General features: G+C 43.1%; 2 protein-coding genes across 2 annotated transcripts; one reads left to right on the top strand and one right to left on the bottom strand.

Moving 5' to 3' along the window:
- Positions 1–26454: 26454 nt before the first annotated feature.
- On the top strand, positions 26455–30428 carry LOC101837957 (melanoma antigen preferentially expressed in tumors-like). Its single transcript, XM_005072479.2, has 4 exons — positions 26455–26526; positions 27714–28013; positions 28427–29011; positions 29743–30428. The coding sequence occupies exons 2-4, from the start codon at positions 27718–27720 to the stop codon at positions 30254–30256; spliced, it is 1395 nt and encodes a 464-aa protein (XP_005072536.1). The 5' UTR covers positions 26455–26526; positions 27714–27717; the 3' UTR covers positions 30257–30428.
- Positions 30429–36401: 5973 nt separating this feature from the next.
- Positions 36402–46883, bottom strand: LOC101838223 (nuclear RNA export factor 2). Its single transcript, XM_040743769.1, has 21 exons — positions 46777–46883; positions 45028–45225; positions 44647–44797; positions 44468–44551; positions 44251–44355; positions 44060–44140; positions 43852–43921; positions 43620–43708; positions 43411–43518; positions 43137–43246; positions 41647–41683; positions 41189–41257; positions 41056–41111; positions 40799–40906; positions 40602–40660; positions 40337–40452; positions 40207–40249; positions 39566–39641; positions 38854–39036; positions 36792–36852; positions 36402–36662 (listed from the first exon to the last, which is right to left on the bottom strand). The coding sequence occupies exons 1-21, from the start codon at positions 46881–46883 to the stop codon at positions 36618–36620; spliced, it is 1956 nt and encodes a 651-aa protein (XP_040599703.1). The 3' UTR covers positions 36402–36617.
- Between the last annotated feature and the right edge of the window lie 8091 nt (positions 46884–54974).

Below are 54974 nucleotides of genomic sequence, written 5' to 3'. Positions count from 1 at the left end.
CATGTGATCTCGGGAAGAAAAGACGCATGAGGCTGCATCCTCAGTAAATAAGACCTTTTAGAATATATATTAGTAGACATGGGTTAATACTTAAGACAGAACTAGCCAATGAGAAGCCCTGGACATTGGCCAATAGCATTGTAACTAATAGAGTCATTTGGGACTGAAGCGGCTCTGGGACCAGGCTGGCAGGGAGAATGCACGTTATAACTGACCCACTCATGGCCCTCAGAATTTGCACACACCACAAGCCCCAACATTGTCTCAGTAGGTTACATCAGTATGGTTCCCCGAGGCAGCAAAGCCTGAGGACATCAATGAGGTATCAGGCAGTTGCACAGACTGTATGCATCCACATGAATCTCAGGCTTTGTTGTGGTCTGGGGCAGCAGCATGGATCACAGACACCACATAGCCTCCAGTGGTAGGTATCTAGGTACATGGTAGTCCTTTGAGGAGGTTAAATCCAGAAAGTAAAACTTTTTATCTCAGGGATCCCTGCCATTGCCCAGAGCCAGGGAGATCCCATGGCCGGGTGCAGGTTCAGGGACTAAGTCTGCATCTGCATAAGCTCCAGGAGGTTGTATACCATCCTGCAGACCCTACTGAGCAATGACAGCATATCTCAGCCATCTCACCTATAATAACCATCAAGTTTACAGTTCCACCTCTCTTCCTAGTGTATGCACTGCTCTGTTTTTCTATCTTTCCTACTTCTCCATCACATGTTTCTTCCTTGTAGTAGCACCAATCCATCCACCCAGGCTACAGATCTGGGGTGATGCTTGGGTATCTTTTGCCCACTTGAGCAGCACACACTTTAAAAAGTCTGGGCCTTTTGTGATAATTTGTCTCCTTTGTTCACCTAATATGTTAAATTACATATACATATACATATATATATACATATATGTATTATAAAGAAACAGGTGAAAATTATTAGTAAAAACTGTAAGCTCTGTACCCCAAAGCAAACATCACCAATGGACCCATAAGCAGACCTATTGAGAACCAATAAGCAGAATCGACCAGAAGAACATAACTCATAGGAACTATGCTGTAAACAATGTTAGGGAATTGTGGAAACATAATAAAAGACTAGGGTTTTTATTATTTAATTCCTGGAGAAAGAATAGAGTGTAAGAGTATGATTTAGGGCATCAGAAGGATCTGAGAGGAGATGTGGGAGAGGAATGACATGATCAAGACATATTGCTTGATACTAGGACCTGTTTCTGGGCCCGCATTCCAGTGCATGGGGTCTGCCACTGAGTTTCCCTTCCCAGTGGGAGCCAATGATTCCCAGCATCCTAGTCTCCTTCTACACCCACTGGACAAGGACTAGGACCAGGAAAAGGAGAACTACAAGAGTATTGGACTTGCGTGCACCCACCAAAAGGGAAACCTGGTCCTCTACTCACCAGGGCAGGAAGAGGCTCTTTCTGTAACCACGAGTAAAAGGGATAGGAAGAAGACAATATAAAAACACGCTCAGCAACAGAAAAACAAATATGACACCGCCAGAGTCTAGAGACTCCACACCAGTAAGACTCCAACATTCCAATGTAAATGAAGCAGAAGAGAATTACCTTAAAAACAACTTCGTGAAAATGATAAAGGCCCTCAAAGAGGATATGGGAAATCCACTGAAGAGTTAGAAGAAAAAACAAAACAAAAAATGCAAGCAATGGAAGAAAAAACAAACCAAAAAATCCAAAAAATGCAAGAAACAGAGGAAAAGACAAAGCAAAAATTGCAAGAAAAATTCAAACAGTGCAAGGGTTGAAAGCTGAAATAGAGACAATAAAAAACAGTCTGAAGGAATGCTGGAAATAGAAAAGATGGGCAAATGGTCAGGTACAACAGATGCAAGCATAATCAACAGGATACAAGACATGGACTAGAGAATCTCAGGTGTTGAAGATACACTAGGGGAAATAGATTCATCGACCATAGAAAATATTAAGTCCAACAAATCCCCAACACAAAATATGCAGAAAATATGGGACACCATGAAAAGACCAATCCTAACAATAATAGGTATAGAAGGTGAAGAAAACCACCATAAAGGGGCAGAAAACATATTCAACCAAATCATAGAAGAAAACTTTCCCAATCTTAAGCAAGACATGCTAATGAAGGTACAAGAAGCTTACAGAACACCAAATAGAGTGGACCACAAAAAATCCCCTAGCCACATAATAATCAAGACCCCAAACATACAGAATGAGAAAGAATATTAAGAGCAGCTAAGGAAAAAAGTCAAGTAACATATAAAGACAAATCTATCAGAATTACACCTGACTTCTCCATGGAACCTCTGAAAGCCAGAAGGTCCTGGATAGATAGCCTACCAACAATAAAAGACCACGGATGCCAGCCCAGACTATATACCCAGCAAAGATTTCAATCAATATAGATGGAGAAAACAAGATATTCCATGACAAAACCAGATTTAAACAATACATATCCACTAACCCAGCCCTATAGAAAGTTCTGGAAGGAAAACTCCAATCCAAGGAAATTAACTACAACCAGAAAAACATAGGTATTAGATAATCCCACTTTACCAACAGCTAAAAGAAAAAAGGGATGGAAATCTACATACAATTACAACACCACCAACCATTCCAAAATAAACAAGAATGAGCAATCAATGGTCATTAATATCCTCAATATTAATGGTTTTAACTCTCCCATAAAAAGACAGACATAATGGATTCAAAGACAGAACCCATTCTTCTGCTGCATACAAAAGACACACCTCAGCCTCAAAGAAGACATTACCTCAGAGTTAAGGGTTGGGAAAATATTTTCCAATCAAATGGACCCAAGAAACAAGCTGATGTAGAAATATTAATATCTAACAAATTAGACTTTAAACTAATATCAATAAAAAGAGATGAAGGAGGTCATTTCATACTCATCACAGAAGACATCCACCAAGATGAAGTTTCAATTCTGAACATCTATGCCCCAAACACAAAGGCATCCACGTTCATAAAAGAAACGTTACTAAAACTCAAATCACATATAAAACCTCACATACTTATAGTGGGAGACTTCAACACCCCACTATCACCACTAGACAGGACTACCAGACAGAAACTTAACAAAAAACCAAAGGAACTAATAGAAGTTATGACCCAATTGTGTTTAACAGATATCTATAGAACATCCCATCCAAATACAAAAGAATATACCTTCTTCTCAGCACCACATGGGACTGTCTCAAAAACATATCAAACCTCAACAGGTACAAAAAATATTGGAATAACTCCATGTATCTTATCAGACCACCATGCATTAAAATTAGAATTCAACAACAACACAAATTGCAGAAACCCTACAAACTCATAGAAATTGAATAATGCACAATTGCACCATTCCTGAGTCAAAGAAGCAATAAAAAAGAAATTAAAGACTTCCTAGAACTCAATGAGAATGACGACACAACATACCAAAACTTATGGGACACTTTGAAAGCAGTGCTAAGAGGAAAGTTCATAGCACTAAGTGCCCACATGAAGAAACTTGAGAATAGCCACACTAGAGAATTAATCGCACAACTGAAAGCTCTAGAACACAAAGAAACAAACTCGCCTCGGAGGAGTAGATGCCAGGAAATAATCAAATTGAGGGCTGAAATTAATAAAGTGGAAACTAGGAAAACAATACAAAGAATCAATGTAATGAACAGTTGGTTCTTTGAGAAAATCAACAAGATAGACAAACCTTTATCCAAACTTATGAAACACCAGAGTTTGAGCATGCAAATTAACAAAATCAGAAATGAAAAGGGGAACATAACAACGGACACTGAGGAAATCCAGAGAATAATCAGGTCATACTTTGAAAACCTGTACTCCACTAAATTTGAAAATTTAAAGGAAATGGACAACTTTCTGGATAGATATCACCTGCCAAAATGAAATGAAGAACAGATAAGCAATTTCAATAGACCTAAGGAAATAGAAGCAGTCACCAAATTCTCCCAACTAAAAAAAGCCCAGTTCCAGATGACCTCAGCACAGAATTTTACCATAAATTCAAAGAACAGCTTATACCAATTCTCCTCAAAGTATTCCATGTAATAGAAGCAGAAGGCTCTTGGCCAAATGCTTTTTATTTATTAATTTTTTTTGGTTTTTACGAGACAGGGTTTCTCTGTATTGTTTCGGAGGCTATCGGTCCAGGCCGGCCTCGAACTCACAGAGATCCGCCTGCCTCTGCCTCCCGAGTGCTGGGATTAAAGGCGTGCGCCACCACCGCCCGGCTGGCCAAATGCTTTTTATGTGGCTTCAGTAACCTTGATACCCAAGAATCTAGGCCTGGGTAGAGTTATTTGACTTTACCTCAAAAATCAATTTGTAAAGAGAGAGGGCACCAAGCTGGAATACATGGAAATTATAAACATTTTTGTGAAATACTCAATAAAATAAAATACAGTCTACAGACTGGGATAATCATTGCATACAACTCATCCAACAAGAAGACTGGTATCTAGAGTACTAAAACTCTCAAACTTCAACAATAAAAAAACAATTCAAGAATAAAATGACATGACCTCTAAAATCAGTAACAAGACAATGCTGTCCACTCTCTCCATATCTCTTCAGTATTGTACTTGAAGTTCTTGCTAGAGCAATAAGACAACAAAAGGAGATCAAGGGGATACAAATAGGAAAAGAAGAAGTCAAGCTTTCACTATTTGCAGATGATATGATAGTTTACATAAGTGACCCGAAAAACTCCACAAGGGAACTCCTAGAGCTGATAAACACCTTCAGCAAAGTGGCAGGATACAAGGTTAATTAAAAAAAAATCAGTGGCCCTATTATATACAGATGATAAAGTGGCTGAGAAAGAAATCAGAGAAACATCACCCTTTACAATAGCCATAAACAGCATCAATATCTGGGGATAATGTTAACCAAAGAAGTGAAAGACTTGTATATCAAGAACTTTGAGTCTTTAAAGAAAGAAATCAAAGAGGATACCATAAAATGGAAAGATCTCCCATGCTCTTGGATTGGTAGGATCAACATAAAAAAATGGCAATCTTGCCAAAAGCAGAGTACAGATTCAATGCAATCCCTATTAAAATTCTGGCACAATTCCTCACAGACCTTGAAAGAACAATAATCAACTTTATATGGATAAACAAAAGACCCAGGATAGCCAAAACAACCCTATACAATAAAGAAACTTCAGGAGGCATCACCATACCTGACTTCAAGCTCTATTATAGAGCTATAGTCCTGAAAACAGCTTGGTATTGGCACAAAAATAGACAGGTAGATCAATGGAATCGAATTAAAAACCCTGATTTTAACCCACACACCTATGAACACTTGATTTTTGACAAAGAAGCTAAAAATATACAATGGAAAAAAGAAAGCATCTTCAACAAATGGTAGTGGCATAACTGGGTACTGGCATGCTGAAGACTGCAGATAGATCCATGTCTATTGCCTTGCACAGAACTTAAGTCCAAATGGATCAAAGACCTCAACATAAATCCAACCACACTGAAACTCTTAGAAGAGAAAGTGGGAGATACTCTTCAACGAGTTGGTACAGGAGACAGCTTCCTGAACATAGCACTAGTAGCACAGACACTGAGATCAACAATTAACAAATGGGACCTTCTGAAACTAAGAAGCTTCTGTAAGGCAAAGACACATTCAACAAGACAAAAAGGCAGTCCACAGAATGGGAAAAGATATTCACTAACCCCACATCTGACAGAGGGCTGATCTCCAAAATTTACAAAGAACTCAAGAAGCAAGTCTCCAAAACACCAAAGGATCCAATTACAAGGTGGGGCACAGAACTAAATAGAGAATTCTCAATAGAGGAGGCTAAAATCGCCAAGAGACACTTAAGAAAGTGCTCAACATCCTTAGCCATCAGGGAAACGCAAATCAAAACAACATTGAGATACCATCTTACTCCTGTCAGAATGGCTAAAATCAAAAACACCAAAGACAATTTATGCTGGAGAGGATGTGGGGAGAGGGGAACACTCCTCTACTGCTGGTGGGAGTGCAAACTCGTACACCCACTTTGGAAATCAGTATGGAGATTCCTCAGAAACATGGGAATCAATCTACCAGAAGACCCAGCAATTCCACTCTTAGGCATATATCCAAAAGATACAAATTCATATAACAAGGACATCTGCTCCACTATGTTCATGGCAGCATTATTTGTAATATCCAGAACCTAGATGCCCCTCACCTGAAGAATGGATATAGAAAATGTGGTCCATTTACACAATGAAGTACAACTCAGCAGAAAAAAACAATGGGATCTTGAAATTCGCAGGAAATGGATGGCACTAGAAGAAGCCATCCCGAGTAAGGTAACCAAGTCACAAAAAGACTAACATGGTATGTACTCACTCGTGTATGGATTTTAGACATGGATCGCGATAGTGCCAGTCTGCACTTCCACTGACAGAGAGTCTGGGAAACAGGAAAGGACCTAAGAGAGATATGCATGGTACCCCAGAGAAGAGGAATGAGGCAAGATCTTCTGAACAGATTGGGAACACAGCCGGGGGGGGAGTGGGAGCTGAGAGGAAGAGAGAGGAAGAAGAGGAAGAGAGAGTAGGTCATGTGGGAACAGGAAGGTTGAGTGGGGGGTAGAATAGGGGGAAGAGGAAGTCATAGGTTAGAAGACAGATCTGGCACCAGTGAGACCTCTAGTGTTCTAAAGGGATGACACCAACTGGCAAGATAAGCAATAGTGGAGAGACCACCTTGAATGCCCATTCCTGATAATGAACTTGATGTCTGTAGCCATCCGGGAGCCTTCATCCTGTGACTGATGGAAGCAGAGGCAAACACCCACAGTTAAACACTGAACTGAATCCATGGAACCCAGTGACAGAGAGAGGAGCGATGAGCAAATTGGCAAGGAATGGGCTGGCAAAACCAGCAGAGACAGCTGATCTGAACAGGGGAGAGCTCTTGGACCCCAGACCAACAGCCCGGGAGGCCATCATGGAACTGATCCAGACCCCCTGAATGTGAGTGTCAGTGAGGAGGCCTGGGCAACCTATGGGGCCCTGGGCAGTGGATCAGTGTTTATCCCTAGCATACAAATGGACTGTGTGTGTCCATAACACAAAGAGGAATGGTCTCTCAGCCTGGACTCTTAGGGGAGTGTCTGGACCCTGCCCTGTGTGAAACGACAGACTCTAGATATCCCCTATGTGGAAGGAAGTGGGGATAGGGTGGGAGGCTGTGGGGGATGATAGGGAGTCCGGGAGGAGGGGAGGAGAGGGACCTGGGATTGACATGTGAAGCAAGCTATTTAAAATGACAGTAATAAAAAAATTGAAGATGAACTTATTATATAGACCAAATGCTCAATAACAAACATATATCATAGACTTGAAAGAATAAGTTCACATAGTTACTTGTGAGCTATTCGTACTAGCTATATGTTGGGTGGATGGTTAAACAACCCATAGTACAGTCGTGCTATGGAATACTTCCAAAAATAAAAAGTAACAGTGTTTTTAGGAAATTAGGTAAATGAAACACTAATTTCTACATGTACAATATATGACACAAGTAGAGTGTCTTAGGAAGGAGGAAGCTTTAGAAATGAATAGCTGCATGCAGGTCTATTCAGGTAAAACTGGAAATGTCTAAACTATGATCAACATCTATTATTGGTAGCTATATCCTGGTTATTATATAATGATTTTACAGCATGTTATCATTTCTTTCCTCCCATTTTTAAAATTTAAATTAGAAACAAGCTTCTTTTACATGTCAATCCCAGTTCCCTCTTCCTCCCCTCCTCCCCTGCCTCCCACCGAATCCCTATCCCCATTCCCTTTCTGCTCCCTAGGGAGAATGAAGCCTTCCATGGGGGATCTTCAAAGTCTGTCATATCATTTGGAGCAGGGCCTAGACCCTCCCCTGTATGTCTAGACTGAGAGAGTCTCCCTCTATGTGGAGTGGGCTCACAAAATCCATTCGCATTCTAGGGATAAATACTGATGCACTACCAGAGGCTCTATAGATTAGCCAGATCTCCAAACTGACATCATTTTTTTCAGGGGTTCTGAAACAGTCTTACGCTGATGTCCCAGCTATTAGTCTGGGGTCCATGAGCAGCCCATTGTTCAGGTTAGCTGTGGGTGTCTGCCTCTGCTTCCTTCAGCTACTGGATGAAGGCTCTAGGGTGGCACACAAGGAAGTCATCAATCTCATTATAGGGAAAAGGCATTTAAGGTAGCGTCTCCACTGTTGCTTAGATTGTTAGTTGGGGTCAATCTTGTAGATCTCTGGACATTTCTTTAGTGCCAGATTTCTCTTTAAACCTGAAATGGCTCCCTCTATTATGGTATCTCTTTTCTTGCTCTCCTATATTCTTCCTATGACTTGATCTTCCTGCTCTCTCCTTTCCTCCTTTCCTCTCCTTTTCTCCCCTTATCTTTCTGCTAACTCCCTCTCCCCTTCCTCATGCTCCCAATTAGCTCAGGAGATCTTGTCCCTTTCCCCTTCTCCAGGGGACCATGTATGTCTGTCTCTTTTAGGTAGAAGCTAGGAAACAAGGAGAACCCTAAGTGAGACACATACATTGGATTTCTATAAGCTGCATGTAGATTTACATTTATCTCAGAATTAAAGCAATTATTTTAAGGATAAGAAAGATATAAATCCCATTCATCCTGAATCTATGGTGCTTTTCCCCCTGGGAAGAAACTACTAGTTGATTGTGAGAAAGTTACAATACCACCACAAGGCAAAGTAAATGTATTGTTTAAAGCTGGTGACTGAGAGCAGGCTCCTGACACAGGGAACTCTTGGTCCTAAGCAGTAAGTGAACATGCAAATTAACAAAATCAGAAATGAAGAGGGGGACATAACAACGGACTCTGAGGAAATTCAGAGAATCATCACGCCATACTTTGAAAACCTGTACTCCACAAAATTCGAAAATTTAAAGGAAATGGATGACTTCCTGAATAGCTATCACTTGCCAAAACTAAATCAAGAACAGATAAGCAATTTAAATAGACCTATAACCACTATGGAAATAGAAGCAGTCATCAAAAGTCTCCCCCAAAAAGGTCCAGGTCCAGATGGCCTCAGTGCAGAATTCTACCAGAAATTCAAAGAACAGCTTATACCAATTCTTCTCAAAGTGTTCCACACAATAGAAGCAGAAGGGTCTTTGCCAAACTCTTTCTACGAGGTTTCAATAACCTTGATACCCAAGCCACACAAAGACACAACTAAGAAAGAGAACTTCAGACCAATATCCCTCATGAACATTGATGCAACAATACTCAATAAAACACTGGCAAATTGGATCCAAGAACACATCAAAACAATTATTCACCACGATCAAGTAGGTTTCATCCCAGGTATGCAGGCTTGGTTCAACATACGAAAATCCATCAATGTAATCCACCATATAAACAAACTGAAAAACAAAAATCACATGATCATCTCACTAGATGCAGAAAAAGTCTTCTACAAAATTCAACACCCCTTCATGATAAAGGTCTTGGAGATATCCGGAATAACAGGAACAAACCTAAACATAATGAAAGCTATATAGAGCAAACCAACAGCCAACATCAAACTAAATGGAGAGGAACTCAATGCAGTTCCTCTAAAATCATAAACAAGACAAGGCTGCCCACTCTCTCTATACCTCTTCAATATTGTACTTGAAGTTCTAGCTAGAGCAAGTAAGACAACAAAAGTTGAACAAAGGGATACATATTGGAATGGAAGAGGTCAAACTTTCACTATTTGCAGATAATATGATAGTTTACATAAGTGACCTAAAAAAACTCTACCAGGAAACTTCTACAGCTGATTAACACCTTCAGCAAAGTGGCAGGATACAAATCAACTCAAGAAAATCAGTAGCCATACTATATACAGATGATAAAAGGGCTGAGAAAGAAATCAGAGAAACATCACCCTTTACAATTGCCACAAACAACATAAAATACCTTGGGTAACGCTAACCAAACAAGTGAAAGAACTGTATCACAAGAACTTTGAGTCTTTAAAGAAAGAAATTAAAGAAACCCTCAGAAAATGGAAAGATCTCCCATGCTCATGGATAGATAGGATCACTGTAGTAAAAATGGCAATCTTGCCAAAAGCAATCTCCAGATTCAATGCAATCCCCATTAAAATACCAGCACAATTCTTCACAGACCTTGAGAAAAGAATAATCAATTTTGTATGGAAAAATAAAAGACCCAGGATAGGCAAAACAACCTTATTCAACAAAGCAATATCTGGAAGCATCACCATCCCCGACCTCAAACTCTATTATAAAACTGTAGTACTGAAAACAGTTTGGTATTGGCACAAAAATAGACAGATAGACCAATGGAATCGAATTGAACACCCTGATATTAACCCATACATGTATATACATCTGATCTTTGACAAAGAAGCTAAAAATATACAATGGAAAAAAGAAAGCATCTTTTAAAAATGGTGCTGGCATAATTGGATGCTGGCATGTAGAAGAATAGAAGAATGTGGATAGACACATGTCTATCACTATGCACAAAACTTAAGTCCAAATGGACCAAAGACCTCAACGTAAATCCAGCCACACTGGACCTCTTAGAAGAGAAAGTGGGTGGTACCCTTGAACGAATTGGTACAGGAGACAGCTTCCTGAACGTAATACCAGCAGCATAGACACTCAGATCAACAATTAATAAATGGAACCTTCTGAAAGAAGCTTCTGTAAGGCAAAAGGCAGAGTCAGCAAGACTAAAAAGCAGACCACAGAATGAGAAAAGATATTCACTAACCCCACATCTGACAGAGGGCTGATCTCCAAAATTTACAAAGAACTCAAGACGCAAGTCTCCAAAACACCAAAGGATCCAATTAAAAAGTGAGTTACAGAACTAAATAGAGAGTTCTCAATAGAGGAGTCTAAAATGACTGAGAGACACGTGAGAAAAGTACTCAACATCCTTAGCCACCAAGGACAATTTATGCTGGAGAGGTTGTGGTTAAAGGGGAACACTCCTCCACTTCTGGTGGGAGTGCCAACTTGTACAGCCACTTTGGAAATCAGTATGGAGATTCCTCAGAAAAACAGGAATAAACCTACCACAAGACCCAGCAACTCCACTCTTAGGCATATATCCAAAAGATGCCCATTCATTCAACAAGGATGTCTGTTCCACTATGTTCATAGCAGCATTATTTGTAATAGCCAGAACTTGGAAGCAACCTAGATGCCCCTCAAGTGAAGAATGGATAGAGAAAATGTGGTACATTTACACAATGGAGTACTGTTCAGCAGAAAAAATAATGGAATCCTGAAATTTGCAGGCAAAAGGATGAAACTAGAAGAAACCATCCTGATTGAGGTAACCCAGTCACAAAAAAAGAGAAACATGGCATGTGCTCTCTCATATATATACATTTTAGAGATCTGGAGAGTGCCAGACTACAATCCCATGGCCAGAGAGTCTGGGAAACAGAACCTTCTTTCAGTGGCAGATGGAAGAAGAGGCAGACTCCCAAGGCTAATCACTGAGCTGAACTCAAGAAAGACAGTGAGAGAGAGGGAGGACAGATGACCAAAGGGATTAAGACTGGGCTGGTTTAACCCCAGAAACAGCTGACCTGACAAGGGTTAGCTCTTGAATCCCAGACTGGTGCCTGGGACTGATCAAGACCCCCTGAATGTGGGTGTCAGTGAGGAGGCCTAGGTAATCTATTGAGCCTTGGGTAGTAGATCAGTATTTATCCTGGGTATACAAATGGACTTTGGGCACCCATCCAACAATGAGAGATACACTCTCACCCTGGACTCTTGGGGGAGGGTCTAGGCCCTGCCCTGGGTGTAATGACTGACTATGGACACCCTCATGGAGGGCCTCACCCTCCCTGGGGAAATGAGGGGATATTGGGGGAGTTGGTGGTAGGGCACGGAAGGAGGGGAGGGAAAGGGAGAGGGAGCTGGAACTGACTTGTGAAACATCCTTGTTTCTAATTTAAATTTAAAAATAAAAATAAAAATAACCATATTATAAGCTCCCTGACTCTGATGGAACTCAGCAAAGTGGGTCTCTACTGTGATCTTCCCTTTTTTTCTGTTTGGAATACATCAGGGAATGTAGTCACATTACATTTCTCTGTTGTCTTTTCCTTTGAAGGAAGGAAAGAAGGCTAATTATACCTTTTAAAAATGTTTATTCATTCATTGTATGTGTGCATTTCTGTGTGTGTATGTGTAGGTCAGAGGACAATGTGTGAGAGCAGGTTTTCTCCTTCTACTATGTGACTCCTGGGGATCAAATTCAAATCATCAGGCTTGGAATCAAATACCTTTACCCACTAATCTATCTTGCCAGCTCATCTTCTATCTTTAAAAATATTTTAAGGGGATTTTTTTCCAGACAATGTAAGCAGTTCAACTATCTTTCATCCAATAAAAATGTAATACCATTTCATGCCGATTTACATTTATATATTTTCTTCAAAAATTTTCTAATAGTTAATATTGATGGGTCATAGTTTGGTGTTTAGGTTAAATTTGACTACACAGAAATAAAAAGAAAAAACTGTTCAAGAAGTAGAAAATGAGAAGAAGCCAGACTTCCTTTTTTACTCCCCTGAGCCTGTCCTGGAACTCGCTCTATAGACCAGGCAGACTGTGAACTCACAGAGATCCGCCTGTTTCTGCCTCCTGAGTGTGGGGACTAAAGGCGTTGGCCACCACTGCCAGCAAAGCCAGAATTTCTTATTTAATATTTTGGTGACATATACCCAATTATAATTATAATTAGTAATATCTCAACACTGTCAAGTGGTTCTGTATTATCTGAATGCATCCTGTGCACAGTCTTAAGCGATTGGAAGGCATTTGCATTTCTATTTTACATATGTGCAATGCAAACTTCACTGTGAATGGTTTAGACAAAAGGGAAAAATTGTTAAAGAGAACAACAGCAAAACAAAATAGGAAATAGTTATGGTCACATGGGAAATGTCAGGAAGTAAAGTACGCTATATCTGACAAGGTAGCTAGAGACATCAATCAAGGAAGGTGACCATATAGGGAGGCTTTTCAGGAAAACACAAATGCATGCGAGTCCAGTTAGATAGTGATGGAAGAAGAAAAAGGAAGCACTGGGGCAAGAGAAAAACTTCAAATACCCATTCAACCAATCTCTGAAGTAGGCATTAACGTGCAGGAGGCACAGGCTTCACCCACCTGAATCCCAGTTTTTTCTTTAATGAAAGATGGGCAGTAAAAGACCCAGTTAGATGTGAGTAAATGGTATTGCATTTGATTGGATGGTAGTGTGAAAACGAAAGAAAAATAGAATCATTATTGTGGGATAAAAGTTGAACAACAAATGATTAGGACTTTGTCCACTGAGTTCGACAATAAGTTCTCTGAAGTAGAGATCTGACCTGGTATACTCTGTAGCCAGGCAATGGTCATGTCTCACTCATAGATTTATATATTCATTTGTTGGTAACTAACCCTATCCCCAACCCTAAACCTAATCCCCAATCCCTATTCCTAAAGCAGTTGGGTAGATACGTAATCTAAACCTACTGGTACTGCGGCCTGGTCATTGGTCGCGAGGTACCATGGAAGTTAGGTGTCTCGAGGTAGAACATGTAGCGGAAGAGTCCGCGACAAGTCAGCTGACCCTGCAAGCCAATCAGAATACTCCAGCGGCTGCTTTAAATTGGAGAAGGAACCGTTGAGGGGCAGCCGCCACCAAAGACAATGGCGTGCCCACCACCTAGAACTCCTCTCCAGAAATGAACGCTGCCACTGCTGAGGGAGTGAAAAGTCAAGAAAACTTTCCAGATCCACCCACTTAGGTAAATTGTAATAGCCTCTTTCAATTAACTAAACTTGTTTGGGGCTAAGTGGCCAGGGCAGACTGTTTAATCTGTGATGTCGATGGATTCCTCAGTGGTGTCAGCTCGTGTGGGGCGTCAGTTTCTTCCGAGGTGGAGGTTGCTTTAAGCATGTGACTAACCATTTCCTACTTTCTCTTTAAAGTTCTCCATACATCCTTTCACCCTCTCTTCCAAGATTTATATTCTTGAGCCAGGCTTGGTGGCATTTCCCGGACCGTAAGAGGATTTTGAGGTCTGCATCAACTGGGATAGCAAACGCGGTGAGACACAAACTCAAAAGAATCATAGTCCATATTTCCATCTTAGTTTCATATGCCATTAGCTTTTATGTGCTAGCCTTTAAAAGCAGCAAGGACTGAATTGTATAGGTATTTGTTTCCATTTCTATTATATACGATATTTTAAAAACTGTTTTTTCATACCCGAAGAGCAATAGCATGAACTTACCTGTTGTAAATAAGTGTGATTTCATGTATTACAATGGGCTCTTTAGGCCAGATTTTTTTTCAGTGTCATTGTGTATCTGCTTATGGGCTCAAAATGTAGTGTTCCTCCTCTTTTTTCTTCATGGTACTCAGATCATAGATGTATACTTCCATACCTACCATTTTAATCCTGATTTTATGAAATGATTTTAGACTTGCAAGACAGTCTTCACAAAGATGTCTGTAGTGGAGACATCTTATAAAAGTGTAAGATTACCCAAACTAGGAGAGTAATGTAACTGGTACACTAAGTTAACTATAGATTTCGTGAGTTATTTCAGTAATGGTTTCTTTGTATTCCAGGATATTATTACAGATACTTCATTGAATTTGACAAGTATTTCTCCATAGTGTCATCTAGATAGACAGGTCTGAAGATTGAATTTCCTCTGGATTCACAAGTCTGACACATTTGAAGATTCCTGGTCAGTCGAGTTTTTTTTCCTCAAAATTCTGACAATTTTATTTAATCTCATTAGTTTTTTTACATAGTGTATACAGTGCAGGGTTATCTAAATACTATATGGTTGTATATATAAGTATGTGAATATATAAGTATATATGTATACATAAGTATACACTCACACATATATACGGACACATTTATATGTGTATACATGCAAATATAAAAAAAAGAAATGTTTGAGCCGGGCGTTGGTGGCACACACCTTTAATCCCAGCACTCGGGAGGCAGAGGCAGGCAGATCTATGTGAGTTCGAGACCATCCTGGTCTACAGAGCCAGTTCCAGGAGAGCCTCCAAAGCAATACAGAGAAACCCTGTCTCGAAAAACCAAAAAAAAAAAAAAAAGTATGTTTGACTGGAGTAAGGGGACTTGTAAAACAGCCACTGTAATATTTGTCTTTTTAAACTCTCCAATAGCATATGTGACTGTTCTTTTTTCCTACATTCTACCCAGAATTTGTTACTTGTTTTCTTGATGGGAACCATTGGGACTGGGGAAGGAACAATTTCAGCATGCTTTTTATGAACATTAATCTGATGGTTATGGGTAGTTACCATATCTAAATGCATTTATTGGCCATATTCCTTGGAGAAGTTTCTACTTCATTCCCTATTTGTTGTTTCTTTTACTTCCTATTAACATTTGTATTTCTTTATAGATTGTAGTTATTATTCTTGTCAGGTAAATGATAGTTTCGGTTCGGATATTTCTCTCTTCATTATTACTTGCTTCCTCTGTGGAAGCTTTTTTCCAAGAGCTATCTGTCTTTTATGTGGATGAGAGTTTTACCTTTATGTATGAAGATGCATTGTGTGTTTGTGTTCTTGGTTCTGCAGAGGCCAGAAAAGCGTGGTGAATCTCCTAGAATTGGAGATATCAAATGTTGTTAGCTGCCACACGGGTGCCAGGAGGAGAACCCGATTCCTCTGCAAGAGCACCAAGTGCTGTTAACCAATGAGTCATCTCTCCAGCCCTCTCTATAGAATATTTTTAATTTATTGCAATTCCACTTGTCAGTTCTGACTTTTATTTACTGAGCTCTTTCCAGAGTTCCTTTATAAAGGCTGTGCTATGACTATATATTAAGGTGTTTTCCTCATGTTTTGTTAGAGATTTCAGAATGTCCCATCATATATTAGGGTCTTTGATCTATTTTGTATTAGTTTTGGTGAGGGACAGGGATGAATGATTATCCATTAAGATTTAGTGAGCCAGTTTTACCAGTTCCATTGGTTGAAGTAGTTTTCCTCAATGTTTCCGTTTTTGCATCTTTAAACATATGTAAGTGGCTGTGGCTGTATGGTTTTATTTCTGAGTCTTCTATTCTGTTCTAGACGTCTACATGTCTGTCTTCCTGCAGCAGCATTCATTCTGGTTGCTTGCTCCATAGTGCAGTCTGAGAGCAGGTGTTGTGCCGCCCCTAGCATTGCTATGACTATTTATGGACTTTTGTTCGTGTCCTTGTATTTTAGAACTTTGTTTTCTTTAAGCTAAATATAATTAGGATTTTGCAAGGCGTTGCATTTATCTGTATGTAACTTGCAGTAACACGTTCGCTTTGCCAATCTAGGTGAGTGGGAAGCTTTTCGCTCTTCTAGACTCTTTCAATTTCTTCAGTGTTTTGATGTTTTCATGGGTCAAGTACTTCACTTGCTCAGTTAGGTTTATTCCTACCCATGGTAACTTTTTGAAAACACTGTGCATGGGATTGTGTTTCTGATGCATTTCTCAGTATCACCGTTTTTGGTCACTGTGGACTGGACAGCTTTCTATGTTGCTGTGCACCCTGCTTCCTTGGTGAAAGTGTTAAGCACATATGAGTACTTGTGTTTGAGTGTTTGCACTCTTTTAATAATATGAGCACCTCATTTGCCCATAGAGATTATTTAACCTCTTCTTTTCTATTTGTTTTTAACTTTATTGATTCTCTGTGGATTCCACATGCATTCCAATCCCACTTATTTCCTAGTTCCTTGCTTCTGCCCTCTGCCTTGCAACTGCCCCCCCCATCAAAACCAAATTTAGAACATAAACAAAAACCAAACAGAGCAAAGAAACAAAACAAAATATAAATGAAAGAGAGAAAAGAATCTTATCCTGGCAGCTGCCCATTGAGCCACACAGTTTACCCGTTAATCCATTCAAATTTACTTTTAAGTGTTGGTCTGGTTTGAGGCCTCTAGCCTCTGCTATGCCACTGATAATGTGTTCTCACTGGGGCTCCTCTTGGATATCCATCCTGTAGGTTCATCTTGGATATCCATCCTGTAGGTTGATCCCCTTCTCACACTCCTACAGTTCATAGATGAGGTAGGCCTTGGGGTGCTTTAACTCATAGTCCTGGTTCTGAGCCTGGGTGGTAGCTAGGTTTAGCTGGGCTGTTCAGCCTGCCAGTATTCCCTCATTGACACTAACACTACCTGGCAAGCTCTCCAGCATTGCCTAGGCTAGCTCTCCCAATGCAGCCTGCAGCACGGAGAGGGACCAGTTTTCCTGCTCCTAGGTCCTCAGATCCAGGTCCCCCTCACATATCACCAGGGCCAGCTAGCTCCACTGTTTAGCCCAGGGGAAGGGCAGGGCCCTCTCTCTGAATTGCTGTAGGGAGCATACAAGAGGGGTCAGGTCAGCTCTCCTGCTCTCACACCCTCAGAACTGGTTCGCCTGTGCCTCAGACAGCAGGGTCAGTTCTAGTGTGCTGCCCAGACAGGGAGCAGAGCTCGCTCTCGTGCACTGCAAATTATGAGGCTCAGGGCTACCTCTCTGATCCTGTAACCCCAGGGCGAGTTCTCTCACCTGCTGCAGGAGGTAATGTGTGTGGGATATCCTTCCTCTCACCCATGCCACCCATGGCAGACAAGGGGGGTTGGGATCATCTCTTCTGCTCTCACTCCCATCAGGGTGAGCACATCTGTGCCCTGACCACAGGGTCAGCTCTAGTGTGCTATCTAGGTTAAGTGCATGCCTGTGGTGAGAAGGGGGTGGGACCATCTTTCCTCAGTGCACGGGGCCAACTCTCCCCTGAAGGGCAGGTCCAGTTTACCTGCTGTAGTATCCAGTGAGGGGCAGGAACCGCCACCCCAGGGCCAGTGAAGGGAGGGGCTTGCTCAACATAGCCTTGTTCCAATGATCCCTTCAGCTAACAAGGGCCATGGACATCACCACAGACCCCAGCTGGAGCAGGACCATAGACTAGACATGGTCCTAGGCAGTGGCCAGTGCCATACGTCTCCATGGCTTCAGGCATAGTGAAGGACCACCCAGATCAGTAAAGCACCAGCATGGTTGTTGAGACACAACATGATCTGAGTGTACTGACCAGACCCCAGCCATCTGCTTGGAACTTCGGTGGTAACAGAAGCCCCAGACATCAACCCAGACCCTGGCTGTTGAACGACAATGACCCAGATACGGCCCCTGGCAGCAGCTCTGACCTGATGAGCATCTCTGCAGTCCTGGTACAGCATCGTCCTGAGACCAAGGCTGTCCTTGGCGGCAGCCTGGCCCCTCAGATACCCTCATGACCATGCTGGGCTAAGACCCTGGTATCTATCTGGTCTTTTGGTATCAACATGGGTCATTGACATCAATACAGACACTTGCTTTGGTGAGACAGATCTAGACATGTCTCAGCAGCAGCTTGTAAACCCAGATGTCACCATGATCCCAGGGCAGGCAGGTTACTTGGACTCAGCATGGGTCACTGTGAGAATGGTTATTGGACACCAGTATACCCCAGGTGGCCAAGATCACATGCCCTCTGCACAGTCTCCAGGTAACAGTGGTTTGAGACATCAACAACACAGACCTTTCGGCTGCAAGAGAACCCAGGATCAGATCTATTCTTGGCAGCTCAGGCCTGGGACTCAAAAATAACCAGCCAGCCCATATCAGCCCATTCTTAACCACCCTCACTCCCTCTCCAGATCCCATCTCTCCCAAGCCCGTTAGCCATCCCACCTCTCCCTCTCCTCCACCTCACTGCCCTGTTATCTCTCATCACACGCTGCCCAACTACCCAACACCAGGGCTCTTGCTTGGGGCACTTGGTTGGGAAAATCGATTGAGTACTGCCTGCTATAGCCCCAAGGCATGGAACTGAGCTGTTGCCTTTCCTCTCTCTTGGCACACATACCTAGAAAACCCCGGGTGGCACTTGCTATGAAGGCACCTGATTGATTTGCTGGTTGGGCTGTCTGTTGATTCTGACCTCCCAGACCTCTGGGAGGGTACCATCTGTTCCCCCCCCTACTGAGGCCTGGAATTAGGCTCTTCTTGTATTGTTTTTTGGCATTTGTTCCCTTTTGTTGGATTAATGTGGGCAACTCCTTCAAGCAGCATATCGAAAGGGTGTTTAGAGAGCGGATCCCATTGTCTCATTCCTTCACTTTATATAAAATGGTTTCTGGTCTTCACAATGTAGTATAAGTTTAGCTATAGGTTTGTTGCATAGAACCATTTTATGTTGAGGTGTGCTCTTAGAATCTTTGGGGGGTTTGTCATCAACAGGCCTTTAGCTTTTTTCAAGGTCTCTTCTGCATGTTTTTCCAGTTTTAGGATGTGACCCACCTAAACAAACACCCCTTTCTGCATATTTTAGCTCGTCCTGTGAATGTATTCATGTGCTCTATTGTCTTTACTAATTTGTGTTCCCAATGGGACAGTGACTTGACCGTGATGTTTTTAATGTAAGACGGGTGAGCAAGCTGCATGACCTTAGTTAGCTCTTCTCAGAATTTGTCTTCATTATTTATTTTTATGTTATTAATGTGTAAATGTAGAATTTGCTTGAATCTTTCTCCCAGTCTTAATGTTCTTTAAGCTAACCGATATGGATAGAGTTTTCTGATGAACTTTTATACACTGCTTTTTGTTTGATGTTTTTATCTTTAGTTCCAATATTTCTATTTTCTGTTTGTTTCACACTCACGATTTCTTGCTGATGTTCTCATGTGTGTTTTTGGTTTGCAGCTCCATATCCTTACTTGGATCCTTTGCCTACTTTGTGTCTTCTTTGAAATCACTGAATTTTTTTCAAGCAGAGTTTGGATTCTTGGCCCAGTCTTTCGACCACTTCACTGTGTTTAGTTTCATCATTTGAGGGTTATGATCATTTTCCCTGCTTCTCATATTACTTGTGCTTCTGTGCTGTGATTTCTACCTCACTTACTATTGGTTTCTCTTCCAGTTTTATTTGGAGATGCTAGTGAACAGCCTACTTCAGAGAAGACAAAACTAGCTACTGTAACAGCTGTAACACCAATATAGACCATGCATGTAAAGAGTCCTAAAATTGATTAAATCAAACTACCACAGTACAAATGAGACTAGGACAGGAATCAAAAAATAGTGTGCAGTGAACTATGAAGTTATAACTGAATGTGGGTCAAAATGTATAGTAAATAAACTAAATTAAGTAGGATGGCAGGAACCTAAGAAGAAGCAATGCCTAATAAATGTAAGGAAGGTGGAGAGGGAAAAGGGGGGAAGCATGTCAGGAAGAGGAGAGGAAATGGGAAGAGATAATGGTAGGAGTGCATAACTACCAGTGTGTGAGCAAAACTTAATGAATGCATGTTAAGGAATAAAAACTAGAAGGTTTGAAAATGTTGTAAAGTAAAAATGATATAAAAGCATAGCAGAAAAGAAAGGAAGAAATACAATGGGCCAAACCAAAACTTTCTTAAGCGTCCAAGTATTAGAGATGCTTATTTCTAGTTACACTAATATTGGAGCTTGCCTGTTGGACTTGGTGAGGAACTAAAATTGGATTATCATTCTTGAAACTGTTTATTTTTACTGTGTGTGAATTTATATGAAACACATGTGTGCTGGAGCCCATGGATGTTAGGACTGGAGGTACAAAAGGTTGTGAGCTGCCATGTAGCCCCTGTGAACCAAACCTGGCCGGGGTTTTTTTTTTGTGAGAGCAGTAATTTTCTTAACAGCTAAGCCATCATCTCTACAGCGCAGAATTTGGGTTACCTTACCTTGCCAGTCAAGCTTCAGTTGTCTATAGTAGCTGTCTTTCTTTTAGGAGCCTCCCTGGATCTCCTGGAGGACACATTGTGTTGATTATCTCTGAGAAGGCTGGGTTCTCCCTCTCTGCAGTTTATAAATCCTGAGTGTCCTAATGTCCCAGTCGGGGTGTATGTTACATGTGTCTTTTAAGACTAGGGGTAGGAAATAGAGCAGTGAGATTTTTGCTGGAATTTTGGTCTTAGTGCATTCATTTCTCACACAGCAGTAAACCATCTGTGAGAGGGAGGAGGCTGCTGCAACCTAAGGCCTTTGTGGACCCGGAACTCTGGAGTCTCAGTTTCACCCACATTGAACTATACAGAAGGTAAGTGGCTCCAGATATAGAACTGCTACCCAACCTCAAGCATGGGGTCATCAATTTCCTCAGTCATCACCAGGTGGCAGAGAGTGCTCATTAGCACACAAGTGATAGGACCTCAGAGTGGTGGGCCTTTCAATACCCAAGGATCTGCTGTCTGCATTTTTCAGCACGTCCTTGCCTGTCAGTCACACATCGCTGTCTTCTACAGGTGTCTCCCACAAAGCTAGTCCAACAGCCTCTCTCTAGTCCTTCTCATTTACTGGAGTTTCTTTGTCTTAAATAGTTGGCCTCCATCAAATTTCACCAGGATGGACAAGCCTCTGGGACACGAGGTGTAAAGAAAATATATATCATATTTTTTTCTTCATGGTCATTTGTCACACATGTGAAATCAGTGTCATCCCAGATTTACCAACTCAATTTAAGAAGTGGGAAAATGGTAGGCATGTCCATTCCATAGAAATCTCAAGGATAAAATGATGGCCTGGGTTCAAGTCCAGTACTACATGGTGGCTTACAACTGTCAGTAACTCTAGTTCCAGGGGATCTTGCACCTTGTTCTGGCCTCCACAGTTCCATGTGTGGTGAGCTGCCATATATACAGGCAAAACACCCACAGATAAACTAGAATTAGAATAAAATAAAGTAGAAATTTCAGTTTCTTTTACTGGGGGGTCTCCCGTTTTACATTTTGGGTGAGCCTTTTCCTTCATCAGTCCTGACAGGAAGCTGATGTTGAAGTTTTGTGCTGCTAGCTGCTTTGGGCTGCATGCTCTTTCTGTTTCTCCATACTGTTCAGCTGGCTTGTAACATCTTTGGTGACTTCTGATGCTTCAATGCTCTTCTTATCCTCTCTTTTAAATAGAATGCATCCTTTCTTTTTTTTTTTTTTTGGTTTTTACGAGACAGGGTTTCTCTGTATTGTTTTGGAGGCTGTCGGTCCAGCCTGGCCTCGAACTCACAGAGATCCGCCTGCCTCTGCCTCCCGAGTGCTGGGATTAAAGGTGTGTGCCACCATCGTCCGGCTGGATACATCCTTTCTTAACATGACTCATTCTTTATATGTGTTGTCTGTTTGGGTATTCCTTATTTATTTAAATACAGGGTCTGATGTAGCCCAGACTGGCCTGGAAGTTCCTATGTGGTCAACAATGACCTTCAACCCCTGATCCTCCTGTCTCTGTCATGCAGCTGTTGGGATCATAAGTATAGGCCGCCATGCTCAACTTCCATACTTGCTCTTCAACTCACGATTTGAAATGGAGGAAGTTTCTAGTCTGCCAGCTTCACCCTGATTTTCATGTATTCTAGTGATTAGATTGAAATTATATATTTTTTTCTGGCAAAAAATACCTGTTTTTCTGTCTTCTCATTCATCCTACTTATGCAGGAGGGATGCCTTCCATAATATTTTGGGTGTCTAAGTATATGATAGATACCTGACACTGAACATATTAAATACAGAAGTTTACCAATAACACATACTATCCTGATAGGAAGCAAGACAGGGAACAAGATCACTTCTGTGGTAATGTGGTATGAGAATTAAAATGAGATACCAAAAATATACGTGCTTTGCCATCAGGAGGCACTTTTTCTGATCTACTTTGTGTCATCTGTGATATATTTACTTTTTTTCATTTCTAGTCAGTATATATAGTTTCCCAATTACTAACCAATCATCCTGTTAGAAATGACATTATCAGATGTCTTTGTATGGTTCTTTCAGTCTTTGTCTTGAAGAATAAAGTTAACTCAGTGATTTCCAAAGTTTCTTCACAAGCCATTCTTTTAGTCATTCCTCTATTGTGGGTATATTTATTTGCTATACAGTTTAGGGACTGGGAAGATGGCTCACTTGGTGAAGTGCTTGCCACACAAGCATAAGGGGTCTTAAGTCTATTTCTAGCACTAATGTAGAATTTAGGCATGGACACAAACATCCGTAATCCCTGTGCTGTGGGGAATGAGAGGAAGACAGAGACAAGTGGATTCCCCATGCTGGCCAAATCAATGAGCTCCAGTCTCAGTGAGAAACCATATAGCCAAACTTAGAGAGGAATGAGACAGATGGGGACAACTGATGCCAATGTCTGTCTTCCGCATGCATATACATACGCACGCATGTACCCTCCAAAGTATACTTACTTTAGTTAATGCTTCAGTCACCTCCATATTCTGTTTTTAAAATTGTTTTCTTGTTCCTTGATATCAACAGTGCATTGGTTCCAGGAATCTATCAATGGGTTGTCACTGAAATTCTGTGAAAGTGAGTGATCTTTGTATCATATGGCATAGTATTGGCATATAAGGTACTGTGTTCTTTATTATACATTTATTCATCTATAAATTATTTATGTTTCTAATTCAATGTAAATGCTATGTGAATTATTGTGCTATGTTACTTAGCGGATAGAGGCAAGAAGACATTCTGCACATATTCACTACAGACAGGTTTTTCATAATATTTTCTAGTAGTGGGTTAAATCTGTTAATATAGGACGAAAAGTACAAAAGGGTAACTGTGTGAAGATCACTAGTATTCCAAAATCCTGAGTTGCATCGAGGGAAGTGCCACTATACCTTTCTCCCTTCTACCCTGTTCTTATTTCCCATTTCCTTCCTGTCCTCCCCCTGTAGAAATTACCAGTGCATTCAGTTTTGGACTCTTCTCTCCTGTACACTGCAAAAGAGAGAAACTGTGTGATTTGTCTTATTGTCTTCTTCCATTAAAGGTAACATAATATACATCATCCTTCTTTCTATTTTTCAGTTAGCAGCATTTGTAGGAATGACACCCTGTTATTTCATAAAGATTTTCATTATTCTTTTTCACATTTGTATCAGAAATATTTGTATGACCATACTGTTTTTATTGAAATATTCGCCTGTGTATGTTTTTAATTGTGTCTAATATTTTGAAATTATAAGTAATGCTCCTATGAATATCTTTAGGCATATGTATTTTTGTATTTATGGAAATAGATCTTCATAGGCCCTGCAGTAAGATTATTGGGTAAAATTTAAGATCATATGTTATTTTGTTAGGCATTTTCCTAGTTTTCACTTCTACTAGCAATGTGTGAGAACACTGTTCTCTCACAGCCCCCTTAACAGAATAGACTGCTTTTCTGTAAATAGTTTTGCCCATGGGTGGCCTGACACTAAATGATAAGCACACAATTATCTTTATATACACATGCCTAATTACCATTAAAAATTAAGCTTCTTATCTTTTGTGGGCTGTACTTTTACAATGTTGTGTGAATTACCAATTCACTTTTTTCTGATTTTTATACCAAATCCCTGGTCTACTGTCTTTCAGTTTTAGGTATTTGTAGATAATTGACATGTTTTCCAGTTGTTTGATTTGTGTACTGGTCTCTGAAATTTTTCAGTTGCCTTTTCATTTAATTGTGACTTTTATACTTTGAAATACTTTCATTTTTATGTGAACAAACTGTTTTCCCGCTTTTCATTCCCTTCCTTCCTTCCCCCCTCTCTCCTTCCCTTCCTCCCCCTCCCTCCCTTCCTCTCTCTCTCCCTCCCTCTGTTTCTCTGTCTCTGTGTCTGTCTCTGTCTCTGTCTCTCTGTCTCTGTCTCTCTCTGTCTCTGTCTCTGTCTCTGTCTCTGTCTCTGTCTCTCTCTCTCTCTCTCTCTCTCTCTCTCTCTGTCTCCTTCTTTTTTGCCTCTATAATATGAGTGATATTTAGAAAGCCCTTTCCTACTATGAGGTTAAAGAAGGTTTGGCATATTGCCATGTTACCTTCAAGAAGCTGTGTGGATTAGCTTCTTTTAAAATTACATTTATTTTATATGAGTGTTTTGCTTGAATGTATAGTGCATCACATGTTTACTTGGTGCTCTTGGAGGGCAGAAGAGGATGTTGGAAACATTGGAACTGGAATTATACAGCCAGCTATGAGCTTCTATGTGGGTCCCAAGAACTGAACTCAGTCCTCTGAACGAGCAACATGTACTTGTAATCATTGCTGAGGTGTCTTTCTAGCCCTTGGTTTAACTTAAGTTTTTTGCTTAGATCTTTAACTTATGTTATTATTTATGCATGCAAATAGCACATTTTATATATCTATTTTCAATTTTGTTCTAATCGTCTCATATTCCCTTTTGCTCCAGTGGTTTTGCATACCACCTTTATTATGCTAATTTTCATTTGTGTTGACTTTTATTTCTAGGCTGTTTAGGCTCTTCTATTGGGTTATCTGTTCTTTTAGGTTTTTTATTAATTTATTTTTATATTCCAATTCCAGTATTTTAGTTTTTATTTCACCTTATGCTCTGTGTATATTGCCTGCATGCATATCTGTGCACCTGTGCACATATGATTCCATGGAGGTCCTAAAGGGAGTTGTATCCCCTAAACTAAAGTCACAGATGGTTGTGAACCACCATGTGGATGCTAGGAATCAAACTTGGGTCTGAAAGAGCAGCCAGTTCTCTTACTTAACTGCTGAACCATCTCTCCAGCTCTTATTTTTCTATTCTTATAGAAGTAGCATGATGCTGTCAATACAGAGGTTTCCTAGAGTTTATTGTGTTTTTGTTTATTTAGTGTAAGTCCTTTCCACGTGCTTTCCTTCTCACTTATTATCTCTTCTCACATGTTCTTTCATGTATGAATTTTACCTTCAAGTTGTTTAATTCCATACAACGTTTGCAGATACTTTAAAAATTGAATTAAATGCATATATCAGCTCAGGAAGAACAGACATATTTTTGATACTGAACTTGTTATGGATAATAAAATCCCAACAGTAGCATTTCTTTGGCACCCTTAAAATGGGATCTGGAACCCTTGTTAAACCAGACTTCAGGCACATCTACAGTTAATATTTTAAACTACACTATCTGAATATTCACATATTCCCCCAACAATGGCTTACCTTGGATAGTAGCATGCGCTTCAGATTTTGAAACAAATTTCATTAATGTTTATAGCAGTTTGTCATATTATCACCCTTGCTTTGTAAGTCTGCCCAGTCTCTTTCTTAAAAGCCAGTTTGATTTTTATTTCATTAAAAAGAATCACAAAGGGGATACAACTCTCTTGCCCCTTACACTGTAAAAGGAGCCCATTTTTAGAACCTTGGAACATGGTTTTCAGGATCATTTGAATGTTGTCTCCTGGGATTGTAATCCTAAAAAGTCTCAAGCTGATGTAATTCTTCTTTGCCTTTGACCAGGGTGAATTTTATCTCAGTTGACAAGTTATTCTATCCAAGGACAGTGATGTAGTGGCAAGTTATTCTATCCAAGGACGGTGTCTGAGTGTGTACGGGCTCATATTAAAGTGTCCTACACTAGGTATGTGATGAGAAAAAGATTTTTTTTTTGTTTTTTGATGGTTTTAATAGTTTTGCTTGGAATTTGTATGATACTATATTGTTTTATATAATATCTATTTTTATCATTTTATGTTCTGGCATTTAGTGTTATCTAGTTCATTTTTGTGTGTGTGCTAGAGAGAAAGGTTATGAATACTCTTATTTTGTTTCTTACATATTAGGAGTCTTATTTCCTGCTTTAGTTTCTTTTTTCATCTTTATCAAAGTTCTTGGCAATGTTTCTCCCATCTCTCTGCTTTTATTCTTCCTCATAAGCTCTGTGATTCAAAAGCCGAAGTTTCAGATCATCAGTATCCGTGACTTAATGCCATTTATTTATTTGTTAACACATTGATTACACATCTGAATGGGAGTCACTGTGGTATTTCCACAACCGTTTCCATCTTACATTCATTATACACAACTATACATTTTCATCCGCAATCCTCAACTCTGTTACTCTTTCAAGACTCAAGGATTCACTATTCTGTTTTCACTTTGACTACTTTTTGGTTTTGAAATATGGGGAAAGCATTAAGGATTTGAACTGGAATTTTTAATGGACTCTATTCTCTAAATGGTAGCTGTTTCCTTTAACGTTGGAACATATTTTTTCATATTTTAGGCTTACTTCAAACCTAATTTTTATGTCTGAGGTTTTATATCAAGTTTAAGCCCATAATTATATTTCTTTATTTCTATCTCTTGCAGTTGTCTGCTTCCTATCCACAATGTATGGTGATGGAGTAGGATTTGCTGCAATTTCAGACTTTTTCTCTTTGATAATTGTCATTTTGATGTTTTTTTATTTTCTGTTTCCAAGATAATGATTGTATCAATATTATGTATATTTGCAATTTAATTTATAATGCTTTGTATCTCTTGAGAAGAAATATTGGATGCCAGGGAGATAGGTAGCAAACATTGATTTCTACTGTTTATTTCTAATGCTAGTTTCTCATGTAAACATACATACACACACACACACACACACACACACACACACTTCTACACTCAGAGCAATCAGTTTCTAATCTATTCCTATAGAAGATGTCTCTAGAAGTAGGTATTAGTTTCATAAAAAAGTATTCTGAAACCAATATATTTTCTACACTGCTCACATTTGTTTTTAAAGAAGAATCTGAGGTATCTCTCATCCTGATGCAGGTTTATGATGATGGATGACAGGGACCCATCCACACTGTTGGATCTTGCTATACAAAGTCTACTGAGCAATGAACCTGTTGCAATCCATTCACTGGGCGAGATCCCAAGGGAGCTTTTTGTTCCATTGTTCTCTGCTGCCTTCATGGGAGGATATAGGAAGACACTGATAGCAATGGTGAAGGTTTGGCCCTTTACTTGTCTCCACATTGGAACACTGAGTGTTCAGGAACCCCAGCGTGAACTCCTGAAAGCCATGGTTGAGAATTTTCAGTTCCTACCTGTCCATAACTCAACTTCTAGGTAAGACCCTGTATAATAGAGCTTTGGTAAGACACATGTTATGCCACAGCCTCCTACTCTTCCAAAGGTAGTGAATGCTGAAGATTTATGTGTGAGGGTATTGGTCCAACACTTATACACTAAAGACTGATATATTCAATGTTCATCATTTGTTATTGAGGGTACCATTAATGGATTTACATAACATTGTTAATTACATAGAAGAAAGACACCAACTTTAAGATTGGAGAGGATTTAAGGAGAGTAAAAGATGTAAAAACTAATTAAAGGATGTTGAATTTGCATAATGTAGAATTTACTGGTATTTGACACAAAGAGTGCAGACCATGTCTCTATATGTTATTGTAGACCTTGTGGGTTTATATGACAATTTGCATGCCTCTTAGATGTTCTCTCTCTTCTTTTCCACACAGAAGCCCTAAACTGAGGATCCTAGATGTAAGACAGGGTGTTGACTGCAGGACAACATGCCCTGAGTTTGGTATTAGATCACCTACTTGTTTTCATAGCTGTACTCACTCTGTACAATCTATTATGAAGTTAGAAAGCCAATGCAGCCTTGCAGATCCAAATCCTGAAAGTCAGTCCTCAAGGCAGCCTATGGAATTACTAGTAGATCTATCCCTTGATGGCACCTTGAGACAACGAGAATTTTTTGCTTTGCTTCTGAATAAAGTTGAGCAGAGCTCAGGGTCCTTACACCTCTGCTGCCGAGAGTTGCAAATTGATAAATTTTCTTATGCAAGAAACATTCTCAAGTTTCTAGATCTGACATGCATTCATAACCTGGCAGTTGATCAGGCTTCACTGAGTGAAGTCACCAACCTTATGGCTCACATGATCTATCTGGATAGCCTTAGTCTGTCTAAAATCACTTGCACGTCTTTGCATGGGAAAGTCTTCCGGATGTTTCTCAACTATCTTGGGCAGATGAATTGCCTGAAAGAGCTCAACTTGTCTTCCTTCAGCCTCACAGATCATCTGGTCAGCCTACTCAGGTGAGGGCTTGAGATATGTACCTGGGATTTCTGAACTGCCTGGCTGTTAAGACACAAGGGAACTCATTCCTGGAAATTCCTGAAATGCTTAAAACTCTTTATGCCTTCTATCTCTCCCCTCCTAGGAATTTGAAAGTAGGCATGTCAAAAAAGTCTCTCTCAAAACCATAGTCAGATGAGCATGTGTAGGCATTGTGCTCATTCCAGAAATATAAAGGTGAAAAGAACCATGCAGTCCTCCTCTGGCCATCGAGAGATGAAGAGGAGGAGTTGAGAGAAAGACTGTATGTTGTGTCACAGGTGCACATAGACACATACACACAGACGGTAATGTCAGATCATTAGGAAAATCTCCAAGGTTCAGGCCATAACTGTAGATGCTGTCATTTATGGACTGGCCAAAGGGGCCTTCCAGTTGGTTGCTCCTTCTGTCCTCTCTTCTGAGCAGGTGAACTAGCTCCACCTTTGATTATATTGTAGTTACTAAGTAGGTTATATTTTCACTAAGTCTTTGGCACAAATTTCTATAATAACATACTGTGAAAATTCTCAAGGATACAAATTCCGTCTGAGAATAGAAAAGTAACTTGTCAGGGTCACAAATCTATTGAGTGAATTCAAGCCCATATTGTTAGTTGCTGCAATGCATGCGTGCAAAACAGCTTATTCTAGATTCCTCAGACTATTTTCCCTCATCTGAGAGTCATTGTATCTTTGTCTTGTCTCCACAGAGCCTTACCACCTAATTTGGATTTCTTGTATCTGCCATTCTGTGAAATTTCTTACAGAGACCTCAAATGTCTGTCCCAGAGTCCTCAGGCCACCCACCTAAAGCTGTTGAATCTTAGTAACAATCCAATGTACTGGGATGACTGTGGGCCCTTTCAGATTCTTTTGCAGAAACTCTCAGATACCTTGCAGCATTTGGCTATAAACCATTGCCATTTAACAGATGCTGTACTGTCTGCTATCCTTCCAGCCCTAACGAAGTGTTCCCATCTCCGTGTGATTAGCTTTGTCTCTAATCCCATTACGATGCCTATGCTTATGAGAATCGTTCATTACTTTACACCTTTGATGGAACTGAAATATGTGATTTATCCTATCCCTGTGCATTGCTATGAACAATGGCACATTCATGGCAGCTTAGACCGACAGAAGCTTGCTGATGTCCAAGCACAACTGAAAGCGATGCTACAAGCAGCAAAGCGGAGTGACATGAAGTGGATCACTTATTCTCAGTAAATTTCTGAGTTTAACCCAGTTTCAACCCTAATATGTGACCTGTTAAATGTTCAATGTTCTTTTCTGGAGCTCCTAGGATCATATGTAAGATTCTTGTTATAGAAAATTATAGCTACAAAATATGGACATGTAAGTGATTGATATGGAATATGGACATGTAAGTGATTGATATAAAGCAATGACTCTAAGAAGAAAATGGAGAACTTTGAGAGTTCCTGTGTGTCTTTTTCTTGTTGTTCTTGATCTGACTTCATCTTAATGATTAAAGTGTTAGGTATATGATATGCCATGACTACATCATGGTATACTGTATCTTTCATTCATTTGGGGATACTTAATACAATTTAATGCCATTGCAATTTTTCCTGGATTTGTGTGTAGAGTGGGAGGTGGCTTTGGAGACAAACTTTTGCCCTCCCATAAAGTTACGGTATATTTCTCATATTTAAGACTCCCTTGAGGGGAGGGCCTAGTCCCTGCCCCAAATGACTTCACAGAGATTGATGATCCCTCATGGAAGGTCTCACCCTCCCTGGGGAGTGTATGGGGGTCAATGGGGGGATTGGGAGGAGGGGAGGGAGAGGGAACTGAGATTGATATGTAAAATAAGATTGTTTCTAATTTAAACAAAAATTAAAAAAGAATCCCTTGGGTTATTTATAAGAAGCCATCTGGAATTAACAGCGAGGAAAATACTCTATACCCATAACATATCAATACATTCAGCTATATTGTTACCTCATTTCCCAGGTTTCAGAGTATGGAGGACAGTTTTTCTTTATTTCATATATCAAATAACTATTTGGGGTATTGTTCTAGCTACTAAGAATTACAATGTAGATAAGACAAATTTCCTATATGAAACCTTTCAGAATCCAAATGTGGATTTGTTTTATTTGTCTTTTTACCATTTCTTAGACCACCACTTAGTAAAGTTATTTTACCCATTGGACCTCAAATTTTGCTTTTCTTGTTCTTGTTATACTCTCTATTCAATAGAAAGTAAACTTCACGTTGTTGGATATCTATTCAACGGTTTGTGACTTAACTATAACCTCCTTAAAGAGCTTATTATACTCTCATGTCCATTGATCTGCTTTTTATTTTATTTTTTATTCATTTCACATAGCAACCACAGTTCCTCCTCTCTCCCCCCATCCCCATTCCCTACTTCCCCCTACCTCATGCCCTCTGCTTCTCAGAAAGGGTAAGGCCTCCTATGGGGAATCAACAAAGCCTGGCACATTAAGTTGAGGCAGGGCCAAGATCTATCCCTAGTGTACGATCTGGCTTTTTAAAGCTCATTCCATATAGTGGGATGCCTTAATCTGCTTTCTGACATGCGATATACCTGAGATGGTTGACTTGTAAGGAGGAAAAGTTTGTTTCTTCTTTCACTTTGTTTTATTTTGTGGTTGGTTAGTCCCATAACTTTGGGACTTGGGTAAGGTAGCTAGAGCATGGTAGAGAGTCTGTGGCACATAGATATGGTCTTACTACATGAGAGCCAAGAAGCAGAGAGAAAAATATGATACCAATATATCAGTCAAGAGCACAATTACAATGGGTTATTTCCTTGAATAGGCCCATTGCACAGCTTCTAATACATCCCAAAGAGCCATTACTGGGGACTGAGATTTATCCCCTGAACTTTTAAGGGAATGTTTAGGAGCCCATCCACAATACTTCCTAAGCTTCCACTAATTTACTTCTTTTCCACCCATAGCGGTCACTTAATGCATCAGATACATTTTCTACATGAGGCAGACCATCTCCTATGCATTCACTGTTACTGCTGAATTTTTCTGGAACAGGCAAACTGCAGCTGTGGCTGGAAGCTCTCTGAAGGCTGTGGACCTAACGCCAAGCTCGCTGGCTGCATCCTGCTTGGGTGTGAGGGTCTCTGCTACTGTTTCCTCCTCCTTCAGGAATAGGCCCCAGGGCTGGGACGGTGGCACAGAGGACAATGGTTGCTGCTATAACATGAGGCCCTGAGTTTGAATCACTAGAAGCCATGATAAAAGCCAGCAGTAGCTGCACACATGCCTGTCATTCCAGCTCTGGTCATGTCACAGGTTAGATACTGGAGGTTGTCTTGGATTTCCTGGATCCCAGCAAGGCTTTAGTTTCAGTGAGTGACCCTACATCAATCAGTTGTAGAGTAACTGAGGAGGACAGCCATTGCTGTCTTCTGACCCCTGCATGTGTGCACCCTCTGAAGAAGTGTTGGCGGAGACCTAGGTCCCTGGCTGTAATTTCATAAGTGCAATTTCCCTAGGCATGAGGGCAAAACTGGAGAATTCTGTGAAGGATCTGATACAGCCTTCCCAGGCATCTGAATCCTATGGGATGCTCTGGCTGCAGCTCACAGAGGGTGTTGCCATCAGGGTGAAAATAAACTTCCGTGGCCGACCTAGACTTATGGTATCTGCTGGGGACATGAGTACCTTAAATCTTTGTTAGTTGTTCTTTTGTTTTTACTTATGTTTTCAATTTTCAGTTCTGTGGATGGTATCTGGGGTCTGTTGTCTTCACTGTCCCCACTAGGCACCATTGTGCTCTGAGAACCCAACAACTTTTCCAGCCTAAAGTTCCAAAATTCTTTTCCACAATCCTTCCAGAACAAATGATATGCATTTCTGTCTCAGGCAGGGTTTCTATTGTGCCAGGATCAATCGTTCTATAAACTTTAAAGGCTGTCAAGAGCCCATGCAAACAGCCCATTCAGCCTTCCCCCACAGGAACATACCTTAGAGAAAGAATATCCTGTTGTAACTGAGTGGCCTCCTGATAAGAAGAACCTGGGCTCACAGGAATAGCTGATAGCAACTGCAGATAGGTTATTTAGCAAGCCCTTATCCTGCGACCTTTACCCTACTAACATCCTTCTTATCTCCATCTCCATTCCTGCTGCTCATCCTCGGTGGTGGTCTGTGACTAAGAAAACTCCTTGGTACATGACCAAGAACACTCCTCCGTCTGGTTACCAGGAAATGACCTCTCCTGAATCCCTCCCTAACCACTATATCATGCGCCTAAGGAAAATAAATCCTTACAGCTTGATCAGAAAGCCTGTCTTGCTGTCAGTTTCTTGTATCTCTTGTCCTACCATTCCAGGTCCTGTGGGCTCAACCCCGTTGTGCCCTGCTGGCCAGGGCAAATTGGCGCCCAACGTGAGGCTTGAAGACCATAAGGACCCCAGGATCACCACTGCACTCAGGGGGCAGGCCTGCCCAAGTTCACTGAGCCACCATGCCTGAAGGGGAAGCACCAGCTCCCAGAGATCGCCAAGGCTCTACCGGGTGGTGAGACAGATCCGTAGAGAGATCAACACTGCTTTTCCAGGCCTGTGAGACAGACTGGAGGAGTAATGCAGCGGTGCGAGGTAAGATTTACCATGGGACAGGCATTTAGTAAACAGGATCTGTTTATTAAAGGACTCAAGGAGTCTGTCAAGATACAAGGAACAAGGGTAAAAAAGAAAGATTTAAAAAGTTTCTTGGATTATATTGGAGATGTTTGTCCCTGGAGGGGACCACAGATGAAAAGATATGGAAAAAGGTTGGCGACTGCCTTCAAGATTATTATGGGATTGTATATAATTAGAGATATGAACAGAAAATTATTGGTCAGATGATCATATGTTTACTTGTGTATATTTTAATAGCTAGGAGAGCTAAAATAAGGCAAAACTAAGTATAGAAAATTTTAGCGTTTAAAAGTTTTGAAAGGATCTTTCCCTCTAGCAGAAGTCACCGCTGCAGCTATAGCAGAGCTGCACCAGGGCTTGGGAAAATGAAGGTACAACCTCACATACACAAAGGACAGCAGAAAATATCTGCCCTTGAACCAGTTAGCAGTATGACAGAGAATTCTGCATGTACTGAGGAGCAGCTAAACGAGAAAGAACATACAGGGCAGAGAGATCCCAATGAGTGTAAAGAGAGAGTTACTAAGCGTCAGGATGGAGAGTCTTCACTTCCCTCACAACCAGAAGAAACTTGTGGAAGAAAGGGTTTACTTCTTCTGAAAGCTTGTACTCCATCATTCAGAGAATTCAGTGCAGGAACAAAGGCCAGAACTGATGTAGTGACCATGAAGAAGCACTGCTTATTGGCTGGCTCTCCAGTGGCTGGGCCAGTCTTTATTTTACTATCCAAGACAATCTCATCATGGATAGAATCTCCATCGGAGCTGGGTCCCCCACATAAATCATCAAAAAGAAAATTGCATACAGACTTCCTTCATGCCAACAATTTGGAGGTTTTTTTCTCCATTAAACTTTCTTCCCCCCAAATGACATTAGCTTATGTCTAGTTGAAATAAAACTAGCCAGCATAGTTGGAGTACCTGAAAGACCTTCAGAGGTCGTTCCAAGGAGTTTGAATGTGGAAGTGAATTAACAGTCATGAAGATTTCAGCAGTTTGGAAAGGCCATGATGAAACCATGCCAGCTGAATAAGGCTACACACATAGTGACATGTAAATCTGAGAAAGAGGTTACATGTGCTATCATAGTAAAATCTGTGGAATCAGGATTACCTAAGCCTCTTCTAAAAATTTAAAGGCTAGAAATAGAGCAACAAGATTTGTGTGTTTGTCTTGTGTGTTTGTCTTGTGTGTTTTCATGTTGATTTGTTCCATTTTATTTTGCTATGTCCCCATGATTGTCCATAACAGTGGAAAGTATACTCCATGTAATTGCATGTTGCCTGTAAGCAGTTTTTGTTTGTTTTAGTTTTATAGTGATGAAGGGTTTAGCTTGAGATATAGAAGAAACTTTGGAGTTTTAAATGTATTGGAGCATAAAGTGTTTTTTAAATTTAACATTAGTTTTTGTGTTTAGGTTTTTCTATTGCTGTAAAGAGACACCAGTGACATGGCAACTCTTATATAGGAAAACATTTAATTAGGGCTGGCTTACAGTTTCAGAGGTTTAGTCCATTATCGTCATGGTGGGAAGCATGGTGGCATGGAGGCAGACATGGTGTTTGAGAGGAAGCTGAGAGCTCTACATCTGGATGCACAGGCAGCAGGAAGAGACTTTACACACTGGTCAGGCTTGAGCATCTGAGTCCTCAAAGCCTGCCCCTAGTGACACATTTCCTCCAACAAAGTCACACCCACTCCAACAGGGACACAGTTTTTGAGAATTTCATAAAAGAATGTGGTATTTACATTTGTGTTAAACTATAACCTCAGAAAACACTCTGACCCCTTAAACATGTTTTATGATTTAGTAAAGAAATTTTGAAGATTTCTCAACACTTACCTGAAATATGGAATGGATACTTTCTGTTGAAATGTCCACAGAATTCCCCAAAAAGTGAGAGAGTGTATCTGCTGTTTTTTGTTTGCTTTCTCTTAGTGACAACCAATGTCTTAAAGCCACCCCTCCCCCAGCATGGAGCACCCTAAGCCTCTCTGTGAGCACTGCTTCCACAGACAGCCTGAACTTCCTGATCCCCAGCAGGGGCTGATTGGTGTGACACTTGTTTTAAATTAAACTAATTTATTTGTCTTAGTTCCCTCTCCACTACTGCTAGGAGCCTTAGCCGGGGTCATTCTTGTGGATTCCTGGGAATTTCCCTTGTACCAGGTTTCTCTCTGGCCCAAAAATGTGCCTCCTTTTCTAGTTTCAGTACTCTCCCCACTTCTTGCACAGCAACATCCAGAGTGGGAGGAGGTAGGAAGACATATGGAAGCATGGGGTGAACTGGGAACAGGACCACTTGCCACCTACCTGTGTACAAATCATGTGCTCCTGGCCCAAACTGTGATAGTACCCCAAATGGTCACACAGAAGAAGTAAAATGTGTGACTTCTCACCATTCTCCTTCTTTCACAGGCCCACTGGCCAGGAGGCACCCTTTGGGAAGTCATGGCTGAACCAGGTGACAGAGATGCTTCTGCGAGCCTCCAGGTAGAGTTATGTGGCACATTTCATGGTCCCCAAAGGCTAATCACAGGAAGTAGCAAGTGTCTTTTGCCGTGAGGATTTTTTCAGTGTCCATGGAAGCAAGCTCTGTGGCTCTGCTTCTGGATGTCCAGGGATGAATGTGGTGAAAGTGGAGGTGTGGGCCCTTCAGTCCTGACTCCTCTGACTCATGGCTACCACAGGCAAGGAAGAATCCAGGACACAATATGCAAAGTAACTCTTTATTATGAAAAAAACAGACATCTTTTGGGAAAATACACAGACTAATTGACCCCCAGGGTGGCTGTGTTACTTGGCCTACATGTTAACTCTGGCCTTGTGGTCAGCCAGGCTAACAGCTGGAGTCATGGGCAAAGCTTCAGGAACAAACAAGGAAAGGAGAGTGTGTACAAGAGTGAGATGACATCCAGGCGCTCGCTCCTTTTAAGTCATCTGTCTGAAGAATTCCTTTGGGATCTTGCTCTCAATCTGGAGCAAAGGAGTCAGGATGTCAGAAGAGCCCAGTGCCCTGAGTCCCATCCCCTGGTCACCTAGACTCCATATTGTTAAAGATTCCAGAGACAGCCATCTGTTACTCACTTGATTCCCAGACCTCACCTGGAGCATAGTGAAGACCTCAGCAGCTCTGGTGTAGTCCCACTTGTTGTCCTCAAGGCACCTGAGGAGGGAGAAGGACAGGTGACCTCCATTACTACCACAGGACAGATGCACTGATCACAGATGCCACCACTTAACCTATGCTAGGGCACGTGTGTCTGATTTAGCACCCTAGTAATGGAGAAAGACCTGGTAGAAGCCACAATGTCACAATTCATGCTCAGCAGAATTCAAAGTATAAGCATAAGAATAGTGAAGCTTAATACCAACACCCCACACCGTGCACTTCCAGAGAAGCACAAGAAAAATAAGAAATGGAGATTCCGAAACAAATTCTCTCCCATAATTTTTAAACTAAGATGTATGGCACATCTCAGGGTGTTTTCGATTTCAAGTACACATCTCCCAGTCATTTCTAGTATATTCACAAGACTCTGCAACAGTCCAAACTAATTCCCAAACAACTCTGTTGCTGCAAAAGAAAACTCCTTAACTACTGGAGCTCAGCCACTAACTCTCCCATTTGCCAGGGTTACTTTGGCTGCTTGTGCTTTTGGTGTCATAACCAATACATGGCAATCTAATTCAAGGCCATGGAGGTTTATACCTGTATTTTGTTTCTTGGGCACTATAGGTGGAGTAACACTTAAGTCTGGATCCTCTCTCTACACAAGGTCAGTGTTTTCATATGGTGTGTGGGTGTGTGCTGGGGGACAAAGTTCACTTGTTTTGAGTTGAACATCCTGTTCTCTCAGTGTTGTGTGTTGAAAAGATACTCTTGGTCTCTGTGGTAATATGATAGTGTGATAGTCTTTGTAATAAATAGTCATCTGACCATCATTGTGGGAGTTTCTTCTATACATGCCTAATCTGTGGCATGGATGCAAGCTCCACATAACGTTATTTCATGTAGCTTTGCATCTGGCTTTGAAACTGGGAACTGTGCCTCTTTTAACTTTGTTATTTTCATTCAAAGTTGTTTGGGTTAGTTTAGGTCCACTGGATTTCTACATGTACTTTGGGATCACCATGTCAATTTGAAAATGTTTAAATTTGATGTTATTGTATGTGTATGGATGTTTTGCCTGCATGTATATCTGTGCACCACTAGCCTACAAGTACCCACTGAAGCCATAAAAGTGTGTTGGATACCTGGATCCAACTGGAGTGACAGACATGTTGTGTGGTAGGAATTGAACATGGGTCCTCAGGAAAGGTTCCCTGTGCTCATAAATGCCAAACCAACTGTACAGCTCCTCTATGCCAATTTTTACAAGGAAACCATTTGGTGCTTTGAGAGGGATTTCAAGGAAAGTGAAGAATCCTCTGAACAGTACTGATACTGTTGTACCCACAAATGTAGATACTCTCTTCACATTATTTGGATCGTTTTCCATTTTTTATCTTTAGATACCTTACTCAGGCATCAGAGAGTATGAACTGTGTTTGTCTGTGTGTGTGTGTTGTGCCTGCATTTGTGTGTGCGTGCACAGGGTGGGGGGGTGAGCACACCTAGATACGTGTCCTGTGAATGCAGATGCATGAGCACAGTGGTGCACTTGTGGAGGAAATAAGACAACGTGGGCTGTGGTCCTGACACTTGACCAGCAAGCCATTCTACCCACCAGCATTTCTCCCACTCCCTCTCTTGTTACACTTGATTCAAAGTGATTTATTCTTTTGACTGCCATTCTAAAAGGATTTGTGTCCTACTGGCTATTTGTTGCAAGTATATAGAAATACAATTGATTTCTGTATATTAATTTTACATCCTGCCACTGTGGAGCAGTTCTAGGGGTTTAATATAATGAATTCCTTTGGATTTTCCAAGTGGAATGGGATGCCATTTGAGGAATGGACTATCGTTCAAAAATCTTTACATATTCTATTACAAAATGAAGGCACTTTTTTAGTGCGCTCCTAGGTTTTTGTTTGAGGGGCATTAGTAAAATATAGACACAGTTCATTTTTTCATATGTTGTCTGAGATCTCACTATTTACTTTTATGTGTTTCTAGCCCCAGTGCAGCTCCATCCTGTGCACACTTATAGCAGGTACTCACTTCTGAGACCACTCGAGTTTCATCCCCGACTGGTTGGAGAACGCCCACACCATCCTTTGCTGCTCTTGAGAGAGGACGGGCTTGAAGGTGGAGCATGATGTGGACAAGGGTATGGCAAAGTCACCGTGGATCTCATCAGGGCTTGGATTCCTCAGAAAAAGTTGGTCATTCACAATGCACAGGCTGGAGGAAAATCAGTCTCTGAGACAACTGGACAGACACACAATCCGCCACTGCCCCACACAGGGTCTTCTTTCCTCACTGCTACTCAGAAACTGGATTCCTCCCATGTGCCCATTTGACCTGCCTAATCTAGTCCTTGCCTGCTGCACAGAGAACACCACATCCACCTCCTCCAAAAGATTGTCTACCAGCTACATTGGGTTTGGAGATTTAAACACCACACAGTTAGCCTACACCCTAGAAAAAGTACCTGGTTCCCCTCCTTTCCACTTTCAGATCAAGAACCAGGGTCTCCTGCAATCAGTTAATTGGGTCACGGTGACAGTGACTGAGGGTCCAAAAGAAAACTGATATTCCAACCCCGAAGCCCCTTCTCTTAACTGCTAGGCTACTCTGAGCCTTTGATCTACCTCTTGGCCTTCCAATATTACCAAGACTATGAGACTATGCACAGAGGATGGTACCACCTCACTATGTTGCTTCTGGCCTCTAGCTGGGGTGGGTGTTCCACTCACAAAACTGTACGTACTTTGAACTCCTCCTGTCAAGTGTAGCAATAAAGGTGCGCATGAAGGCACGGATGCATCCCTGAGAGCTGCCTTCCACTTTGAGGACAAGAAAACAATAAAGCATCCTTAGAATTACACATGTTTTACACCCTCACAGGATGTTCCCCAGTCAGAATCTTATGCTGAAAGTGCCCAGGACCAGTCACCTATTGGCTTAGATTCAGGGGTCTTTGCTGGGAAGGGGGATGGGGGCGGGCAACAAGGGGAGTGAATCCACGTCCATTGAAGGGCCTCCTGTGAAACATGTCTTCCAATGTTCACTTGGTCTGTTTCACATTAAGGGGGAAGGGGAGCTTAATAAGTGCAATTAGCAAATGTAGAAATGCAGAGATTAAGCAACTGACCCAAAGGCAGAGTCAGGATCTGGATTGAGAGTCACAAACCCCACAGCTCCCGTGCCCTCCCTCACCCAGGGGCTGTGGGACAGACAGGCACAGCCCTCGGTCAGATCAGGATGGTCTGTGGGAGGGTGCTGTGGTCAGAACACAAGGGAGGACAGGACGGAAAGACATGCATTTGGGGGAGCTGGGGTGTTCTCAGGGATGCACATCCAGGGCAGGAAGTGAAAAGGGTCTGGAGAGGGGATTCTGTAGACACTCACCTTCCTTGAACAACCCACTAACGGAGAAGCAGAGCATCGTATCCTGAAAGGGAAGAAGGCACAGGCTCAGGGCACTGCATAAATTTCTAACCACCTAGGGACCTGCCCCAAGGCCGAAGCTGATGCTCACCTTCTGAAAACACATGTCCACCTGGAAAGAACTCAAGGCATGCAGGGTTTTGGGTAGCGCCCTGAGGAAGTCCACAATGTCTTGTTTTGTGTACTTCAGCAACTGCCTCTGATGGTCTAATAGAGGAGGAGGAAGCAAAGATCAGGGATTTGTCTATTACACCCTGGTCCATTGTCTATTACACCCTGGTCTATGGTCTCTATGATTACCCCCTTCACATGCCCAGTTCCTGCAGTCTGCCAGGTCTTTCTCATGATACACTTACAGAACTCCTTGGGATTCTTCATGTCCATGTCATTCTTGAAGTACCCACACAAGCCACTCCTAACAGAAAAAAGGAACAAGAGTTGGCAGTTGGGACAGTGCACATGCTTCCTGGGGGTCAGTTGTTTCTAAACTTGGTGGGGCAGTGGGAGGTGGAGTCACATTGCTCCAGGACAGAACATGAGCTGTAATACTCACATATCTGGATCACTGGGGTTGAAGGGAATTGTCAGGGAGAAGCAGGCCTGGTCATGGTAAACTCTGAGGAGACCCTGTCGCTCTCCATAGTCGTAGATCAAGTAATATCTGTGGGATGTGGAGGTGGCTGGAATGAGCTATTTCTTTTACCTGGGCACCAAAGGTGACCTGAAGAGGTCTCTGAGCAGACCAGTGCTAAGGTGGCCCAGCCTAGCCAACTCCTTCCCTTCCATCGTCAAGTTTCCATGTGCACTTACTCCTGCAGGAATTGCTGTACTTGATTCTTTATGGCCTCAGAACTCTTAAAGCTTTCCTAAAATACAAAGCCATTTCAGATGCTGCGACTCCTGAGAGAGCCACTGCAACACCATAAATGTCCTTTTTCCTCACCTTGCAGAGCTTCATGAACTGAGGTTTTTCAGGGTCCATTACACTTGAAAGTGGCAACTTCCTGCCATCCTGAGAAGACAAGGAGGACGCTTGGAACACACAACAGCGGCATAGCATTGGATATCCATGGGGACCAAGAGATCCAAGGGACCTTGACCCAGAGACTACGTGTAAAATGGTCAGGAAATCCTTGGGCTGTGACATCTTGGAGGGCACTGTATTATGGGATACTGTAAATTGCTATCACACACATATGTGCTTTGCAGGAGTGTTTCTGGGGGGTGCTTTGTGTGCATAATTTGGGACAGCATTCAGATTATTTTTCATGGAATCCATGCTGTTGAAAATGCATGGATGTCCCAGGCAAACACATCTAGGCAAGATATAAAGGGGCTGGGATTAAAAGTGGGGGTCAATTGTATGAGGAAGAGGAGGCAATGGTGAAGACAGGAACATACCAGGTGAGACAACTCTGGGAAACAGTCCAAGACAGCACTGTTCAGAAAGAAAAGGCCACAGAAGTGATTAACAGATAACATTTGGGCAGGACTTCCCCACTGCCTCCACCCCATCATTGATTCTCCCTGTAGGTCTCTTCTGGCCCCTTCCCTGATACCCAATCCCTGGGTATCTTCCACCCACACTGCACTGGCCCCCTTCTCCAGGGCCACAAGGAACCAGATAGGAAGCCCAGTCTTCAGGGCTTCTGTCCTCTCCCTGACTCCCTTTCCTGTGTCAGAAAGATCTACTGAAGGCCTTTAAAGGAGCAGGACTGTATCTTGAGGTCCTGCCACTGGAAAGGTGTCTAGGATTCTCTGGGATGCTGAGAGATGAAGGTGAAGGAGGCAGGAGTCAGGATGTGGGAAGGAGATGGTGGGTGGGGGTTGGTGATGGTGACAGAGAAGGAGTGGGGGGGGAGAAATGGAGATGTGGAAGACACATGGAAGAGGAGAGGCAAAGAAGACAGAGGAAGCAATGCAAAGGGAGTGAGAGATACTCTGTCTTGCCTGGTGTAGTGGAGCCTGGGTAGAAGGACAGAAAGGGGGCTCCCTTGCTGCTGCCATTTCCTTCACTTGTGCCTGGCTAGCCTAGGGATCCAAAGCAGGAACAAAAGAATGCCCACTACTGAGTCAGACATGGGGGCCCATAGTATTTCCTCAGTGAGCTGGGGACTAAGAGTCTCCTTGGAGGCAGGAACCATTTTCCAGAAGCTGAAGAAATAATGGGTAAGTCCCCACCTCAGCATAGATTAGAAGGGCTATGGTCTTATCCAAGGACTCAAATTGCTTGTCTTAGGCTATCCAAGGCTTCTCTTATATGCTACATAGGATGATCAAGGTAGGTTGGTGCAAGGGTACAGGCAGGGAAGGAAGAAGGGAGGGGTGGAGGCATCAGGGAGGCCAGTCCTTCTGTCTCCTCAACCCCTTCTGCATTCTGCCTCCCTTTCCTGCTCCAGGAAGCTTTCAGCTCCCCAGTCATGGCCCACTCCTGGATTCAGAGAACCCAGGTTTCCCCCAAGGAAGGCAGAGATCCCAGCAGTAGTCCAGAGGAAGTGATGTCCACGGCCGCATCACCCAGCCCCTCAGTCTGGGGCAGGACAACCTCTAGGGTAGCCTGGGACAGAAGAGGGGTCCATTCAGGAGCAGGACCTGGAGGCTCCTCTCAGGACTGGAGAGGAGGCCTGCTGCTGTTGAGATGAGGCAAGGCAGGGTCTTCTGGAGGAGGTGGAAAACTCACACAAGGGAAACACTGCCCACACTAGGTGAGACAGGGCATGCAGAACAGAATCAAGGAGTCCTGTGAGCATCGCTGAGTACAGAGACAGGGGAGAGGGCTTACCTGTGGTCCTTCCAGAGGCCCGGGCCTGCCTCCTCCCACAGAGGGTGTCTCAGGCCACCAGGAGACAACAGGATCTATGAAGGGGAAAGTGGCCGCAACCACGATGTACCTTATGTAGTCAGAATTGTCTGTGAAGGTGCTGCACAAAGGGTTCCCTTCTAGCCAAAGCATTTTCAGCTTCAGCCCCTTCATCTTCTCCAACTCCCATGCTGTTCTTAGCTGAGATAAATGGAAGAGGATTGGTAAAGTTGTCCCAGGCAAAGGCAGCCATCTGCAGTTCAGGACCCGTGTCTCCCTGTTCCCACTCATGGGTCACTCTGTCTGCCTCATGTTAATACAGTCTGCACTGCTACCTATCCTCAACCCCAATCTCATCTGCTCACCTCGTTTGAGGAGAGGTTCAGGATCTTGACTTGGGGTGCTTTCTCTAGCACATCAAACAGGCTATCTAACCGGAACAGTTTGTTGTTGCTCAAGTTCAAGGAGATCAGCTTTGGGGAGCAAGAGTTAGAGTGACTGTTACTGTTGAGAGCCTCAGAGACACATTTTCCCTGCACCCCATCCTTCTGGCCCTCCCGCCAAACATCAACACCTCAGGGAAATCCTCTTGGATGATCTGAAGGGTGGCAGCCATGCAGCTTCTTCGGTTCAGAATCATGTCTATGCCATGGTGCACCAACTCTTCAGGAAGAGGAGGGAGAGGAATCAGAGGATGGAGAGGGGTCCATCTGAACCAGCCCCAGCAAAGACCCCTCCACTGCTACCACATGTACGTCTTCTTCCTAGGTTGACCCATGGCCTGCAGTGACTGCTGCCAGCACTACCTGGGTCAGAGTGGAGCTTTTGGAGGTTTAGAGCACGTTGGGAAGCATCATATCTTTTCCTCAGGGCCAGCTGCAGAGACACAGATGGAGAGGGTGGCTCTGTGGCTCTGTAGTATTGAGGGTCTTGGTGTTGGGACCTTCAGGGACTGAGGGGAAGGAAAGCTGGGTCTGGGAAGTGAACACATGCACTGCCTTCAGACTGCTGTACCTTTAGCTGCACCATTTGTTCTCCAGTGAACCTATTCAGAACAGAGTAGGGTACATCCGAGGGATTGACAAAAATAGGGATCTGTAGGGAGGAGAGATAGAGTCAGCACCCGAAACTCTAATCCTGAAGATGACACTCCCAGCCTAGGGCCCATGCCAGGGCTGGGTACAGAGAATGCCTCCAGCACACACCTTCTGACTGTCCTCATCATACATCTTGTAGCTAACATCCTTCAATGCACAGGCAGTGCTAGCATCCTGGACAAAGAACCGGACCCGGTGTTTGTCACAATGGAACTTGGGAGAGGGGAAAGAAGTGAAAGTGTTAAGAGGCCACTGACCCCTGCTGAACCTGGCCTCCTGCTCAATCCCCCAAGCCATCCTAGTTGGCTTCACCATCCCCTCTTACATCCACTGCGGTGAAGGGCACGCTGCAGAGGCTGTGGACTGATTTCATTATCTGTGTCTTATCAGTCTTTCTGCCACACAGGATCTAAATTTGCAAACAAGGAACAAGACAGAAGAGAGACACCATGGAATCTCAGAGGAACGCAGACATACCCCAGCAGTGGTCACCAAGAAACTCACCGTGACCTTGAACCAGTTCCTCAGCATTCCATCTTCTGCATGCTCCCTCACTTCTTTGTTTTGAGATTTGCCATCTTTCCACACTGTCATATGGATTTGGTCCTCCATATGCTGGTCCTCTCTGTTCTTATGTCGCATAGCATAAGGTGTGCTATGGAAGGATAAGGAAGTGCTGAGAAATGCTAAGAAATTCATGCATGAATCCTCATTCCCCTCACTGGTAGCAAAGGTACCATTAGTATTGCTCAGCCACCATCCCTCTTATATGGAGCACTGGATCTCTAGTTTCCCAGGGAGAGAAGACCACAGGGGCAGAGGTGGTGAAAGACTTGCACAGGCCCAGGGGCTGCTAACAACTAACTGGGCTGCCTGGTCACTTACTATCTTACAGAGGGGTCCCAGAGAACATCTCGCATCTCCACATTTCCACCATCACCCTGAAATTTTGAAGGCAGAAATACACGCCCAGGGTGCTCATAATGACCTTTCCTTTTATCAGTATAACCCAGGAAGAAGACCTGGTCTCTCTTTCTTCCTAGAAGAACACGGCTGTCACCACCTTTGTATTCTGAAATGGGAAAGGATGAAAGTTAGAAAACACATCAGTGGTCAGTGTGCCACATGCTGCACCATGGGGGTGGCCCCATGGGTGGGTGAGTAAAGTGCCTATTTTCCCCAAAGGGCAAATCACAAAAACACCCAGTGGAAAAAACTCCTGGCACAGCCACAGCAGACAGCTTGCAAGAAGAAGGGGCCCTTTGGACCCTTTTAAAATCAGTAGAGCGGGATTCGTGATGAACATAAGTGTACTTGGGCTATGGTGTAGGTCAGACCACTTCTGCGGATTCTGGCACCCTCTTCTGGCCTCTGATGCAATCTGCAAGCACCTGGTATGCACACAGCAGGCAGTCAGGCACACAGGCATGCAACAAAAAACGAATTGAAAAATTAAAAATATTTGGCACATCAGCTAGTCTACTTACCTTCAGACTTTGCTATGCAGTAGCTTTTCCTCCAACACAAAAGGAACAGTGAGCCTCTTTCAGGGTACCTCAAATGTTCCTAAGCTCCTGCCTGTGCCATTCTGGAATTCTTCCTACAGTGCTGCCTGGCTGTGAAGGACAAGCTCCTCTGCTGCAGTAGCAGGAGAACACAGAGATAAGAGAACCCAACACTTGAGCTATGACCACAACAACTGCTTGGTGTAGGGCACACTGAAGTCCGACGAGAATTGTACCCAAGGCCCCCTTTTGGATCATGAATATTCAGCTCCAGTATGCTGAGTGATTATCCTAGAAGGTTTCATCCAACAAAATGGTAGATTCAGATCTCTGTACGCCACCAAATGCTCTACTGCCCTCCCTCCCCACCTCCCATCAAGCATTTCTGTAGTGGCTGAACTCTTTCTCCACGGATGGTAAAAATTCTCATTTCCTGGAGAGACTTCATGCAGCAGAGGAAAGACACAGTTTTGTGACAGTCACACCTGTTGATGTGGGAACCAAGTGTTTTAAAACAAGTGAAGAGAGCTGCCTTGGACAAGTTGGTGGACCCTTTTGAACTGTAAGGTGCATGTATGCATGTATGCATGCAAAGTGCATAAGATTCCCTGTGCACCACACTTAGCTTAGTGCACTAAGGTTAGCACTGCTTCATGCAGCTGGCTTCCTATGAGTCACTTTTGTCTCTTTTCTAACTCTAAAGGTATCTACTATTAGTCACTATTAAGTGTCACATATGATGGCAGAGGAGTTGCTCTCAGAGCCTGTTGTCGGCTTACAGAAATTCATCTGTTTTTTCAATTTGCAGAGACTAGTCTTTTCACCACAGCTCAGTCCTGGATAGCTGATTTATTGCCTGTCTTCTTTCCTGGCTCAGTCATGACAATCATCCTTTCCTTCTCTTCTTCAGGCCTTGTGTCCAACTACACAAGTGGCTTCCTATGTGTATGTGCTTCGCTGTTTGAGCATGCCTTTGCCCCTCTGCATTATCTATTTTAGACCCATCATTCTCAGCCAAGAATCAGGGTCAAGGGTCACAGGGTTCAGTTTGCAATTGATCTTAAATTCACTTGCCCCCTTAGACACATGAGTCCAGTTAACACGTTCAAATAATCAGTAGCTCTCATACAATCCGACATTTCCAAGCTTGTCAGTGACTGCCAGCAGGAAAGCCACTTTACTCCCATAGTGATCTTCTAGTGCCCTCCGATTGTAGCCACCCAGGTTGCCAGACATTTTAGTATCACCATTTTTCTCTAACACTGACACCCAGCATATTTTGTTTACTAAAGGAAAAGATCCACTGAGAAAGTTTTTTCTGTTCCACTAGATATTTTCCCTAGTAAGGTGTATATTTGAACACAATGACTCAAAGGCTCTCTAGGAGGCCAGAGAATGACCAACACAGCCTCAAGCTTGGCAAACTTGGTGTGGACAAGTTTTGCCCTTCACCTTTCCCTGTCCCTTGCTAAAACCCGTTAGGCTGAATTCTTAATGCTAGCCCCAAGGTCTATTCCCTCATTTGGTTACTGACTCCTTCCTGAGACAAAACATCAAGGTTCAACAGTCAAAATTCATTATTTGGGTAACATGTCCAATCAAGACTTGCCAACTCACCGTGGCACAAACTGCCCCCTTTTCTCCTTAAAAACTCACTCCTGCAAAAAACACCTGCTTGCTGGTTACTGCTTGCTGCTGCTGTCTGCATTTGCAGCCTCTGCCTCTCTGCTTTCCCCTCGAGCTTAATAAATCTTTCTTTGTGTGCTGAGAACCTGGTGTCTGGGTGTGTCCTGTACCGACTCCAGGGGGCTGCCCCCTACAATGACAAGTCATGCATCCAACACATTCCCTTATTCACAAAAGACTGTTGGCTTGTCAGTGTCCTTGTTTGGAAAGGATGTCATCATGACTATTCAAGTCAAGGTTTCTGGTGTCAGATGAATAAGTGTGTGTGGGGGTGGACATGTCTTCACGCCATAAAAGTACACTCACATTTTATGAAGCAGCAAGTGATGAACAAGGGATTATAAAAGACAATAACCAAGCTGAACTCAAATCACGGTACTGCCATCCAGGACTTAGAAGACTTCTGGCAAATCCTTAATCTATTTGGGCTAGTCAGTGCTGCTGCTAGCCAAGTGCTCCCATTAGTCCCTACCTGCGGTACAAACTCTGTACCATAGACTTTTTCTGTCTGCCAGGGCTTTAGCAGGGCCATGACACTATCCCTCTCTAAACTGCAGTGAGTTGAGGGGGTGCTATTTATGATAGTGTGCTGTAAGACCCTCTGGGGTTTTCTTTTCCAGTGGCACAGTGAATGATCCTGGTGTAGTGTCTGCTCCATTCGTTTAGGTCCCTATTTCACTTCAGTAAGAATTCTTCACGCCCAGACAGCCACTGCCATGGGAAGGGTTTGCACTGGCTTGGAACTTATGGGAACAGTGAGAAATGAGCCACTGGGGCTTGAGGGGTGCAAAGACTCAGACCCCTCTGTAAATGGAAAGAACAGTGTCTCTGGATTTTTCTGAGGCTGAGTGAGGAACTTAACAGGACAAGTTACGGCAATGCTTGTTATTCGAGAAGGGCAGCCTTTCAGTAGTTAGATCGTGTGGAAAAGTCATGAGTTACTTGGAGTTGGTGAGAGGCACTGCCTGGCACATCAGTGGTACCCTGCTTTCAATGGTGGGGTATTTCATTTGCTCATGGAAAAGACTCTTTGGAATGTCTTACAAATGATACAATGAATTTTCACCCAACAATTCTAGAATTATGCCTATAAACTGGAGTGATCTGTGAAGAAAAAAGAACTGACAAGATTCAAGTGGGCAAAATCTTTGACTGATGAGAAGATAAAATATCAAACGAGTGACAAGAAGAAAAATTCCAGTATTATACACATATCATACCGTCCTTAGTAAACTGCAATCAAGAATTAAAGAGGTAGAAGATTATACTCCCCCCAACTCAAAATATGTTCAGGGAACATTAATACAACAGGGGCTTTTTGTAAGGGAATCCATTCCCAGGAGCTCGAGGACACTTGAGAGCTACATGTTGCCATGAGCATACTACAAGCGCCAAAAACGCATGGTGGAAGTGTCTTTACCTGTATATCTGAAGGTCCCCTGCTTCTTTTCAATGGAGCCCATCTTTCTTGTCTCTTGGTCTTTGTGGTCTCAGAGGAAGCTTAGAAATGGACTAGTGGGAGAAAAATGGACTAGTTAAGTTCTCTTTCATACAAAATGTGACATCATTCTTCAGCCACCTGGAAAGCCCAGTTTTCAAGCCCAGGCATGAAGGCACCATGTTGCTGCTTACTCGGGTTTACTCATTCACTACTCCCTGCACTATGGACCCAGGGCATCCTTGAGATTTCGTCTGTGTGTCTCTTTACACTACCACTTTCTGTCTGGAAATCTCAGTGTGTTGCTGGCCTACGAAGTTCATGAACACAAGAAGGTGAATACCCCTCCTCCAACTACCCTCTTGAAATCTAAAGACTTTCAAATTAAGGAATTCAGAGTATCTACTTTGTCCTCATGTTGACAAGCTCATTGAAATCTCAACCTTTACAAAAGCTCCATCTCTCCTTTTCCTTCACACTCCCTTCCCTTCTCTGATCACTTTCTTCTTCCAGAACAATGCACATCCCTGAGTAAGAGCTCAGGAAGCTGGGTGAGAAAAGAAGCCAGGACATAGCAGCAACAAGGAGAGAGGCTGCGGGGGGAAAAGAAGCCCCCTTCCTTGCCCCAAAATCAACTACTGGTTGGAAGCCTCCAGAATCCTTGAGAGTAACAGGGTCAGAGAGTGGCAGAGGATGAGCATCTCACTGCAGAACAGGCAGAAAATTTGGCAGGGCAATGACCACAGTCAGGGGGACAAGGAAGGAAAGGGTGGTCCTACCCTGATTAAGAAGTCCTGCCCTGCAGAGCTGAGCATCAGTCTTTAAGCCCTCACTGCTAGTGTTCATTCTCAATCTCCCTCTCCACTACTACCCCTTTGCCTTGTTGAGCCTGACTGCACACAGGACCTCTTCTGAGACCAGGGTCGCATGAAGACTCCAAACCCCTTGTTCTGAGACAGGTTTTTAAAAGTTTGGCCATCTTTAGAACGACCTCCCGTCACCTCTATGGAAAACCCTCTCCTCAGACTACCTGTGCTTGGTAACATCTACTTGTTTACCCGGAAAGCCCTCCCCTGAGTAAATCCCAGAGGGTAGCTGGTAGGCCTCCTACCAGAAAAGTCGGCTTGGGAAGTCAGCCTGCAATGCTTCCTGGATACATAGAGAGTCTAAGCCACAGTCTGACCCACCTTTGTCTTTAGTGAGGGCAAGGGCAAGAGCTCAGAATGTCTTCCGTGGGTGGAGGTGAATCCACAGCAAACCCAGAAAATGCCTAGCTTGAATACTGATTCAGATAGGAGGGGCCAGAAAGAGTCATGTGACCGCCCGAGTCCAGTGAACAGGCCCAGCTAGGGCGTGGGGCATACTCAATCTTGGTTCTGAGGTCTCAGCATCTTTGCAGAGGACTTGCGCAACGCCCACACACAGCTTAGCACGTGACCATGAGACCAGCAGCCACTGGGTAGCTGAGGTAGTCTTGTGACTGCAAGGTATTTGCCTCATGATGGGACCCTGTATAGATATCAGCTACACTAATCATGTGACCTAGGCTGATGATACGGTGCCTAGCTAGGAGGGCAGAGGCAGCAGACCCCAGATACCATCCACAGAACTGAAAATTGAAAACATAAGTAAAAACAAAAGAACAACTAACAAAGATTTAAGGTACTCATGTCCCCAGCAGATACCATAAGTCTAGGTCGGCCACGGAAGTTTATTTTCACCCTGATGGCAACACCCTCTGTGAGCTGCAGCCAGAGCATCCCATAGGATTCAGATGCCTGGGAAGGCTGTATCAGATCCTTCACAGAATTCTCCAGTTTTGCCCTCATGCCTAGGGAAATTGCACTTATGAAATTACAGCCAGGGACCTAGGTCTCCGCCAACACTTCTTCAGAGGGTGCACACATGCAGGGGTCAGAAGACAGCAATGGCTGTCCTCCTCAGTTACTCTACAACTGATTGATGTAGGGTCACTCACTGAAACTAAAGCCTTGCTGGGATCCAGGAAATCCAAGACAACCTCCAGTATCTAACCTGTGACATGATCAGAGCTGGAATGACAGGCATGTGTGCAGCTACTGCTGGCTTTTATCATGGCTTCTAGTGATTCAAACTCAGGGCCTCATGTTATAGCAGCAACCATTGTCCTCTGTGCCACCGTCCCAGCCCTGGGGCCTATTCCTGAAGGAGGAGGAAACAGTAGCAGAGACCCTCACACCCAAGCAGGATGCAGCCAACGAGCTTGGCGTTAGGTTCACAGCCTTCAGAGAGCTTCCAGCCACAGCTGCAGTTTGCCTGTTCCAGAAAAATTCAGGCTTTTCTGTGGACCATTGTAGTAAGTAGTTAAGATGAGGTCAGGGGAGGGGAAAGTAAAATTTTACCCAGAACAGATTGCTACCCAGGCCTTTCCCAAGATCTGGACAACAGGAGCAGATGCAGGCTCTCTTCCTGCCTCCACACAGTGGGAGCTCTGACCACAGAGACCCTGGCAGGAGCCGTACTTTGGGCAGACATCTGGGTAAGAGGTAGTCTGTAGTGGCTGAGAAGGACAGACGACTGCTTGAAAAGCCCAGGCCCGGAGAGCTTTGGGGTACAAGGCCTTCTCTCAGGAGTTCCTGGCTTTGGGGTGCAAAGCCTTCTATCGGGCATCCCTGGCTGCAAAAACAGTATCTACTGCATCTCACACAGTGACAGCATTGTGTAGCCTGCCCAGGGTTAAAACGGTGGGGACACCTGATGCTCTTAGAGGGACAGTCTGAGTCAGTTGCACTGCTCTCTTTGGCAGAGCACAGGTGGAGTCATTTATCTTGGCACAGAGATGGCAGAGATGGGGGAGGGGGCAGAAGAAATCCCTCTTTTGCTTGTCTGCCCACAGTCTACCCGGTTTCCATGACGACCTGAATCTCAGGCAGTCTGAGGCAGTGATGTTTTTGCTTAGGCCCCAGATGGACAGGGACAGGAGCCCGCAGACTCCTGTCACACATAGTCTGTAGCTCATGCTTCTGTAAACCAAAGTCTTCACACAGAAACAAATCATCCCACAGAAAAGCTGTCCTGATGGCCCTGCCACTGGGGACAGTGGCCCCTTTTTATCAATCAGGGATCCATTACAACAGACTCACCTGTCCTCATAGCTCAGGGATTCTCCCAGACATTCTGCTCTCTGTTCCTGCTCCCAACACCACAGGTGCTGTATCCTATCTCCCGTTAATGAACAGTAATGACTGTTCATTCTTGAAGTGACTCCGAGTTCCCAGATGTGGAGGGGGCATTGAGGCTTCCCACATGAACAAAGAAACACTAGGAGCGGGTGATGTTCCTCCAGCAATTGCATCTGCCAAGCTATACTCTAACGTCAACTTCCTAGACTCTGTGTTCTCACAAGATTGCAAGGTCAGGCTCTCCTAGCTGGAAGAGCTCCCCACAGGTCTTAGAGATGAGAGCAACTCCAAGCACCTTCTCCCTGTCCCAGGCTCTCTTTCTACTCTGAGCTCCTGCCTGCCCCTCCAGACCCTCAGTATCCTTCCTGAGGATCTCCTCAGTACAAAAGAGAGGCTTGTATAGTTTCCAGCCTTGGGGTCCACCCAGACTATACCACACCCAAGCTATGTTCTGCCTTTGTTAACTGACTAGAAAGTTTCCTTCATATCCTGTGCATCTGGATATTCCCAGCTGTGCATCTGGATATTCCCAGCTGTGCATCTGGATATTACCAGCAGTGCATCATGAATCTGGATATCCCCAACTGTGCATCTGGATATTCCCAACTGTACATCTGAATATTCCCAGCTTGGATCATGTATGCATAAAAAGGGTACCTGGCTGAATGTTCACATCACACTTCTGACTTGATCAAGGGTTCTGTCTGCATAGGACAGAAAGACAAGGACCCTCACTGGAGCACAGATAGTGAGGGCATGGCCATATCCTCCTGCTGCATAGTGACAAGCAGGGTGTTTTTCTTAAACACTCCCTAAGGCAAGCCTCCCTTGCAGTAGCAAGAAGCAGAGGAAGGAGAGGAAAGTTGGTCATTGTACTAGTCTCCCAGACAAACTGATGCCATCTTCAGTCGTCCAGCTGGGACTGCTCTCCAAAGATCTGCACAGCCTGGCATGGTTAATGTTGATACTCTCTTTTAGGAAGCAGTTGGGGAGGGTTATGGGAACCTCACCTAAGCATTCAACAAACCCCCAAATAGTTCAACGCAATCCTGCCCTAATTTCGGGTGGCCCCTGACCTCTTGCCATGCCTAGAGTATATAGTTGCGTAAAGATGAGAGGAGAGGACTCCATCTGTACAGACATGTGGGGGAGTCTTCATGCATACTGGGTGTAGTCCTTCCAGTGTGGCTGATTTAAAGTCATCTGTGCTCCTGAATGTAACCCCAACCCCTCACCCTCTGTTCCGTAAGTGGGACTAACAAACTCCTTGGTTCTGCAAAGTGAACTTTGGTGGAGTCACACTGTCATTTGTCATTGGGACTGCAGGAAACAGGGTTAGATGTTGTTTATATCAACCCAATGGAAGGAATTTTGGCAAAAATTGCTCAGAACACAGAAAAGGACACACAATCCAGAACACTCAATACAACACACATTATTCAACACACATACAACATATACTACTTGAACCTCACAGCACTTTGCAGGCCTGAGCTTGCAGAGGACAGAGATGGCTCTGGTACTGGGCCGTCAGACACCATCATGCCAAGCACTACCCGTGGTTTCTAGGCCCCGACATGTGAGAGAAGAAAAGCAACAGTTCTACACAGTGCCTTTCAGCTGAGTGGGAAAGACTCAGTGCCACCTGTGACTCAATGGCGCCAGGCAGTCGGGCACCATTGTGGTGAGCCAGTACTGGGTGAGGAAATGGAAGAAAGAAAGAGAGAGGCAGAATGGCTCAAGGGCTGGGGAGAAAGCCAGATCTGAATAGGTGGGGGTTGTGAGGAGCAGCCTGATATGAATGGCCTACTTGTAACCTCAGTCCAAGGTGATGTTCAGACCTGGGATATTAACATTTCTTTATATATACAACCAAAGATCCCTTGTTTAAGGAATGATACTGCCTACAGTTAAGGGGATTCTTCTCACATCAATTAATGTAATCAAGATAATACCACACAGACATTTTCAGGGGTCCATTTCCCAGGTGATTCACACGCCCAGAAAGGGCTGAGTTCTCTGCCCCACAGTCCAAATCAAATGGTCCCAAGCTCCCCCTGCATCTCCTTGGTCGGTAGGTGCACTAGTCCTACAGGGAATTTCATCTAGTGAGGAGAGCCCCTGCTGTAATGTTCCCCTCTCTGGCTCTCTTGCTCTCTCACACACAGGGACACAGAGCCGGGGTCACAGGCCCTCTACCTAGTCCTGTCATCTGATATCTGCCTTATTCAGGGAGGCAGGGAGGGTCATGCCTGAAGCACATGGGCCTAGGACATGGTGGCCCCAGGGACTGTCCCGAGTAATGTAATGAGACCTACTTTGTGTCTTATGTCCAGCAGGGTCAGAGTGCACAGGCTATAGCCTTCTCCTCCTACTGAGTATCTGACCATCTGCACTTGCTTCACTGCAGGCTCTGCTCTGACCACTCTCCTAGATCCAGCTCCTAGTCATCTCCCCTATCAAACACGAATGCCCTAAGCGGGCACCATATCCTGAGGAGGTGTGTTCTCAGAATGGCTCTTTGTAGGACCTTGATGGCTCACTGCTGGTTTCAGGACAATACCCAGAATGCTAAATTTCTGTCCTGGACCTACCCTACCTCTGTTATCCTGACCAGACCTGTCAACCCCTCCAGAGCAAGCTCCAGAACTGTGGGGAGCTTCCTTGGAACACCAGACTGACCATCTTCAGTCACTAGTTCATTCCACAGTAAAATAATTATCACTCTTATTTCTCTTCTTTACCCCTAGCCTATTATATACGCCCATCATGCAGGAAGTGTTAAAGTCGCAGACAGCCACCTCTGCAAACAGACTGAGTATCCTGTAACAGAAACCTAGACAAAAGGAGAGAAAGAACAGGCCAAGTACAGACAAGGGATGGGAGGGACAGAGGGCTGGAACAGGCCATTCTGACTGGTTGCTAGTGTTTCCAGGGGGCAACTCTGTCAGTTCAATAGTAGACTCAAAGGAACCCCACAGAGAGGATTATTCACCATGCAGCAAGTGCAAAGGCCCTGGGGCAGCTCTTACTGACTCAGAA

The sequence above is a fragment of the Mesocricetus auratus genome, unplaced genomic scaffold, assembly GCF_017639785.1.
Source record: "Mesocricetus auratus isolate SY011 unplaced genomic scaffold, BCM_Maur_2.0 Super-Scaffold_100003, whole genome shotgun sequence".
Classification (NCBI taxonomy): Eukaryota; Metazoa; Chordata; class Mammalia; order Rodentia; family Cricetidae; genus Mesocricetus; species Mesocricetus auratus.
This window is presented reverse-complemented; position numbering and strand designations above follow the sequence as displayed.

What these genes read in the sequence shown, in the direction of transcription:
- LOC101837957 (XM_005072479.2), top strand. Translation starts at nt 27,718, where the DNA reads ATGATGATGGATGACAGGGACCCATCCACACTGTTGGATCTTGCTATA. An exon ending in GTCCATAACTCAACTTCTAG is followed by an intron (nt 28,014 to 28,426) that starts GTAAGACCCTGT and finishes TTTTCCACACAG; the next exon opens with AAGCCCTAAACTGAGGATCC. An exon ending in CATCTGGTCAGCCTACTCAG is followed by an intron (nt 29,012 to 29,742) that starts GTGAGGGCTTGA and finishes TTGTCTCCACAG; the next exon opens with AGCCTTACCACCTAATTTGG.
- LOC101838223 (XM_040743769.1), bottom strand. Translation starts at nt 46,883, where the DNA reads ATGTCTGGCAACCTGGGTGGCTACAATCGGAGGGCACTAGAAGATCAC. An exon ending in AACCCCAGTGATCCAGATAT is followed by an intron (nt 40,661 to 40,798) that starts GTGAGTATTACA and finishes TTTTTCTGTTAG; the next exon opens with GAGTGGCTTGTGTGGGTACT. An exon ending in TAGTGGGTTGTTCAAGGAAG is followed by an intron (nt 39,642 to 40,206) that starts GTGAGTGTCTAC and finishes TTGTCCTCAAAG; the next exon opens with TGGAAGGCAGCTCTCAGGGA.